Source organism: Drosophila gunungcola (assembly GCF_025200985.1).
Source record: "Drosophila gunungcola strain Sukarami chromosome 3L unlocalized genomic scaffold, Dgunungcola_SK_2 000003F, whole genome shotgun sequence".
NCBI classification, from domain to species: Eukaryota; Metazoa; Arthropoda; class Insecta; order Diptera; family Drosophilidae; genus Drosophila; species Drosophila gunungcola.
Window position 1 is genome coordinate 475016 of NW_026453179.1, and position 72089 is coordinate 547104.

Here is a 72089-nt window from a genome sequence, read left to right on the forward strand (position 1 = left end):
CAGTTGCTGCAGTTGTGTTGCTGTTGCTGCTGCTGCTGCTGCTGATGTTGCCACTATGATGTTGCTGCTGTCGCACTGCGAGTGGCTGCTGCAAATGCAAATTGCGACTGGCATTGGTCGCTCTGCTTGGGATGTTGGCGTTTTTGCGTGCTTAATTGAAAATTGTGTTTCGGCGCTTCTAATGAATGGGAAAGCCAACGACGACAACGCACTGGCTGTTGCACAGGGAAAAATAAATCTAAACAAAACTGTCACAGAAATCTCTTTGGCTGATGCTTGGCATAAATTTTTCAATGTACTATAATTTACGAATACACGAATTTAAACCGAAGAGATTTCTATGTTTGCGGAGGAAATTTAAGACATTAGCGACAAAAAAAAATATAGTTTATAAAATATTCATAAAGCATACGTGAATGCCTAAGAAAGCTATGTATTAATATTTATAAGAACACTGAACATGCTTGATTTAATGAGTTCCATTTAAAATTGAATAGAAATAGTGAATGTGAATGCTTATAAATCCCATTTATAAATATGCATAAAGAGCTCAAATAGGTTTCCAAAGAATATATAATAATATTGATCAGCATGTCTGATAAGTGTTTTTTAGTGCAAATGTACTGCCATTTTTGAGAAACCTATTTTTTAGGACTGCATTTACATAAATTTGGATCTCCTGTTTTCGTTCTGTGTGCCCTCCCATCACGATATGCGACTCATTAATGCCGATTAAAAGGCTGAGTCACGGGGGAGGGGCGCGATGGGCGTGGCAGGATCTGCCAAAGAGCAAAAAGGAGCAGCAGGAGTCCAAAGAAAACTTTCGCCCCGAGGGGTGGTTCCAATTCCTTGGATGGATAGGGACTCGAGTCCTGTATTTTCTATGCCGCAGGCCACAAAAAACACAAAATCTCGCCGAGATCTTGACTGGGCTGCCTTTTGTGCGCGAAGACGTTCGTCGGAGATTTCCCGCCAAAAAGTTACGGGGGTTGCACAACGGGATTTGAGATCCCGGATGGTCGGCGGTGGTGGTGGGTTGCGATCGGGTGGGTTGGTGGTGGGTCGGTGGTGGCGGCGGTGCTGCTGGGGTGGCGCAAGGACAACAATAAGGAGTCTGAGAGGGCGAAAATAACGACGATGACTGGGCCAAACCGTGGGAAGATTTCCAGTACAAAAGCGAAGGAATCTTGCTGCGAAATTCCCTTGCAGCTGCACTCAAATCGCATTGAAATCACAACAGATCCGAGGCGACAACTTTTACCTTGATTGTTGATTCGAGGGGTTTTTATTTATTTTATTTCATTTTCAGGCGTAGGCATCGGCGACACTGAAATGTACTTAGCGTACCTATATTTGCTGTACAGCCAAAAACTCTTATTAATGTTTTAGAGACGTGTGTTCGACTTTTGGATACCAGTTAGAGGCATTTTTTAGAAATCAAGTGATACTAAACATCAACAGTCTAGCTAAACATTTAACTAAGTGCTTTTCGTTTTTTTTTAAATTTAAAAAAATTAAAATTTCATGGCTTAACATTTATAATTTAAGTTAACTGAATAATTATTTAAAATCAAATAAATTATTAAGTATTTAGTTTATTAGTTTTAATTATTGTCGTTTATAAAAATATTAATGATAGTATGGATTTAATAATATAAGTATTTACTTTGTGAAGTATTTTGGTTAAGCAATTTTAGAGTATACAACAGCATTTTAGTTTAAAAACAAATTTAAGCCTTACAAACTTACGTATAATTCCATCTATAAGATTTTCAAAATTCAAGATTATTATATGCTTTATTAATTTACTTTACTCTGCAGGATCCCCTTTATTTTTTTTATTGTTCAACTATTTTATTTGAATATAAAAAAGTTGATTCCACAATTAACTGATGTTTAAATTATTCATATATTGACATATATGCGGATTTATATGTTTATAAATAGCTAACTTAAGCACAATAGTTTTATGAGATCAATTTGTTAATATAAGCGTAAAATCTTTCCCCAAGCAAAGGCTTACATCAGCTTGAAAAATAATACGCCCTGTTGGCCCTCTAAATACCGGGTGTATAAAAAAGTCGCCAACTCGACGGACGACTTAATCAACAAATCAGCGGAGACAATCTGCGAATTGTGTTGGCTGCTGACTTCCCATATCCCCCTTCCATTCCCCTCCCCCCTGACAACACCTTTGCCATCGCTATGGATATATCTGTCTGATCGCCGATCTGCGCGATTTCCGATCACTTGGCCTACACCATTTTGGTTTCGTTTCTTTTGTCGCTGCCTCATTTCAATAACTCATTGTTGTTGCTGCTGCCTCACACAGACACATCAGCATATGGCATATGTACATATATATGATATAGCATATGGCATATAACTTATAGCCGAACACCTACGTTCGGTGGCTTTTGGCTCTTTGCAGTGCTTCTCTTTCAAAAGACCCACGAATTTTGTACGAATCGCGTAAACGCGTTTATTTTCCCTGCCCACAATCACACACACAGATACACACAGACGCGGAGTTCCTGGTGTGGGTTGGCTATCTGTGTGTGTGTGTGAGTGCGCCACTATTCGTTCATTCACAAATTGTGTTGTTGCTGCCTTGGCATGCTTTTGCCGTTTTTTTTTCTCAATTCGGATTTGTTTTGTAAACACACACAGACACACGCACACACCTGGACAGCGGGCGCACACATATGCACTTACACCTCGGCAGCTGCGTCGCAATCTCACCCACACACACCCATATATGCTGAGCACAGAGAGAGCGTTCTCTCTCGCGTTGACTGCATCGGCATTTCAAGTTCATATCTGTGAAGTTGTTTTGCCGGCATTTCTCACGAGAGCGAAGAGGGAGTTTCAATAAGAGAAGAAGAAATTGTATCTGTGTGCGTGGTGAGAGAGTTTATCCGTCGATTTTATCCGGAACTTTGCTGCGGCTTAAAATCTGTCGACTGTGATTTTCTTATAATGCAATTTGATTTAAAAGGATCCTAAATTATAAATCTATAAAATACAAAAGGTTCTAAACAAATTTCAAGGTCAGAAACTCATCGATACATTTTCACCCTTTAAATTCTCTTCTAACTGCCTTATATCTTGGCAAAATTATAACGTTACTACATGATTTTGTTTTTGTAATCCATATTGTGCATAGAAGTAAACCCAAAATTGTTTGCTAAGATTGGAAAAAAACTAGGAATTATATAAATTTATTTATAACCAAAATAATACTTTAAAATTTGAATCAAATATTAACCTAAAAATAAAAATGTTTTAACAACTGATTTTGAGGCGTCTTTAAATTTAAATTAAATTTGGCTGGAAACTTAAGGGCCACCATTTGGTGAATGTTTGTATTTCAAGTTTGTGACCTGAAAGGCAGCCAAGAAAACAGGCCAACTCCCCTTATTATTTAACCCGTGACTTTTATTTACTTTTGCCTGCTTCAAACAGGGCAAAAGACACCCGCTTAGATTTCCGCTGGCTTATCTCCGCTCGGCGGCATTATATAACGCCAGTCGGTGGAAGTGGGAGGCGCCTATTCGGAGCTCAACTCGCAACTGGCGACCCAAAAGCGCCAAATGCAGCCGAGTGCCCCCATTGGCATAGAGTTTTGAGCAATTAGAAGCCCACGCAGCCATAAACAACAACTACCAAGGGGGCGGGGGAGTGGGCGGCGGTGGGGGGAGAGGCTTTGGGAGCAGCTCCCACGGAGAGGAAAAAGAAAAACTCGAGAAATCTCCAATGCACGTGCTGCTCTTTCTCGCTCTCCCTCGACTTTATCCGGCGAATGAGAGGCCAACACACTTGGCACGCACACTTATGCGCCCTACCTATGTGTGGGTGTCTCCCCGATGAGTTGGTGTGTGTGTGTGTGTTGGGTCTCGCTGGCGAACGAGTGGCGATACGATTCTACTCAGAAGTCAGTTTCTTGCTGGGCAGTGTCGGTTCAGGTTCATCGACGCTCCGCTCCGCACGCGTTGCCTCGAATTCTTCAGTGCTGAAAAGCAAGACGCGTCTTTTTCGGCCCAAAATCGAATTGAATCCTCGCAGTGCGTTCGCAGACTCCCCCTCCTCGCACGCTCGCACTCTCTCTCTCCTCTCCTCTCCTTGCCCCACTCTCTCTCTCTCTCTCCCCGAAGAGAGTTTCAGTGGTTGGTCTTCGATTTGGTGGCTCGGTTCGCTGCTGCCGAAGCTCTGCCGACGCCGACGACGACGCCACGTCGGGAAAACCAACCTCTTGCAGTGAAAATCTTTTCGTACGTTTTCGTTATTTGTTATTCGCACGTTGACGCGACGAGACCGCGAAACACGACAAACTGCAACAGCAACTGCAACAGCAATTGCAATTGCAACTGTATCGGCAACAGCAACAGCAACAGCAATAATGATCGCGCGTGCAACAGCAACACATTAAGTGGCAAGCTTTTCAAATTCTTCAAGTATATATACAACCCAAAAATCCAAAACTAATCTTGCCAAAATCAGTTTAAGCCCAAGTGAAAAGTGTGTGTCTTACAACCTATTAAGTAATATAAATCAATTAAAGCCGAGCAAAACAACACACAATAAGCCAAACACGCGAACGCAGCATAAGCACAAATAATAGATAGAAAAAAAAGTGTGATATTTTGATATTAGCAATTAGAGTTTACACAACGCAGCCTAAAAAATATTTGTTAAATGTGTGTTTGCCCCCCGCCAGGCAAAAGCTAAAAATTGGATAATGCTTGGATAATTCCCCTCCTACGGAAAACCATAAACAAAAAAAAAAAAGGTGAGTTTGCGAGATCGCTCAATTTGCCGACGGCTTACTCATGCGACCAGCAAAAAACAAAAAAAAAATGTATATATATAGAAGAAAGCTAGCTCAGCTGTTTGACCAAAATGTGTCAAATGTATAGCTCCAGTTACGAATAGATCGGTTTACCATTATCGCCTCAGCGTAATATCAGATCGGGCTATATGTGCATTCGATTGCAGCCATGAATGATGGACTGACTGCCCGATGATTTCATATCAGCAGCACAGGCCCCCTACCAGAGGCATCATCTCATCTCGTTCCCACTGCTATTACCATTCGGAATCCGAATCTGAATCCGATTCCCTATCTATATTGACGTCAATCGCCGCAGCGACTTGACATCGACGATCTGCAGATCGTGTGCCTGTGGCAAATTGACGCACACGAAAGCCAGTGATAGAGCCAGCCAGATAGAATAGACCCTTAGCCCCAGTTCCAGTTCCAGCACCAGCACCAGCACCAGCACCAGCACCAGCTCCAGTTTTAGCCGATCGGGAATTTTAATTGCCCATCCTGACCAAAAGCCCACTCTCTCTCTCTCTCTCTCTATGTGAACTATGCCAATTGTCGTCTACACCTGAGCCGCAGAACTGGCCGGCTAGCTGACAAATTTGTATGCACGCGCTTCAAAAGTGCAATATTAATTAATTCCAGCAACTCGAGACACGGCAGCAACATCAACTGATCTGTATGCAGCAGAAGTTGCTAGTTGCTAGTTGCTGGTTGCTGGTTGCTGGTTGCAACGTAGTTGCTACTTAGTCGAGGCAATTAAATCGTATGTCATTCATTGGTAATTTATACCATTTAAAGGCATGTCAGTGGTGAGGATGGGTGATGAAGGATCGTTTTTAGCCGATACTTGCAAGATGTTTTACACACTTTGGCCATTAGCATAGGCCGGTCATTCTAATAGTCTCACATTATTGAAACCGAAAATACGTTGCTTTGCTTTCGACCTGTCTCCGATAACGAAAACGAAAAACGAAAAACGCCAAACGCACTTGATCGATCGGTCTAAACCGATTCCGATTCCGATCCGATCGGCGATAAATGCAACTTGCCATGAAAAGTGATGCCTTAAATGGGCATTAGGCTATTGCACATTTCTCAATATGTCGAGTGATTTTTTCTCTGCTCCTCCAACGCGGCTGACTTATACGCACCGCACCTTATATGACGAACGGCGACGTCTGCCGCTGTCCCACTGCATTTGGCATATAAAACAGTGGTTCCATCGGTGGTTCAGTGGTGCTCAAGGTGGGTAAAGGTGGGTGAAGGTGGGTGAAGGTGGCGAAGGTGTCTCAGGTGGTTAGCTGGCTCCAGTCTCACCCGCACGACGCCATTTTCAGACCCCGAAGTCAACTGCAATTTGCATTTTCCACACAAAAGCACACTTGGAGCCTTGCTCCCTAGTGAAAAACCTACCCCCACCCCCGCCCCCACTGCTCTTTTCTTTCGATTTTAAGGTCCCTGGTTCAGTGGTTAATTTATTTCTGACACAGCCTTAAATTAACAATTTTAATACAAACAACAAAAGAGCGCGCATTGAAATTGAGACGTTGAGCGAAATACAAAAAAAAAAAAAGAAAAAAAATGCACACAATACAGAAAACAAAAAGCTAAAAAGGAAAAAACATAAAATAAATTTACAGCAAAACAAAAGCGTGTAACAGAACAAAGGAAACGGGCTGAGGAGCAGTGAAAGAGGAATGTGTAAAGTGAAATAAAATTCTGGCGCGTTAATTAACTTTAAACGATTGAAAACGAATTGATTTGGAGAAGCCATTTGATTTGGATTAGTCGTGCCCGGTTCAGAAACAACGACCAAAAAAAAAACAGGGGGGAAAAAAACCTGGAGGTTGTGGAGGTGGACCCACGGCTCAAAGGGTTAAAGCTTTTGGCCCAGAGTTGCCAAGCCGGGCTAAAATTAAAATTCAATCATCACGTGTGCGTTAAAAGAGACACACAATCAGACAGATCATTGGAGATGTTAATTGGAATGCGTTAAACAATAAAACAAAGACTGCGATGTCCGCCGCAGTTGCCAACGGACTTAACACCTTTTGGATCTGCGGTTTAAGCCGAACGCCGAATGCCGAAAGCCAAAAGCCAAGAGCCGACATCTTCGACATCTGATAGGGCCCACAACATCGGCCCTGGACATGCGTCGTTATCATGCATTTGATAAACGTTTTGTTTTTCATTAGAGCTTTGGGGCGGAGGAGGAGAAATACATATACATCAGATATCAAAGCAATCGCAGGCGGATCACGCCCCTTCAATTAGCAGGAAGTTAATCCCAATTCCTTGGAATTTTCAATGGCGATTTTGTTCTATATTGAATTTGTGATGAAAAGAGGTCTCGAACTTTTTTTTTATCGATATGTTAAATGTAAAATTCCATTAACTCTTGAAATTTAATTCCATTCATAAATTTATTTTGAGATGATGCGACTCCATACAATAACGTTGATTAAATAAATGTAGAATTACTTTAAATCACAAAAATATATAATTATAAAAAGCTATTTAGTTTAAACTGAGAGCATTAGTAAATTAAAATTTATTTCCATTTTTTGTTTGTTGTTTAACTATGGTTTCTTAACCCTAACTTATTTTAAAAATATTTAAAAGTCAAATTAAAAATGTAGTTTGTTTTGGCAACAGTCAACGTAAATATGCATGCAACCCAATCATCTTTGCTAAAATAATATTAAAATAAAAGTGAAGCTCGGAAACTGTGAGTACGATAAAAATAAATTCTTGGAATTTCCAAAATATTCAACTTCTCACAATTTAAGTTCATGGAAATTCCCTAAAAGCGAGTCAAACTTAAATTTGAAATCAAATTGTTATCTTCCATGCCTTTAAATACTCCTAGACTAACCCCAAATTTTATCAGTCGATTTTGCAGTCTGGGGTTTGCTTTAGATAGCCGAGTTCCCACCGCGGGCATTGTTTTATTTCATATAAATAATATGGTTTTTTTTGGCATATCAGGCAACCACACGCAGTCCTCAATGAAGTGAATTATTTTTCGGTGGGGCCACCGCCGCAGCACGTACTTGAAAACAACTTTTAATCTCGAGTAGTTTCAATTAACGTCATTGGACTACATAGATCGCTGATTACGGATTGAACGAGCATTAAACGTATATGTGAATAAGTGCGGAGGGTGTTGGGCTTGAGTATTGAAAATAGAAATATAAACGAAAACAAAGTTAAAATCGTGAGCGGAGATTGCTCGATTGCTCGAATGCGATTGCGGCCACCCACCGCTCACACGGTCGGTCGGCTGTTTGTTATCGGCTATATACGCACATATAGCCCCCGATCCGGTGGGCTATCTGTCCTTCGATTTACGTCACAGCTCGAGTCACAATTCATGGATTTCTCGCCTCGAAATAAAAAAACAATAAAAAAAAAACAAAACACAATTCTATTTACCGGACGCCCACTTTTGAGTGGGTGGCTGGTTGGGTTAGGTGATAAGAATGGGTTGATAAGCAAGTGGAGTGGTCAGTGGGTGTGTGGATCGAGTTAGGCAATTTACGGCCGGGCATTGCATAAAGCCACCTGATTATTTGTGACTCAGCCAAAGAAACTCACATCGTGCAGATTATTTGATTGTTGTCGCAGCGTTTTTGATTAGGCCAACTCATAAATGGGGAAAACCTGTTGCTGTTGCCGTTGCTCGCCAAACAGGCCAGTTTTCCACATGAAAATTTGCAACTCGCTTCGCTTGACTGGTGGACAGTCCAATATTTTCGCTGAGTTTATAAGCGCAAATGCCTGTCGCATAAAACTTAATTGTAATGTTTGTTTACGAGCTCCACTTGCCGGATTTGTTTTTATCCAGACCAAAATGGAAACAAAAACAGAAACCGAAACCACCACCCCCAAACTAATGGCGGCCATAAATCCACCGAGTATCTCAAATATGAATTGCACTTTAATTTCGGAACTCGGCGAGTGCCTAATTTATGTAATACCCCCTGCTGTTTGTCATTTCACTTGGCCGGAGAGGAAAGTTCCTTCAAATTGTTTTAAGTAAGCGACAGCGAAAAAACCGAATAATAATAATAAAGAAATATCTTCATGCCAACAAATCCATTACAGTCAAGTGCGCGACAACAGCAACAGCAAATAAATAAAAATATACGAGTGTGGAGTATGGACAGACAGACAGACAGAAAGACAGACAGACGGACGGACATACCGCCGAGTGTGTGTGCGTGTCGAGTTAAAAAAATTAACCGAAATTTTATTAGTATTTGCGCAAGCGCAAGCCAAAGTCAACCTCAAATATTTGACGACCAGAGTTGACCAAAAGAGCCCGACTTTTCAGGGGCAGGGATGGGGGTGGTAGAGATGGTAGAGATGGTAGGGGGTAAGGCATCTGCATTCTCCCAGCTCCGCAGACTCTCTTCTGGCGGGATGAAATGGACCTGGTCCAGAGAACCCAAACGCACAAGCCAAGCAGAAGGCAATTAGAGTTGACACTTTTGGATTTTCGGCTTATTTCTTTTCTTCTTTCTGATACCTGGGGATTAAAGGTATATTTTAATGATAAAAACATATAAAAACTTTATTTAACAATAAAAAAAATTTAAAAATAAATTACTATACAACGTGATAACATTATTATTATAATATACATCTAATATAATATTTGTGAGGCTGATATATAACCAGTTTGCTTTTTATAAATACTTCTTACTCCCCCACAAGCTAAATTTGTTTTGAAATAAAGATTTCGTATTTGGCATTCACACTTATAAACACAAATATTTATCGACTTGTCAGAACTCACAACAATAGAATAATCGTTATTGACTTCTTAAAGAAATGTAGATTTATGGCTGTGTTTTTCATATTGTTAATAGTGACCAGTTAGAATCAATTAAGCGGCATTTTGCTAAGAATAACTTTAGCAAAAACATATCTATATCTTTAAAGGCTGTTCGCTTTACTTGATTAACAATAAATTAAGTAATATGCACTAAAAATTTTTAGGATTCGAGCTACTTTTTAAAAATATACTGCATAAAGATTTACAAATTTTAAGTTTGTTCTCATAATTTACACTAAAGGGTGTCAAATTGTTGATATTTCTTTAAAATTGGTTTTTTCAACCCTTCCCCTTTTCCCCATCTTTGCTTTAGCGGCTTCTCGTGATCCCTGGATCCAAGGGTCCAAAGAAGATGTCCGCTGGTGCAGCTCATCTCTGTCCAAGTCATCGCCGGTCAGTTTTTGGCCGGGGCTTAGTTGGGATGATGGCGTTGACGTGCCCAGGGGACAGTTTAATTTTCACTAGACATTGCCCACTTAAAAACCATTTTCACTTGAGACGTGACCGCTCGGCCAGATCTTCCACTTGTTTTCGGCCGTCTAACGTTCGAGTTCGAGTTGAAGTTGGTTTTAGTTTTGGTTTTGGTTTTTCGGTCTTGCGTACCGCAGTTTAAAGCCTTGGTCCGGGGGATCTGTTATTTATGGATCAATATTGACGCAGCAGCCGGGCGGGGAGGGAAATATCTGTAAAATAGCCAGGCAACATTGTAAACAAAGTGTAAGCCGCTTTGTTGTTGTCTCTGGCAACGACGACACCTCCCAAAACCCCCCTTCCTCCATCAACAATCTCTGGAGGAGAGAAAAAACAAAGTGTCACTAAGGCATTTTTCAAATCCGATTTTTCTCCCTCAGAAACAATGGCCTCCGATCGATGACAATCACAATAGAGCAGGTGGAAAAAATGCAGGGGGAGTGTCATGGGTATAACACTCATTTAATCATAAATTTGTGCCGCGATTATTTTATTTTTACAGTTTTCGCCTTTCTACAAATATTAAGTATCTGGCGAATGATTCCAATAAGTTTAGGTCTCAATGCCTGACTTATGGTTTTAGGCTTCAATCCGATGTTGGATGAATATGTAAATGACTTGTTATTATTATGTTTATGCATATTTCCAGCGGCTTTCGTCTAACAAATGTGTTTCTTGTTTGTTTATTTGTTTTCTATTTGACTATCATTGTTTGTTTTTGTTTTTATTTTTTTTTTTGCTGGCACGTGTGTGCTTAAGTTGAACTAGTATATTCCCCCTTTTTGAATTTTTAAGTGACTTTAGTTGACCACAGGAAAAGGGAAGCCTATGTAGTTCTTTGAGCTGATTTCCGCTTGCAATTTATTCGACAGTCCAGAAAAAAAGAGCCAAACACCGAAGAACGCAAAAGGGCTGAAGTTTCGAAATTCCAAGACGTTTTACCTTCAACTTGTTCGGTTTTTTTTTTTCGTTGAATTCACTTGGAGAATTTGTGGCAGCAGCAACAAGAGAAATGCATTGCCACAGAAACCACAAGGAGTCGCAGGGCAGATTGTTTCTCACGCTCGCCCAAAAGAACGAGAAAGGATCTTGCAGAGAAACGACACCCACGACAGGCGACAGGAGGAGATTCAGATTCAGATGGAGATGGAGTTGGAGATGGTGAATCGCCAGAGACATCCCATACCCATTCCCATTGCCATTGCCATTCCCATTCCACTTGACTGAAAGAAATTCCTGAAAGCCGCTTTTCGACCAATAAAGTCTTATTATATACTCATCAATTCAGCAGCAGATAAAAGTCAAAAACTTTGAGATACGCTCACGCTGGATGTCGTCGATGCCGACTAAGGCACAAGTCAGATAAATTATAATTAAAGCAGACGAAGAAAAGGAGAAGACACACGGATGGTGGTGCTGGGGCTCTGATGTCAGAGCGTATTTAAAATACGAGTAGAACCGCTTGCATTCAAAACGCCGACGCCGACGCCGACGCCGCCACACGACCCGAAAGCCAGCCAAAAGCTAAAGCAAAAAAAACCAAAACGAAAACCAAAACCAAAACGATAACTCCAGGCCGCAGTCAAAACCGAAAGCCAGGCCAAAACCGACGTTTAAACAAAACAAATAAACACAGAGCCAAAGAGGCGCAGACGTCGCATAGAATCGGGCTTCAGTCAGCGGCAAGAAAACACCTGTCAAACTGGTCCAAAAAGAACAAACTGCGAGTGCGAGTTTAGAGGGCGAAGTCAGAAGACAAAAACCAAGGAAGACTTGGGATAATGACTTGGCAAAGGATGGATACTGAGCCCTATATGATGACAATGATGATGATCGTGATCGTGTTCGTGATCGTGATTTCAGCCCAAAACGGATATGCAGCATGAAAAGAGGCACCCGAATCGAAAATGACTGAACTGATTAGCCAGTTATTGAATTAATTGAAGGCAGAACAGCCGAACAGCCAGAACAGCACAAAACACAAAACGGAAGTTATTACGCAAGCTGCAAGCAGTTCCCTTTGATTAGATTAGATGATGCTGCAGATTTTCCCTTTCTTCCAGTCGACTAATTGCACCCGAAGCACTTTTCCCAGGCCCTGGGAAAACTAAGCAGGAAATGAGCGGAGAAGTCAGTTTTGGGGAGCTACTACAGCTAAGTATTTCCCACAAATCCTTTCAATTAGCAGGCACGCAAAGGCAAGCCGAGTGCAAGGACAAAGTTTAACAACTTAACTGGCATTCTAAAGATACAGATACAGATACAGAAACTAATACAGATACACACTGGCGCAATGAAATTACCAAACTAATCGCATGCTAAGCGAACAAGTTAAATGTGTCTATGTGGGGATTACTTTTGTGGGAGTTTCAGTGGCGTTTCAGCGGTGGCAAAGTGAAATGGAAACTGGCGGGGAAAACTTGGCGCAGTTAAAGGCGTTATGCAAAACAGCTGCAATGCGTGCGTGTGGCAAAAAGTTTTTGCAAAAGTGGGGGAGCTAACTGACTGTCAGAGCCCATATGTAGCTGAAAAGGCAAAGGATGTGAAGGGAACTTGGGTCGACAGGCGACAGGAAGTGCGCAAAATGCCACAACTTACGACCGCATTGTGCTGCCAATGTGCTAAGCAGTTCAGTTCAGACCTCTTAAGCTATCTCTCTTACTCTTTCTCTTTTGATTTCGATTTCCTTGGCCAGCCACTATTAAAGTTGTTGCATGTTTGGAGCTTGTAAACAAGCCTGTCGCTTCGGCCTATAAAGTAACAAAATATTATTAAATTAAAACCAAAAGAAGGGGAGTGTGTGTAACTCCACCCACCAGAAATACCATTGCAGCTCTCTATGTTTTCGTATATATATATATATATATATATATATACAAATATGTATATGTACAGGCGTAATTATGGATTGGGCAGAGTATGGCGACTGGTCATTAAGTGCCTGATGAGCCAAGAAAAAAGGGGCTGGGGCGTGCCACAGTAGCCAATGCCAGTCTTCTTCTCTAGGCAACCAGCAAGCTGCCCCCGGGCCGCATAAATAATTATTAGCAATTGTGTGCAGGTGCAACAGCGGCAGCAACTTGCAGTAGCAACCTGCTTCGGCCACTCGAATTGCACACACTGCAATTTGAGCATTTTTCGCATTTCCCCGCTGCGGCCGCCAAAAACAAAAGACTCAAGCAACGAACTCGACAGGATATCCCAGTCTCTCTTTGGATCTCTTTATCTCTCTTTCCCTCTTTCTCTCTCGTTTTTCGTTACTGTGTTAATGTCCCAAATAAGGTCAAGGGGTCGGGGGTGGTGGGCCACCCACGGACACCAACTTCACTCCACCAGGTAGCCAAGAAAAACATCAGAAAACCCTTTCGAATGCTGTAAACCACTCAAAAAAAAAAAAAAAACGTCCAGAGGAACTCGGGGGGTTTTTTGAGGTAGGTAGAAATTATTAACTGACATTTTAATGATGATAATGATGTGGCCCCGTTGACGTTGCCCCTGCAACTGCGTCGGTGGCTAGACATAAAACCCCTCCACTTCCCCCACATCTCCTATCTCCTCAAAAAAAAATGTAAACAGGTAAGGCCGCGGAGAAAATCTTGCCCAGGTTTGTTGATGCTCCATCGGCGTGATTTTTATCAGCTCAACTCGACTGGCGCCAGCTTCATTTTCAGCCAGCTGCTGTCCCTTCTTTTTGGGCAGAAGCAGCTTCGCCCCCCCCCGCCACCAAACAAAATGAAAAAAAAGAATAAATAAATAACAGAATTCGGAATGGACGAGTGCATAAAAGCTATGAATTTTAATTGATTTTTTTTTCGCTCTAAACAAAGCCCGGGAATGCCGTAGAAGTTGTAATTCATTTCAGCTTTCGTTGCGCTTGTAAAGATTCCTTTTTTGCTTTTAACTTATTTTGCCTCTCCCCATCAACTAAAGCAGATGAAGCATGAAAATAAGTTTCGAGATGCAGGGAGAGAAAACATTGGAGGTTTTTCGAGTTTTGCTATTTTGTTTATTTTGTATTAAATAAATGCTATTTTTCATATTTAAACATTTAACGAAAATGAAGTTTTAAAGCGTTTCCTGTTTTTTAAAACCTAATTTAAGGCTTGAATATTATTATGGTTATATTTAAAAACACGCACTAGTTTCTCGTAATCAATACTTTAAATTAATAAAGTTTTAAATCACTAAATCATATAAAATCATAGAAAGTTAAATCTTTTTCTTGTTGAGTTATTAATTGACCCTGACGAGTAACACAAACCAAATTGAATCTTAGTTGGCTTTTATGCTGGAACTTTGAGTACTTTTATTATTTTTTTTCACGTGTATTTTTCCATCTTTGTGGCTAATTTCCGAGGCACCCACAATTCGCTGCAGCAGGACTCATTGTCAGTTTGGCGAGGCAGCGTCTGTTTGCAACATGCTTAATGTCATGCAACAACAGCAGACGCAGCAGCAACATCAGCAGCAACAGCAACAGCCGCAACAGCAACAGCAGCAGCAGCAACAACAACGCACTGTCACTGTCATGCATCATCATCTTGGTGGCGGAGAGTTACTCGGAGTCTGCTGTTTGAAAATTATTGCATGTCTCCGGGGTCCGCAACTGCAGAGCGAACCGCCTGCAACCTGCCAGAGGAGCTGGCTGCAAAGGAGACGACTCCCAGTGAGTGATGCGATTATCTGCAAGATTCGCTTATCTACGGTGATCCATCAGTCGCAGTCTGCCTTCTGCCTTCGGCCTTCTGCGTCTGCAATCCCGTCCAGACTTTTGGCTTTCGTGCAGAAATGCAGATCCACTGACATGCAGTGCCAAAGAAATGCGTAGTCTGCGCGGGCGTCCGTCTTATAAATTAGAATGTGAGCTGCGTATGCTCAGGTATCTCGGTATCCGAGTATCTGAGTATCTGAGTATCGGAGGGATACCACTCAGTATTACTACATGTGTGTGTTTTTAATTTACTCTTTATGGCCAGGCTCCCACGGTTGGGCGGAGAGCAGAACTTGACCACCTGAGATGGCTTTGACCAGCAACAGTACCAGCACCCGCTAGCCAGAAGTTGTTTTTTGCGGTTACTGCCAGGAAGCTGACTTGGGCTTGGTTAAAGTAAACCACAGTGGGTTGCCTTCTCCTTCTCGTCATTTTTGTTTTTTTTTTTTTTTTTTTGTTGACTTTGATTGAAAGTTGACACAGCCAAGCGTTGAAAACCACATCCGTGGAGGGGCCTACGCAGCAGCAGCAGCAGCAACAGCAACTCTTGCATCTCTATGTAAATGCAATTAGTTGTTGATTAAGTTGTAGGCTGCCGAAAAAAATACAAAAAAAAAAAAGAAGCATCAGATTCGCCAGAGACACTGCACCCGAAGTACACTTAAGTGCTGAGCCAAGCGACAGACCGTTAAATTGTTGCAATTACCATTGCTAGTTGCTGCTGTGCCGCCGCCATATTGCTGGTAAAACAATATGCAAACTCGCCGTGTTAGAGTGGGTGTGTGTTGTTGTTGTTGTTGTTGTTGTGTGGCAGCTACTGCTGCTTGGGGCAATTGTTTAGCACGCGCTGCTAATTTTGTGCCGCTGCTGTGTTGCTGTGTTGCCGTGTTGCCTTATTGCTGCTGTAGCTGTAGCTGTAGCTGTAGCTGATGTTGCTGCTAGGCAGCAATTTCTACGTTGCATGCACGCCTCGTTGATTGTAGTAGGTGGTCACCCTCACATCGCAATCATTTTAATAGCAGCTCTTTCGGTGGTCAGTCCGAGGTTCTATGTAATTTATGCCCACAGCTAATTGCATTTGAAAGTTTAACTGCAAAAGTCAAACGGTTTTTCAGATATGTGCATGCCATAACCCAAAAAGCTAGGTAGCAATCGTTTTGGGCTAAAATACGAAACAAATTCCCACCGCAGCTCTTAAGAAAAAAATTTAGAAAAAAACTGAAATAGATTTTCCCTGTTGCTTGGCTCATTTGAAATTCGAATTTCAATAACGCACACAAAACGATGTTTATCTGTGGGGTTCGGTTCGGTTTGGCTCGGTTTGGTATGTTTTGTTTTTTGAGTAGGCGTTGTCGAATAGTTTCGAGTGCCTTGGTCCAGTTCACGCACAAAGATTCTGATTTAAGATTGAAGAGGCCAGGGTTCGTGAGATAAGAGTGGCTTCTGGCTGTTGTTGTGGGTGCGATAAGCCGGAGCCAGAGTTTATCAGCGGCCCCAAGTTGCGCAGCTGTGTGCCACAGATACAAATACAGCTACAGATACAGATACAGCTACAAATACAGATACTCACCAACAAGTTTTGGTTTTGGTTTTGGTTTTTGGGGCGCATATTTGTTAAGGTCGCACAGCTGGTGGAAGCTAGAAACTGGTCACATTGCTGCTGGTCATATGCCACATGTAACCGCAACATGCCATGTTGCATGCCTAATTGCAACAGGTGGCAATCGATTCGTAGCTGCACCCGCCAGCAACATGTCGCAGCTACGCCAGCAACATGCCAATTAGCGGCCAAAACAATGCACCCGCACTATTTTTCAAAAGCCCCCCTCCCCTCCCTTCCCCTTCCCATTCAATGCAAATCATGTTGACAATTCATGTTATAATTGCTTAAATAATTAGCAAATAATAGCCGCAATTGTCAAGTCCAAAAAAGGCAACAGCCGCAATTGCAGTCTGACATTTGTTTGTTTTTATCGCCGTTGTTGCGGCTACTGTATTATAATTTATATAATATAATTTATTGAAGGCAATTCTAAACGCTTCCCCCATCAATCAGCTGCCGTGTGGATATTGCCTTCGATTGCCAATCAGACGGCGGCTTTTACCTTCTTTTTTTGATATCTCCTTTTTTTCGGTGGCCGACACGCCCACTTAATTTAACCAGTTTTGTGGGTGGTAACCGCTCTTTTTCGGGGGTCTAATTTTGTAACTAATATTAAAACACTTCAATCAATCAATGTCTTTTGGGCGGGAAGGCGGGAAGGGGGGAAACCCCCACTAAAAGTTGGCTAAACTTTTCATTAAATCGCCAAGCAGTCTGAGAACCAAGCGATCGGTATTTGCCTAGACCATTAAATATTTATGAGCTCTCGGCCCGAGAGTTTTGTCCAAGCTGCCAACTATTTCCAGCTTGATTAATGATCTGCAAGCTCGACTGTGTTCTGCTTTAATTACCGCAGCAATTAGCAGCTGAAAAATCCGCTCCGCCAGCGAGCTGCCACAATTTGTCATAGCACATCGCACATCGCACATAGCACATAGCGCATGGCAGCATCATCGCCAAAATCTTCAATCTCTAACCACTTTCCTCACCGCTCTTTTCCTCGTTTTTTATTGCAGACTATGCCAGATCTGCAGCGATTGGACTTGGCCACCATCTAAATCAAAGAGGTAAGTTTAGCGCAACAGCTGCTGCTGCTGCCGCTGCCGCTGCTTGAGCCTCATTTTGCTTTTTGGCTCCGATTGACAACCCTGGCCTGGCTGGCGGCTTTATTTCGCGATCGCAGCTCCACCTGGCCAAGGCAACCTTCACAAAAAGCTGAAACGCATTTTGAATTTAATGCGTGCGACGAGGACAACTCATGGGCGGGGGTGTGCAAGGGGGTGACAGAGGGGGAGTGGGGTTTCGGGGGGTTGGATCCCCTTCGGATCGATCATGTGCGTCTGGTGGCTGTCCAACATTGTCACAAGCCAGTGTCGTCTCTTGGCCAACTTGCATTTCGCCAAAATCAGAGGTGCGTTCGGAAAAGGCTAACCGATATTTTCGCTAAAATACTTTTTATTGAAATAACTTTTTAAATATATTTTTCAACCATAAAATGCCGACTTCAGCCAAGAAATCAAAGCAAATAAAATGTAATACAATATACATAGAATATAGTTTAATATGAAAAAATAGCCGTTTATAAAATTATACATTTTATCTGCAAAGCTTCACAACTAAAATTTAAGCGTTGGCTAAAATTTGTAATATTTTTTAACTTGGTATTTTTTGAACTTGCTTTTTTTTTTAAATATTGTATGATTAACGGGGCCTTTTTTTGGCATCAAGTGTCCGCTAAACGATCGACTCCTTCGTGAGTTTGGCAAGTGCACCACTGGCGGGGGCGTCGTCTTAGCGACCTTCCCGCCAAAGGAATCGCCGAGTGCCATTGAAAGCGACTGAAGCTGAGCACTCTAGACAGATTGCCAAGTCTCGACTCGTATGCGAGTTCGACTAAAACAAAAAACCTAAAAATTAAATAAAACGATTCGAGCCAGTGCAGCTGGACCTGACCACTTTTGAAGATTAATTGCTCGCGACAGTCGCAAGTCGCAAGTCGAGAGTTTGCGAGGCTGCCCCCTGAAGCTGCTGCTGCTGCTGCCGATTTTGATGCTGCCTCCAAAAAGCTGGCAGCCTGACCATATAAATCGGCATTTGTTGGCAACACACAGAAAAAATTAACATGACGTCAACGACAAGCGCACAACAACAGCAAACAGCAAACAGCTCAATTGGCCGAACGCGACCTTTGCGATTTGGCCTGGCCAGTGGCGATTAAGGCCAGAAAAGCGTGTCACATGTCCGAATGTTCCGATGTGTTCCGTTCTCTCGATGCTGGCTAAGAAATCCACCGTGCAGCAAGAGATTTCTTTCGACACGCCCTGCGTTTTGCTGGATTTTTGGGTGTCATCACATTCGCTTTTCGCTTCTTTTTTGTTTTTTTTTCGTACATGCGTCCGACTTTTTCCACATTTTTTGCTGGCTTTTCACGATTTTTTTGGCGCGTTTTTGGTTTTGATTTTTAAGTCTCGTCGGTGGTGGCGCTTTATTCATAAATCCGTCAGCTGCATGAAATACAGCTTAATTAACAAAAAGTCGAGAGAAAAGCCGCAGCAGCACGCAGCGGAGGCGCAGTTTCATTCATCCAAGCGCCCATTGAACAACGCCGGAGTCTTTGGTTTTTGGTCTTATTTGTGCGCCCGAAATTTGTCACCACAATATCTCCATAATTGAGTTGAGATTTGGATTCGAATTTAGTGCGGTGCGTTCGAGAAAACGGTACGCAAACGGTAAATACGCGGGGCCATAAACAAACGAGTCAAATTACAAGCGAACGAAATCAATTAACACCTGCCGGTGATGAGTTCCACCATCGATCAATCGATATATCTTTCACACGAGCTGCATAAATTAGCTGTCCCCACAGCATAATTGTGTGTTCTTTCAAGCGATCCAGCGAAATTAACATATCAAACACAGCATAATTGCGCTTTAATCGCGCCAGGTTCCCCTCCCCAAAATAATAAAACCAGTAAGGAAATCAAAGCCTGAAACTGTGATCGGACACACAAAATTAATGGCTTCCAAGGGCTCCCCGTGGAGATGGCTGAAAAGAAAAATACTCAAGGAAGCTTAAGGTCATTGCTTGTCGCTGCCCAGAGTTTTCTTCTGTTTGAAATTTTCTGTGACAACAAAGATTATTTTAAATGGTATTCGTAAGCCTGCACTTTGTAAGGGAACTATTTCTTTGGAGTATAGGAAACATTTTACAGGCGTTTTTGTTCGATTTTTAATATGATAATGATATGACAAATCTTTATCAAAACGTAAAAATTATTTATATTACCTCAATGTCAGTGGTGACATTTGTAATCCAATAGATTTCTTCAATTTTGTTCTAAACCATTTGTTTAATTTGCAATATTTAAATGTGTTTCGCAAGGGTCTTGCGCGCAAAAGGCCTTGCAACCCTCAAGACCCCTCAAACCCCCCTTGAGACCCCCGGAAAACCCCCCGAAACCCTCAATTAAAAACCCCCTTTCTGGACTCTTGGACTCGTATAATGCAAAGTGACAGCAACGGCTTGTAGGCAATCAAAATGCGAACCAAAACACGCGCAAGTTTGCAATTGTGGATGGTTGTTTTTGTTGTTGCTGGTTGTTGTTGCTGCTGGCTGTTATTGTTGCCGTTCCTTGTAGTGTTGTTATTATTATTTAAGTTGTTGTTGCCGACTCCACCTGGCAACGCAAATTGAAAGAACTTGTTGCAGTCAACGGGGCAAAAATTGAATGCTTTGCACTTGGCTTTGCGGTCACAAAACAGCACTCAGAAAAGTCAGAAAACTCAGATATTGGTGGTGGTGCTGCTCGTGGCGGTGTTGGTGGTGGTGGTGGTGGTGCACTTTTGGTGGTTACAACTATTGATTACATGCTAAGGAACGGCTCACATTACCAGAGCAGCGGACCCCAGATGCGGGTGTTGCTGGCGTGCCAGCAACATGGCGATATGTTGCTGCCGTACCCGCCGCCACCGACTGCAATGTCCCAGTGTCTCAGTGTCCCAGCAGCAACATCGAACGGAGTCTGTAATTAATGCGGGAGCCTGCGCTGACATTTTGAGAAATTTATTGCTCCAAGTGGATTTATAGTCTGCGACATTTTATAGTTTTGGCCCCAGAGAGCCTGCGGTTAACCTGGCAGGAGAAAAAAACAGAGGAAACTAAGCTAAAATAAAGATCGGAGATCCCTTCGTGGATCGAGGATCGAGGAGATCGTTGTGGGAACTGGAAATTGGTAACCCTTTAATGCGCATCATGTGCGCGCGCGCATATATAATTTGGCTACCCGATAATGATCGGCCTTTGGCATAATAAATTTAACACAAAACGAAAAAGAAACGGGAAAATTTGTGCCGCAAAACGCTAAGAAACTTTCAACTTGTTGCTGTTGCTGTTGCTGTTGCCGTTGCCGTTGCCGCTGCGTATCCCACTTGCAATCTATATTAATTTTTATACGAAACCAAACCGAACTGAACCGAGTCACGCTGCTGCACTTTCATAAATGCCAAAAATTTCACCTGCTTTCACAAAGATGATTAAAAATAAATATGCAGGCGCTGCAGTTCTCGACGGCCGAAGGTTGATATACGATAAATTCGCTCTGATAATGTGACGGACGGAGGATGAGACAGGCTGGGATCTGTGACCCAGTTGAGGGCTCTTTTGGTTTTTGGTCGATGTTCTTGGGGGCTTTCGTGTTGAGCCAAAAAGCGTTTAAGGCTAATTGCAAAGATCACTTTTGACTGATAAACGAACTGGAGAGGGCCGGACGGATATGGAGAAGGTGGAGTGGGCGGACTCGGAGGTTTGCCCTCTTGGCGCTGACCCAAAACCTTTTGCCCGAAAACCCCTACGTTAAAACGTACAAAGAGGAGAAAAAATAAAACAAATACGCGGCATTCGAAGCTCGTGCTTAATGATGATTGCTGGCCCCCAGAGGTTAAAATTAAATAATTTCCGACTCCAAATGAAGTCGAAGCGCGCTTCTCTAGTCTAGGCTAAAATGGCGGGCGTTCCAGCCATTCATTTCAGCCCGGCCACATATATAATTAGCATGAAATGAGCCAGGGATCTTTAGTTTGGTCAAAGAAACCATTTTTCTGAAGACTTTTTGCTTGTGGCGATTTTTCGGTTTTATTTTTTTTAACTTGCGAGTTCCTACGTTTCATTTCGTTTTTAGCTCTTTTCTGCTATTTATGTTAATGCAGCGATTGAGCAGCAAATCGTGTGCCTAATTATGATAAACATTTGCCAAAGCCAAGAATAGAAAACAGAAAGAGGAAGTGTCATATTACAGAGTGTGACCAAGCTGAGGAACTAAATTTATTTTATTTTGAATTTCCAAAGAACGAGTACTCTTTTAATTAGAGTGACCAATCTGCAATATAAAACAATTAGTTGGGGTAACCAGACTGCTTAGTTATTATATCTTGTTTAAACCCTTTTTATAATTTAATGAAATTATATGCCTAATTAGGATTAACGTGAATTTTAAGGCCATAAGTATTAAGCCCAGGGAGTTTCATTTTAAAGAGTGTGACCAACCTGCTGCAATTTCGTGTGAAAACCTGTTTCGTATTTATTTTTATTTCGCCGCAACCCCATCTCAACATTTGTGGCCCTTTTAGGCGCCTCAGTTGGCCGGCAACGATAAGGCGGCAATGGTTTAATTTAGCTGCACCAGCGGCAGCAGCAGATGACGACAGGATCGTTGGGCCGGCCTACGTGCAACAGAAGTTGCTGCGGCAGCAGCACCAGCAGCAGCAGCAGCAGCAACAGCAAAACAAATGTGTCTGTATATCGCAGCTAAATTGACTTTGATCACGCGATCCCCCTCTTGGCCCGAGTTGTATAGCCAAGTTCAGAGACGATTCCAGGTTGCAGGCTCCAGGTTCTCGGGCGCGGCCTTTTGTGGCTCAAACGGAAGTATGCTAAGCAACTTGTTGCTGCCGCAGCAAAGGCAGCAAAAGGCAGCAAGAGCAGCTGAAGGTGTATATTGCAAAAATAATTACATTTGATTGTAAAAGGCCAGCGTCTCTAGGCTGGGGACTCGAGATCGGACCTCGGCCTGCCACAGAAAAATGTGCAACATGATTGCAGTTTACAGCCCCAACAGCAGCAGCAGCAGCAGCAGCAGCGGCAAACTGCAAAACCAACAGATAAAATGCATTTACAATTGAATTTGAATGTAATTTTATTTAAGCTTGTTGCTCGGTTGCTGATGTTGATGTTGCTGTTGCTGTTGCTGTTTCTGTTGGTGTTGCTCCTTGGCACGGCAGCAACAGCAACAATTGGCCTGGTGGCAGGAAATCGCCATTATCTGGCATTATCCACTTGGCCAACGGTAGCGTAGGCTGCAAACTGCAACCTGCAACCTGCAGCCACGTCAATCCCCAGATCAGAGCCCCTCTTAATTAATGATCGCAGTCCATGACTCGGTAGCAGTGGCAACTAATTAGCATATCGTTAGCTCACATATTGACGTCAAATTTGGTCCGGGCCAATTCGCAGTCGTTTTTAAATTACAGTGATCATTTTAATTGCAGTGCGCCAAGCTCGGATTCAGATTCACATTCAAACTCAGACTGAGGCTGAGACTGAGGCTGAGGCTCCGCCAATTGAAAGCAAACGAGCTACAGTAGCGCCAAGCAGCCAAGCTAGTTATAATAAATGAGTTCGCCTCATAGTCAATGATCACGCGGGGGAGCCAGGCGATAATGAAATAGGGAGAAATATATAATGGAAGATATCGGAGATCAGAGTTCGATGGCAGAGTGGATTTACAGAAATACTATGGAAGTGCATATGGCAAAATAGAGATCTAAGATTTGCTGGCGATTAGAGTGGCTATTCAAATAAAAATCAAACCTTTTCATACTAAATTTAATTATTTGCCATTAATTATTGCAATTTACTGCTGTTTGAATGGCTGTAACAAGTAATTTATACTTTGTTTTTCAAAGACTAGTTTGTAATGAAATAAATAGATAAATAGATTTATTTGTTTATACTTGTGGTTCTCAAAAGTAATCAATTGCTAAGAAAATGTATCAAATATTAATTAACTTACATTCTGGATTTAATTACAGCCATTATATACTGCCCCTTTTCGCCACAAACTCCTTGGCTTTCCCAGTGTGTTTTCCCAAACGAAAACGATTTAAACAGAGCTTTTCCAGCCAGTTGCAAGCTCGTGTTGCTGCGGGGGGCGGTCTCAGCAACATGTTGCTGCTGTCATTGGCTACCAGCAACAGCGGCGATTGTTGTAGGCGTACAAAGAGTTTTCCCCACTTTTTTGCTTATGTTTTTTTTTTTATTATTTCTCGTTTGATGAGCAGTTGAGCCCGTTGTTGTTGCCATTTGCTGTTGTCGTTGTGTCGTGGCTAAGCAAATGGCGTTTTATTTTATTAGCCATATTTCTGCCCCGTCATGCTTTGTTTGCCTTCGGGCAGCGAGTTGTTGCTGTGTTGCTGTATTGCTGGTGTTGTCTTTGCACTTGTGATTGAAGTTGAGGCTCCGCACAAACCACCTTCCCCTTGAGTTTTCCCCAACCAACACTCTGTCCATTATCAATGCATATCACGTTGAATGCTGATGTTTATGATGTCGTTTATTACGACCAAAGACAAGTGAAGTAAACTCCAGTGGAGTGCGGCTTAAATGGCGTCAGAGACATTTGCCAGATTAATGGCCACAGTCCACCGAAGTGCGAGGGGCGGGGGAGCCCGACGGGGGCGTGGCAAACAGCAGCAACACCAACCAAATTGTTTACATTTTAATTTCTGCAATTTTATTTGCTTAGCTCTGCGAACTGTCGCCGCTTTGAAAAGGGGTTTTTTAAGTGGAGGGGTAAAAGGGGACTAAAAAGGAGGCACATGGCACGAGGCTTATCGCAGTGGCGTCTGTGGGTCCCATACAAATGTATTTGACGGGTGCTACTGCAAAACTTCATCAAGTTTCGCTGTGTGTAATAAGCGTGACAAATGCCAGGCAAACACAGTGGTCACTCAGCGGGGAATACCTCTGGCAATTGTTGAAAACATAAATTAATCAAAAGGATTGCTCTGACTTAATCAGACAATCAAATTTGTATGAAATATGGAATTAATTGAATTAATTACAAATGTAAAAGAGACATATATTTCATTGATAAGCATAATTTTTAAGATGGCATTCCCATAATTTAAATAATATCATTACCGTGTTTTATATATTCATTCATTTTGGTTTTTTGTTTGCCATAATTTCAATTAACAATTGGTTTATTTTTGACAATTTTAGAGAAAACAAACAACCAATTTATTTATATTATTGTGTTCTGTTTTTCAATAAATGAACCATTAAATTTGCCAACACCATTTCGTTCCCATTTACTTTTTTGGTTTGAAAGTTCACCCCCTTTTCTTTGGCAAAGTGCGTCGCGTAATTATAATAATTTTTAATGGTCACCTCTATGGTTGTTGGACTGCCTCAAAAACTGGCCGTGAATCATATTTCCATGGCATTGCACATTTTCTGTTCGCAGCTTTGCAGAGCGAAATAACAAAGCCGAGTTGGCAAATCTGGGTTCTCGTTTTTGCCATTGTTGACAACAAATGAGCGCCATTTAATGCGCTTCCTAGTTGTTTGCCCCTGTTGTTGCTGTCGTTGTTCGCCGGTTGTTCGTCGTTCATTGTTCGTTGTTTGGCGTAATTAAGCAGCGCTTTTCCGTCTTCTGTCGCACCACCACTTAGCACTTGGCTTGCACTTTTCCAGCTTTCGGTTTTCAGCGTTCAGCGTTCAGTGTTCAGTGTTCAGTATTCAGTTTTCAGATCATTTACGAGCACTTGGCATTCGCCGTTCCACTTTGCCAAACATTTGCTTACAAGCATGTTTAGCTGTCCGCTCTTTTTGGTCTTTGGCTGGCGACTTGTTAGCGCCATGTTTACACTCTAGAAAATGCTTAATTAAATCTGTGATTGCTGCAGGCTTTCCACCATTTTATTTTGGCCACTGGCCGAGTTATTCCACCCGTGGCCAAAAATTAACACTTCATTTAGCATCATTTCACACCATCTCTTTTATCGCCTGACAAGTCCGTTCTGTCTTTTCCATTCTGCCATTAAGTTATCTCTCGCCAAAAAAAAAATCCCATAAACGAAAGGAGAAATTAGGTACATTTTTGGGTTACTTCAAAGCGACGTTTGGGTTACCCTTTTATAAACAATTATAATATATAAAATCACAAAAATTATGTTTCTGTATTAAAAGCACAAAAAAATATATCTTATGACCAAATGAAGCCCTGAGAAACGATTGGAAAGCCGCTTTCGGTCCACAACTTCATCGATTTAAAGTGCCAACTTCTTTTGCGAGTTAATTAACACTTGGCCAGGGTATGAACACTTATGCGAATATATATGTATATTTGTGTTTATCCAAACTCTGCCGGCCATAAATCAAAAATCCCAACACTCTCCCTGCAGCACCTCCTCCACGAATCCGATCCCCGATTTCGCGTGCTAACAAGGCCCCAAAGCGGCGGAACCTTGGAGAACCCAGAAGAGAACTTCCAACGCGCGGCGCTCGACTGGCGTGAAAATTTATGTTTTTTTTTCAGCTTTTTGTTCACTTCATATATGAATATATGTATATTCTGGTATATGGGGGGGGGGGGGGGGGACAGCGAAAGAAGTGGGAAAAAGTTCGGTGGAATGGAAAAGCAGGAAAAGCAAGAGCCAATGCCGTTGGCCACATTTGCTGGTGTAAAGTTTTTCGCATAGTTGTCAGCATTGCGCTGTTTAATTACCCTAATTAAGAATATTAATTGCCCTTCGGGTGGATAATAAAAAAGCGAGAGGGGGAGGGACGTGTATTGTGGTGGTGACCCTATTCCCGGAAATAGAACATGAATTATGATATGCAAAAAGAAAAAACTTTCAGTTCGTTTTCCATTTAAGTTGCGAAATCGAAAAAGTTGAGACAACTTTAAAGGGGGTCAAGCAAGGACAAACGAGGATAGGGGGTCTTTGCCCAGGACAAAGGACACGCACTCCATTAAAACCAAAAGGGGCAGACGTACATATGCGACAACAATAACAACAGCAATAGCAAGCCACTAACTGCCAGGAGGTGAAAGGTGAAAGGGGTCTGGCGGAAGGCCAAAGGATGAGCAGATGGACACAGGTGTCCTGTCGCTGGCCCATCAACACCTCTCCTCGGCTCGCCAAAAAAACAAAGAACACCAACACCACACTCACACTCACACTCGGAAACAGACGGGTTCGGCTCTTTTCATTTTCTCAACACGTAAAGCAAACACGTGACCGTTAAGGACATGGACTCCTGCTGCCCCTTGCTCTTAACCCCTGACCGCCCGATCCCGACCCACTCAGTTGTAGGCGCAAATTGCCAACAGAAGGACAACGACAACGAGTGCACTGAAAAAAACACAGAGGCAGCCAGGGAAAAAAAAGAATATTGTGTTACAATTTCAAAACTGACAAAATATTTAAAGCATTTATAAATATTCTTCTTAAAGTCTCTTTAATTTTAGCGTGAAAAGCCAATTTAGTTCTGAATCCATCTAAAATTTTTTTTTTACTTTGGTCAGCATGCCTTTAGTTTTTGATTTAAAAAAAATACTGAAATAACAATAATAATATGAATAATATTCTGTTTACAAATAACAATTGAATTAAAGAACTTGGAACAATTCTTAATTTTATATCAAAAATGTTAATTTAAAATATGTTAAATCTTATTTTAAAGTTTTTTTTGTATGCAGTATAAATATGAAATGTAATATTTCAGGATTTGGTTAAAATGTTTTCTTTTTTATATTTTAAGCAGTTTTTTTTTGCAATTATTTTATTTTGTAACCCATAAGTACTGCAAACATAATTGTTACTAATTTTAGTTTTGCAAGATTCCTTTTTCTGAATTAAAGGTGTTTTTCTTAGTGCACTACAGGAGAGACCCCCCATAAACTGACGGCTTATGGCAGACACAGCACAAAGCTTCGCTTTGCTCTGCTCCTGCTGCACCACCACCACCACCAGCCCCCCTTTTGGCACCACCCCTGCCTTACACCATTCCATATCGCAGCTACGTGCGTGTGTGCACAATATTCATATATCACAAGGATAAGCGCAATGCAGCAAACGTCCTTCCAGACGTGCCGTTCGTTGTTGTTGTTGTTGTCGTTTGTGGTGCCTTGTCCTTTTCCCGAGCCAACTGCTTTCGTTTTGGTAGGAACAGCAGTAGCAGTAGCACCCCCTTTTCTGCGCCCCTGCTTTTGGTGTCTGTGTGGTAACTTTTAATTATTTGCGAATGTTGGCGCCAGACGGCGAGATGCGATGCGATGCGATGCGATCCTGTCCAGGACTGTCGCCCATTTCATCCTGTCTCCTTTCCTTCATTGATTTCGCTGACCAGAAGCTTAGGTTGAGGGGGCAGGCGGCGGGTGACCAAAAGGGGGGTGGTGCGCCGGTCAAGGCGAAGGCAGCGCCAAAATCCAAAGGCCCCATAAACTTTGAGCGCCATAAAATCTGCTGGCAGCACCATAAAAATTCCCACAGCGGGAGTTTGAGACTGGAGACTGTACCAGGAATCCTTTTCCCAAAAAAAAAAAACCCCTTTTCGCCCCACTGTAGTACGCCCTTCCCATCGCTGCGTCCCTTTCCCACCCGTACAGACAAACGCATAAAACTAACGCAGCGTAAATGCCGCCGTTGTTGTCATCTGTCTTCTCGTTACGTTATTTCTTTTTGGCAGCTTCAGCACAAAATTTATCTTATTTATTTGTTTGACTGAAAGCCAACACACAAACGGATGCCGGGAAAATTGCTGCATTTTGATGCTTGACTGATTGCTACACAAAATATTTGTGTCTTAAATTTTATTCCCCAAATCGCTTGATTTTAACCTAATTCTACATAACCCTAAATTGCACAGACTTCAATTCTCCGTAAGCTAGCGTAGGAGTCGCAGCAGTCTGGCAACGCTCTGAGCGTAAAAGAGATGCCTAGATGGTACATAAATGCATAGGCGGGCGAAAGCGAGATAGCAGGTCTTTCTTTGACCAGAAAGTTTTCAATTTCCTGGCGGAAGCGTGCAAAAATTTAGCCTCCACAAATCTTAAATTTTAACAACCATCTTCAATGCTAAATAACTTTTGTGCTTGTCTATAGTTAACTGAAGTGATCTGTGTCCTTTTAATTACCATCTAGGCTGTGCGAAAGTATTAAAAAGAAATGGTGGTGGGTGTTTTATTTAGAGAAAATTATGACATCGAAAGTTTGGGATATTTGATGATTTTAAGTGATAAAATGTTGATTGATTTTAAGGTTCTATATAAAATATTGGTAAGGTGGTAGATTTGACAAGGTCTCCGTAAACTGCAAGTCATTGATGCAAAAATCTTTTTAGGTTAGGGTCTTGCTGAAAACCAAAATGTTTTTGTGTGAGTTTTTCTGCGATTTAAATTACTCCTCTGAAATTCCAAAACTAATTTGTAATTATTCGAAAACTAATTTGAAACTTATTCATATACATATATGTGTAGTATCTAACAGAATTTATAATAAACATTTATTAATCACTCTATTTAATTTATTAAAAAATGTTTATAAAATTCCTTGTTTCCATAATTAATTATATGTATTTTTCTGTATTTGCAGGCCACTCGGTCTCGTCAGTTAGCCCGCAAGAATCCCCGGCCACGCAGGCTGGAATACTTTGGGCGGAATCTGTCAAGGTCACCGCAAACCGACACCCCATCCCAGCCAGAAGCCTCCCATCCGCAGGAGACGCCGCCGCTGAAGCCGCAAAAAGTTGACCTCATGACGATGGCAGAAGGCACCGACCCCATGGGGCATGGTCACCACACGAATCCGCACAATCCGCCGCCCCAGCCGCCGCAGCACCATCCGCACCACCTGCCCCTGCCCCACCCGCCGCCGGCACCGCCCCCACAGCTCCTCAACTTCAATCACCACCAGCAGCAGTATCTTCCGCACATGTATCCTGCGCCCGCGGCAGCGTCCCAATCTCACTCCCACTACGGCGGCATGCAGTATCCGCATCCACACCCCCTGCAGCAGCATCATCACCAGCAGCAGCAGCAGCAGCAGCATCATCAGCACCACCACCACTCTCATCATCATCCGCAACAGCACCACTTGCCACTGGCCCTGAGCCTCCATCAACAGGCGGCGGCTGCGGCGGCGGTGGCTGCAGCGGTGGCCACCAACAACCACGCCAACAACAACAACAACCAGGCCAGTGTGGCCAACAACAACATAGTGGTTCCATGGAAGCAGCGCAAGCGCAAGAGACTCTCGGCGGTGCTGGACAAGCTGCACCACCATAACAACAACAATAACAACGAAACGCACTCCAATGGTCTGGCCTGCAAGGCGGAGCCCATGGAAATGGAGGAGGACTTGGCCGAAGATGCCGAGCAGGATGAGGAGGAGCATGACGAGTCCATACCCGACGAGGAGGACCTCGAGGATCCAGAGGAGGAGGCCTCTCCTGGCAAGTACATCAAGAGCGAGCAGCCTGTCAGCGAGGACGAGGAGAACGAACCGGAAATGGACAACGAGATGGAGAACGAGAACGAGGACATTTCCGGCGAGGATCTGGAGCTGTCGCACAGCGATGATAACGATCAGGATAGCCCCAGGATCAGCATGAGTCCGCTGCAACTGCAGGCCGCCCAGAGCCATCTGCCCCAGGATCAGAGTCAGCCGCTCAACAAGGAGAATCCGCTGCATGTGGACATCAAGACTGAGATCCCCAACCCCTACGATAGGTACTTCCCGATACCGTCGCCGCTCTTTGGCTACTACCTGCACACCAAGTATCTGAACGAGGTGTTCCGTCGGCGTCACGATCTCTATCCCTCGCCCCTGCAGCACACCCCATCCTCGATAGCCTCCGAGACGGAGACCTCGCCCACATCCCAGGAACGCAAGAGCAACTGCAACCCGAACTCCGTGTCCAATCATATGTTGCCCCATGCCCTGCTGGCCAATAACTCGCCGCCGCCATCGCTGCCCTCGCCGCCGCGCAGCGAATCCTCGGTGACGAACAATGTGGCCACCACCACCAATACCACGAGCACCACCAAGAAGCGCACCAGTCCCAAGCCCAGGGGCAAGAAGGGCGAGAAGAAGCCCATGCCGCCGCCGCAGGAGCGTCCCCTGGATCTGTGCATGCGCAGCGAGCTGGAGCCCAAGAAGTACAAAAGGTCCGGCTCAAAATCCTCGCAAGAATCGCGCTCGACGGCCATGATGCCGCCACCGCCGGCCCTGAGTGCGGCCAGTAGCATGGAGAGCATGAGTGCCCTGTCGCCGGCATCGAGCAGCCACTCGGGCCACATGCCCATCACCACCGCGGCCACGCCCAACCACCAGCCACCGCCCAATTCGCCGTACGCCAATGCCATGAACGCTGCCCATGCAGCGGCTGCGGCGGCGGCGGCAGCGATGATCAAAATGGAGATGCCATTGCATCCGCTGCATCACCAGCAGATGCACCACTCGCAAGTGCCCACCACCACGGTGGGTGTGCCGGTGATCAAGGGCGACGTGGCCTCGCCCACCACCAAGGAGACTGTGGCCTGGCGGTACAACCTGGACGTTTCGCCCGTGGTCGAGGAGATGCCGCCGGGCTCGGATGTGGCCTACGTGTGCCCCACCTGCGGACAGATGTTCTCGCTGCACGATCGCCTGGCCAAGCACATGGCCTCGCGCCACAAGTCGCGCAATCCCGCCAATGACATTGCCAAAGCCTACTCCTGCGACGTCTGCCGGCGATCCTTTGCCCGCTCCGACATGCTCACCCGCCACATGCGTCTGCACACGGGCGTCAAGCCGTACACGTGCAAGGTGTGCGGCCAGGTGTTCTCCCGCTCGGACCACCTGTCCACCCACCAGCGGACCCACACCGGCGAGAAGCCCTACAAGTGTCCGCAGTGTCCGTATGCCGCCTGTCGCCGCGACATGATCACCCGGCACATGCGCACCCACACGCGGTACGACTCCAGGGCCGGATCGCGTGAAGGCAGGGAGGGACGCGAGGGTCGCGAGGGCCGCGAGGGCAGGGACAGCCAGAGCCGCGAGTCCCGCCGCAGTGGCGAGCGAATGGAGGAGCCCAAGTCGCCCGGCTCTGCGCATCCGCTGCTCGACATGAAGATGAACATGAACATGGGCATGGGCATGGGCATGGGTCTCAACATGGGTCTGCCCATGAACCCGATGAGCCTGCTGCAGGAGGAGCTGCTGCAGAAGTCGCAGCCGGGGCTGACCCTTGGAGGACCCATGCCGCTGGTGGTCAAGACGGAGAGTGCCTAACGCTATCGCTATCTATATGCAGCAGCATCCAGGCGATTCATGACCTGTTAGTGGGCATCGTATTTAATAGACGGGCCCAGCTTAGTGCTACAGAAAAATCGAAAAAAAAAAAAAGAATTCTACAACAAACAAATCATATTAACTAGAGCAGTTTGTACTTGTACCGGAAATCTCTGCGAAGACTGAGGAACCTTAATACTACCTACAGTTTAACTAGGCTAAAGAAGCATCAACTAATTTTGTAAAAGCGAGTTAGAGGGCAGCACTCAAGACCACCCAACGTATTAGCACTTAAACTAGTTCTAGTTGCTAGATCCTTTCGCGTTAAATGAACCCCCAGGAGTTTAGATAGCCGGGATCTTCGATACAGCTAGCAATTCCATGTTCCACACTTAGGCTATACTATACACATATTTAGATATAGATAACGACATAGGCATAGGCATAGGCATAGATATAGGCGGTCAGATCCAACCGATGGTCTGATCTCTCAGCATTTTGAGCAACGTTGAAATTATTAAGCTAGACTCGCTACATAGGCTAATAGGCTTGTCACATCGGCAGACGGCATTAGTTTCGTACGCCTACTTTTAATTAACTCTTAATTTATTTGTAACATTACTCAGCAGCATGTAAACTTATACCACAACAATTTGTATTAATTTAATTTTACTCTATTTAATTTAATTTTATTTAATTTAATTGTAGCCTACATAAAGACACAAACAAAAGACAAAGAATTCTCCCTAGGGCTCAAACAAAAAAAAAAAAAAAACAAACACACACGCAAACTCATTCGTATGAAAATCTTAAAAGAAAAGCAAACGCTAAACAAACAAAAAAAAAACAATTCCTTTTTTTGTTCAACAAAAAACATTGTTAAATTTAAATTATCTTTGTAATTGATTTTATGCTCGCTCTTCTACTATTTTACAACTTTTTGTTTTCATGAAATGAAATAAAAACCTTTAAGTTTTCTTTAGTTCATAAACCATCTTTGGATTGGACACACCTCACCCCTCTCCGAACCGCCGAGTGCGGACAGGTTAACCCGTTTGTCCCCTCGGGGGTCGGAAACACCTTCGGGGTCGTCTCCATGTTTCAAGTTGAAGTTTTTCGTTATTTATTATAAAAAAAAATGAAACAAAGCCCCGACACCCGCTTATTGATTATTAGTTCTTAGCTAAACGTTTAAATAAATTATTAACTTATGTTATTCTAGTTGGTTATGATTAGCTCTTAGTTAAAAACGTTTTTCACAAAATAAAACAAAGTCTACACACAGATGGACAATGTCATACAAAACAGAATTTAAAGACGATGCATTTTGTTATTATTTCTATTGGTTTTTATTATTTTCAGATTTCCTTACTTTTGGACTGCAGATTTATTTGGTAACATTTTTTGAAAAATGTGGCATTTAATAAATTATGATTGTGGATGGAATCATGTTTTTAGTACACTTTTGTAAGAGTTGTTCGGTTTGCTAAAATGGATGAACTAAACTGCTTTTTTAATGTTAGTGTTTAATTAAAATTTTTTTTTTGTTCTAAATGAATATACAGTTTTGCTTTAAAATGTTAGGATAAAGTAATTTCTTAAATGTTGTTGTATTTGAGTTGCCTTGTGCATTAAGGAAATTATTTTTTAAACAAGAATCTAAATAAGGATATGATTTCAATTTCTTTACATTTTTTTTTTTTCAAACTTAAAAACGGTACATTTATTTACTTTTATGAAACCTTTAAGACATTTAATCATATAATTTGGTAATTATTTCAATGATTAGCAGTGTTGGTTTTTGCAGACATTTTTTTCGATAACTAAAACGTATACTTTTGCCATAGTTTTTGTGTTTTAGCCGGAGACGATGTCGTAGCTTTAGCCGTAGTCGCAGCCGGAGCCGGAAACTGGCTTACAAGCTTTTAGGCAATGGGAATCGCTTACAAGGCGCAGGCAGCTCCTTTCGCCGGTCACGAAACTGCATTTTGGCACGCAGCCCCCGCTTTTCCCACCCACTTCTCGCTTTTCGGCTGGTTTTTCCCACGCTGAGGATGCGGGGGTGTTTGGTTGGAGGAGGTGCACACCAATTCGAGTCCTTGTTCTTCGCATGGAAATTTTCTTGGGGCCTAATGGCCTCGAAACACGAAGAAGGCCGTCCAGGCGTGGGAGTTCCATGGGTGGTGGTGGGTGGAGGTGGACGCGAAGGGGGCTTTTGGATACTCTGTGGTGGGACTTGCTGCATTGCAGTTTGCGGCTAATGTCTGACCTTGTTTTGCAATGACTAAATTAATTCCTTAATAAGTGCGGTTGCAAAACAAGCACGAAACTGCAGACGTGGCACAGTTGGTGACCTGGCCGGGCACACCCACCCACGCCCCTTGCCATTTCCACCGCCCCCTGGTTGTGTAATTAAGCAGTGAAAATGCCCCAATTGACAGACATTGTGTTGGCTGCGGAAAATGGAGGAGTCTCGCATCTCTGGGACAATAAATCAGGGCGAGGGGCAGCCGCAACTACGGCTAAGTAGCCATCGTGTTGCAGCTAGCATGTTGCACTCTATCACTTTTCACGGGCGGCGTAGGCAAACAGGGGGCTCCGTGGAGGGTGACTTATGGCCCAAACTGTATTAGCCGGCCCGAGATGTGATGATGCCGCATTGCATAATCCGCTCGGGTCGTGCATCATTTTGGTCAACATCGCCATCGCCTGACATTATTTGCAGCTTGCAGCGGATTTTTCTTCTTTTTAAAATACCCTCTGATCAGTAATAAGGGGGCATATTGGTTATGTGAAATTCTTAAAGGGCTATAAGTTCCTGAATATCTGATTTTCTACTTCCTTAGTTTTTTAAATAGTTTTTTGTTAACTGACCAAATTAGTATTATTATACACAAAATTGAACAGGTAACTTTATTTATTTCCCTTATTATACCTTGTAATTAGCTAGATTTATCCTAAAGTTTTTTTATTTAAATATAATTTTTTGGTGTATTATTTTTTTTAGCAAAGGGAAGGAAAATAGAAAAATATATTGTTATTGTTATTAATATTTTTTTAAGTTAAATAGTTAAGTTTTTGTAACAGTACAAAATTTTTGGCTAAAGTTACTATTTATTTTTAATTCGTGTCTAGTTACCATACTAAAAATTTTTTGAAACACTTAAATAATGAGTACATCTTGCCTATACTTTTGTTAGCCAGTAGAAGTGGTCATCTAGTAGTCGGATATCGCGGTTATACTATTTTTACGCGTTCTCCTCTATTTTCACTCGGCTCTATTCTGTGGCACGCATAAATCTCTAAACAAGGCGCGCGTGTCGTGCGTTTATTATCACTTCCTCTCCACAAATCCTGGGGCGGGGTGGTGGGGGGGTGGTGCAGGGATTCAGATTTAGGGGGATGGCTGACATCCAACTTTCCTTTTGTCTCCACTCGCGAAATTTATCGCCGTCATTTGTAATTGTAGCGCGAAAATTGAGTTTGAGTTTGAAGTTTGGCCACGGTGGTAGGGTGGTCAGGGGTGCTCAGGAAAAAACAGGGGAGGAGGCAGGGTTGTCGCCGTCCGCCAGTTTATGCATTGTTTCCATCAACATAATTCAGTTTGGCTTTGGATCAGCTCCAAGTGATTGTTTCGCCTGGCGGAGATTTACGGGCACTAAGCTGGGACCGCTCACAAAAAAAACAGCAACGATATTGTATATACACATCCATAAATAGAGAATAGATCCAGATTTATAACTAGATATATAGTGCTATATATTTCCGTCACACGGAAGTGCCTTAACAACAACAACAACAAAACATTTTTGATACTTAACAAGAATAAAATCTAAGCAACAACTAAAATTGAGATATTGTAAGATAGAACTTTTGCCTTGTACATTGAGCGACTTTTGCCAGGCCTAATCAACTTTTTGACTAATGATAAACAATAAATGATAAAGGTTAGCCCGTGCGTGGCCATATATATATATAAAGTATATTTACCAGAAATACGTAAAATATTTTTAACAAAAAGAAAACTTAGCATTAAGATTTTTCAACTTAACGCTTCTAAGAAGTTAAAAATTTTAAGCATTAAATGCTAAACGCATCCAGTCAAGTATTTTTTACTAAAACTCCATTTACTAGACTCAAAGAAAACGCCTAAAAAATACAAAAAAAAAAAAAATACTTTTAAAACTACAGAAAAAATTATTCATTCAACTTAACTCAAGTAAATTTTACGAATCGCTTTCAGAAATATTTTTATAGCGCTTTTCGACTTTTAAATCCGAAATCAAAAGATCTAAACTATGTAAATTAAAGCAATAACTATGATAGCTAATCGATCAAAAGACTTTTCAACTCTTAGCTTACATTTGCCTTCTAGTCCTAAGAATTTCAAAATCAAAGATAAGCTATGATACAAAACAAACCAATTTTATCGAAATTGCATTGAAGTGGAGAGGATAGGAGAGAAGAGAAGAGAGAATCAGCGAGCAACATTGTGATATTAGTTGAGAACAAAATCGAATCACTTCCAACTGCTAGTTATGCTATCATTTTGGGATCTTGTGGATGCCCAAAATATCCAAGCCCCCAAATCCCGACCCAATCCGATCTTCCAATTTGATTAAGGTGCTATTAAGTTCGGTCTTATCTTACGGTGCTGTGTACAGTGAAAAACGCTTGGTTAGTTTAAGTTACCCATAGCTCCCCAATACCCTCCCCCCAAAACACTCTGACAATCCTTAGCTGCCCAAAAAACATTACCCATTATTGTACTAAAGTCTCTAGGAACTCTCTCGGCAGTTCCCCCATTGTACGCTAACGTTTAACTAAATTATGAATAACTACGAGTATTTCCATTAAGTCTACTCTAATTAGTTTCTCTTCCATCGCAAAAATACGAAAATAAATAAACGAAACGAAACGAAAATGAAAACTGAAAGCTGAAAGCTGGACAGGAACGGATTTTTGGAATGCGCAGCTAATGTAAAATGTCTTCTGCCCTGCAGTCTTAACTGAATGCAATCAGGAGGGGATGGCATGGGGATGGGGATCGGGATTGGGATGGGTATGGGGTCCACGGATCGGGATGCATTGGGACACCGAAGGGCTGCGGCAGAAATAATGCGCGTAATAACAAACTGCAGGCGTAACTGAAATGCCAGGCTACTGCGCATTTGTCCAGCTATCCACTGAGAAAAACGTGAGTATAAAACTAAGAATATTGAATAACGAAGTGGTAAAACTCAAATCCGTGACTATTTGGACTATTTAATCCATTAAACAATTTACTAACTTTTATTAGTTTTGCTAGCCTGTTTCAAAATATTTTAAAAAGGGTTTGCCCAATCCACGAGTTGATTAACATTATACAATATGCAAATTAAATTCATGGTTATCAAGCTTTCAAAAAAAGTCAAAACCTAAACTTCTTGTCTGTAAGTTTTTTTTTTTTTAATTTTTATATATAATTCTCTGAATAACTTAGGTAATCATTTGTTTTGGCGATTTTTCATGATGTTTTCAATTTTTTAAAAATGTTTATTAAATTCGGAACTATGATTCTAATAATACAATTTAAGATTCTGAAGTCTTACGCTGGACTCAAATCTATTGAGCAAAAATAAAATGTAAGATATTAAGCTATCTTTGACTAATTGTCCATGCCAATGATATCTCTATTCTTGTTTGGACAAGTTTTATCAAATACTCATTAAATTCGGATCATTGCCAATATAGTTAGTTTTTAACACCTTTGTTTTTATAATTAATATAGAGTCCAAATTTTGTTAGTTTTGTTCAGTGTTGAATTGGCGAAGGCGTTGGCCCCGACGGACGGGAGGCGCAACTGCGGTAATTACAATTGCCGCCGGACATGGACGGCAGAAGCGGCACCACCGAACCACCGAACCACCGAACCACCGAACCACCGCACCACCGAATGCGAGTTGCACAGTGGCAGGCACAGGCACAGCTGTGTGGCTCCTCGCTTTTCGAGTCCCTGCCCAAGAGACAATTATATGCTGCCAGAGACGCATGCGCAGCTTCCTGGGTTGCTGCATTTCGTTTTTACGTTTTTATTTGAGCAAATTGCTGGCAACTTTGCGCTGACTGACTGACTGACTGAATGATAGACTCACTGACTGCTCCGGACTCCGGCTTTTTGAGTCCGATCCTCAGTGACTGACAGTTTCCAAGGCTGGGAGATGGGAGCTGGCACACCAACTCCGCAGCCTTCCCCGACGCCAGCAACACTGCCTCAGTTCTTCCTTCCAAAATGTCTACGTGCGGGCGTTTTGCTCAAGAATGCTCTCGGTTCGCTGGTCTCGAACGATAATGATGATTGCAGTCTAAATTATGATGCCGGACTGCTGTACAGAGAGAAAGTGTAGCATCAGCAGCAGCATCAACTCAGGAGCAGCAGCAACAGAAGCTGCCTGCAACAGAAGCTGCCTGCAACATCATCGACCTGGCAAGCGGCTACTCCTCCTCTTCCTTGAAGGATCAGGGCTGGAATGCAGTGTGTCCATCACATTTTTTGGGGTTCCACAGCATTTATGAAAAGTATGAAAAGACTGCGAAAATAAGTTTCAACTTCCATCACATTTTTTGGGGTTCCACAGCATTTATGAAAAGTATGAAAAGACTGCGAAAATAAGTTTCAACTTAAAGCCTTATATAAAAACTACCTTGCTTTATTATAAATAATATCCATTTTCTTAATTTTTAGTTAAAATGCTCCCCTCTAAAATAGTTCAAGCTCAAGGTAGTTTTTAGCGTTCCTTATCTTTAATTTTAATATCTTTATTGTTTCGGTAAAAACTATTTATTTTGTTTTTTTATTTTATATAAAATAAAAGTCAATATAAAGAAGTCAATCATATACATGTTTTTACCAAATCTTGTACATAATTGCTTTGCAATTCACCAGTTTATTATTTATTATTAAGAATAAGAAGTGCTATAGGGAAATGCCAAATATTTGAAATGCCAGTGATCATGAATGAATATTTTGCACAAAATCATTTGCATTATTGCATTGCCATTTAGCTATTTATTATTTATTAAATATTTTGTATATTTTACAATTGGATTATATATATTTTTATTTTTTTTTTGAGTCGATTTCCCTTCAGTCCGCTCCTGGTTTGTTTAGCATAGCTCCTCGCCGCTGGCCTCGCAGCGAAGCAGAGGAAGCGCAAAAAATCTCATAATTGCAAAGCAGTTTGCCGCAGGTGCGCCACCCGCCCTGGATGTGGATGTATAGTATATAGTGTATAGGATGTGGATGTGGATGTGGCCGGGGATCGGGTATTGGGAACTGGGTACTGGGTACTGGGACCCTGGACAGAGGACGCCAGATGAGCAACCCCGATAAAGCGGCGAACTGCACGTAAGTAGATGTGTTGTTGCTGTTGGCGTTGCCTTGATGTTGCTGATGTTACTGCAGCAACATCCGATGGCAGCGACTTGGTCTCGTTCTCGTATTTAATGCATTTGATCCTTGATGCTGTTGAAAATGAACTGAGCCCGAACATGCAATCAAGTTGAGTTGCTCCCCTCGCCGCTCACCATCCTCAATCCATTGGCAATCTTGGCAATTTCATGAATGAAAACTTGGCTCGTTTGTGGAGTTTGCATGTTTCGGCTTTCCGATACACACGCACACCCACACGCCTCAAAAAAAAACAAAAAAAAAAAAAAAAAAAAAAAAATGGAAAGGGAATGGGAATGGGAATGGGGAAAATAAGGGGACCGAATGGGATTTGTGTACTAGCAGCAACATTCTGCGTCTGTTGCAGCTGCAGCGCATTAACCTCGTTCGTTCGTCTCGAGTCTTGAGTCTTCCAATCCGAGTCCAAAAACTCCTTCTCCGACTCTGGCAAAATATTTACCAAAGTGATTAAGATGCCTGAGTAATTTTTAACACAATTACGCTGCCAAACAGACGACGCTGGACGTTGGAGTTGGAGTTGCTGCTGCTGCCGCTGCGTTTGCTACCTCACTTACACCGCAGCAACATCGCAGCAACGTTGCAGCTGCAATGCTGCTAATGACCAGGCACAGGCTGCAATATAAACTGTGGCATTGTCTGGAGTGAGCTCCCCCCCCATCCCCCTGCCCCTTTCGGCCACACTCGTGTTACCCCTTTTGCGAACACCCAGCGACTTGTGTGTCTTTGCCATTAGCGCTGCCACACTAGGCTGGCTTTAATCGTAGCAAGGCGACCACATCGCGGCTCAAAATCAACAGCAAAACCAAACCAAAAACCACGACCAGGCGGGTGTTCACGCATCACTGTTTTTTGACAGCTTTTTTTCGCCCAGAAAGAGGCTCTAGCTTCCACGATTCCCTGTGATTTATCGAATTTATGAAGCTTTGGCAGGTGTTGAGCTCTCGCTGTTGCAAGACGCATCATCATCATAGTCATCATAGTCGTCGTCGTCGACGTCGTCATCCCATGGCGCAAAATGTTGCCCCATTCAACGCACGACAAGCCGCAAAAAGAGTCGTGCCGCATTTGGTTCAGTTTTGGGGGCTTCGTGTGTCACGACTTTTTGCTTCTGCCTCAGAGAGTCCATTCAGATTGCCATTGCCGTGAATATGTGCACAAATGCACTAAGAGCCGGGCCATTTGTACAAAATATTTGTCAACGCGGCACTGAGAGAACAAATTGCTGCTAAACTTCAAGTGCAACTTGTAACGTTTTTGTGTAGACACCAAAGTAGCCAGTTTTTTAGTTAACTTCTCGATCGAGAGGAAAATAAACTAATAAAGGAATTTGGTCAATGCATTTACTTTGTAGTAAATTCACATCAGACTATTACAAACTATTTTGAAGCTTGCCAAAGTTGTTTTGGATATATTAATATTAATTTATGATGGTGATTTGGGAACATATCAAAAAGTAGATATTTAATGTTTTACGGCAATCGTAATTAATCCTTATAAGTATACATTTTTTGCTATTTAATCCCAAGTGTTAAAGTTGCTTTTAATAAAGTACTTGATTTTGGTCTAGAACAGAAAACTATAAATATTGTGTAAGAGATGCAGACAAATGTTCTATGAAAGCTTGACACTATTAATAGACCTAGATATCAAGGAATATTTCGTTGTAAGCTATATTTTATACACTTCATAAAATTAAACAAAAAGTATTGAGTTAATAATTTGAACAAACTTCGTATTAACTGCTAAACGAATATAAAAACATTTAATTGACAAAAAAATAAAATATATAAAAAAAAAAGTAGAAAAATAGAAAATGGAATGGAAAATATGTATGTGTGCTAGAAATATAGGCAGAAGTTCTAAAAAGCTTGACACCTTTGATAAATTTAATCTCTTTGTTAAATTTGTAAAAAGGATAGAGAATAAAAATAGAATACAAAAATTTTAATCACTTTGTTAAATGTGAAAAAGGATAGAGAATAAAAATAGAATACAAGCATAAAAAATATAATTTTTGTTGACATTATTTTATTATTTATTTGTTTTTCTAAAAATCATATTAATTGCTAAAATAAATAGTAAACAATAACGAGTTTTTTTACAAAAGTTTTCTATTTCTAATAAAGCCATCTACTTAAAGTTTTGCTATCTGTTTCGGAAAATCTATCTGAGGATGGGGCTGGAGTAAAAGGGGAAAAGGCCAGAAAAGCTCAACTTGCGGCTAAGAGGCTAATTTCCTCATAGTCAAGTACCTCCTCCTTCTCCTTCTCCGTCTCCGGCGTCTCAATGAAAATGAAAATGAGCTCGGCACGCGTTGCCATGGCGCACGACTGGAAAATTGCAGAAGCCGATTGGCTGCACTTGCGAAAAAAGGGAAGCTTTTGGGTCGGAGGGTTCCGTTTTGGCATGCCCCCTTCCTGGCTCTTTTGGCCACTTTACAGTGGTGTTTCGGCCACGTGTTGCGCATGCGCTTTACTTGGCCACGGGGTCCAAGTCGAGAGCTCTGGACATGAGCACGACGCCCTCAGCGTTTGTTTGTCAGGGTCGACTGCGTCGCAAGTTGCCAGTTGCAAGTTGCCGGTTGCAAGTTGCTGGCCTGGCCTGGCCTGGTCTGGCTTTGCCAGTTGCAACTCGAAACTGCCGCATCGTGCAGCGGCCGTTGCAATTGTTCTTCCCCCAGCGAGTGGATGGCGTGAGGCAGGCACGGCAGCAACACCACCGACACCGCAGCAACACTAGCCGCACCAGCAACACCTTCACTCTCTTTAGCAGCGATATCGCGATGATGTATGGTCATGGCTGCCCCGGATCCCCTTCCACCCCCCCCCCCCCCCCCACTTTTCAAGGCCCCCCTTTTAAAACCCCTCTTCTCGGATTGTAGGCGTCAACTCACGTTTATGCTTTGTAGACATTATCGCGCCTGTTTATCTTTAAATTGCAAGTAAATTACTTTCGGCTCGCACAGCGGATGATAAATTGTCTGGGCCGCGTTGAAGGCTCTGACGGATGCAATGCATCCAAATTGTAGGAGGGTGACTGGGGGAAAATGGGAAAGTATCAAGCTCTTCCAATTACTCGCTGACTGAACTCACAGATTCTCACCCGTTTATCCAAACATTTCGTGAGCAAGCTTAACGCTTAATAAATTCAATTTTATATTTGAAAATCTTGAAAGGGGATGACTAACCAATGGTTGGTATTAGTTAGTTATGAGAAAACCATTTACTTGTTATTCAATAAATATTTATTGCATCTAAGTGATCAACAAAATGGAATGCACTTATCTTTTCTAATTAAATTTTATAGATTTTTAAAAACAACTGTGATTAGGCTTTTGATTAATGAAATTGGAGATTACAATATTTAAATACTGGTATTGCGTTAAATTTGTTAAAGCTTAAAAATTCAAAAAAAAAGATGACACAACTATAAATCAAAATAAAACTTTGTTTACATTTGACTTAAATATTTATTTTTATTAAAAATCCTGAGTTTATCTTTTCAAATGGTCACCCGTTTATTCGAGTTATTTTCGTAAAACTAACTTAATAAATTACATTAAAAGAGCGTTTTGGCTAGTCAGAAGTTTAATGGACAATGGATGGTTTTGGAATCTCTCAATAATGGGTCTCGGTGATCCTGACCTTTCCGTACTTTCCGTGCAGGGCATGTTTGGCAAAGGACAGAAGGTTCGAATGGGTGTGGGTGTCGAAGTGGGCGGGAACCACGTTGTGATGCACCACGGCGGCATGGGTGTCATGGTGGTGATGATGGACCACCGGAGCGGCATGCAGACGGGCGTAGTGGTAGTGGTGCGGCTCATGGTGGTACACTGTGGTTGGCAACGACTCCACCAAATGATGATCCAAATGGTGATCCAGGTGGTGGTTCAGATGGTGGTCATCGTGCACAATTGCCGCACTGTGTCCCAGATGGATGCCATCCGAATGGTGGATCTCGGCGTCCAGCAGATGAGGCAGTTCCTCATGGTGGTAGCCATGATGGCTGTCCAAATGAGGCAGAAGACCAGCTGAAGCCACGCCCACCAAAGCCAAGATGCACACGAAGAACTGTATTTATAAAGGTTAATATTAGTCAAGATTAAAGTAATTTTTTCTATAATCAACGCTTTTGTTTTCTGATTGTAAAACAATAAATAAATAACTATATATTCAAAAAGTTTTCACTTTTTTTCTACCAAATTCTAAAAGTTAATAACGGCTTCTGTTTAAGCATATTTTATCTTTATAGAATTTTGTATTTAAAATTTTTGCATTTGGAAAAAAACTTTACTGTCGTTCTTTAAAACATTATTTTCATGTTATATTATTTTTCTTTTCATTTGTATCCAAACTAGCTTTCAATTTCTTAACTTTTTCAGCCCAAAATCCTTTGAGGCCTTAACTTATGTGCTTACCTTCATTATGGGAGATTCCTTGCTTAAGTTGAGGGGTTATCCAATTGCTGAGCTTGCTCTTTGTCGACTGAACTGCTGTCGTTTGACTGTGCCTGAATCGAATCGAACCCTATCATTTTATAGGAGGCTCGGCCCAAAGAAAATTCAAACGAAATCGAAATTGTCGCCGGAACGTGATACGAATTAATGGCAGTTGGAGTGAATGAAGGGTCTTCGTCTTCCCTCATTATGTAAAGGGAGTGCGGGGGCAGTGAATGTCAACAAACCTTAAGTAGGTGCCGCCCGTTCGTGTCATAATTTTATGGCCCACAGCCCCAGTGCAATTGTTAATGAGTAGTAACTCCCACCTCTGCAATTTGGCAATCCGCGCAGTGAAAGCCCCGCAGTGAGTGACCAACATTTTGCCGGGCTTCAATCAACCGGGACGTGAGCAGTCCCAATATTTGGCAAACATCTCGGCCAGAGGTGCGAAAATGTGATCGACGCAAGTCGCAGCTCGAAAATCGCGATATGTGGGTGCTGGTGGTGCCGATCGCAAATAGAAGAGGTGCCAGAAATACCTGGAACCGCTTTGTTGGAGGATCAACAGACGCGTTGAGGTGGGCGACGCGTAAAGTCAATCAATTGGACGCTAATTGAATAGATCACTCCCACAAGATGCCAATTAGAGACTTTGTAGCCCAGAGCCGAGGTGGTGCAAACTTGTAAAGTAAATACAAAACAGCAAACTGAGCTCATTAAATGAGTTGGCCAGTATATTATATGTATTATTCATAAGGGACTAATCGAAAATGGCTTATTGAGCTCTTTAGAGAACAGTGATAGACAAACAAGGGAATACAATTAATTTATTAAATTAGTTTACAAAACTTTACAAATCTCTAACTCAATTCTAAAACAGGCAAGCAAATTATTACAGTAGAAAAATATTCAGAAACATTTATACTCATTTTAAATAAATACTTATAAATTCTTATATTTATACTAAATAATAAATTTCAATTCTTGTTAACCAAACAATATATAATTTTTTATCTCAGTAAGAATTGAATTACAAAAAATTGCATATTTACAAGCCAATCAGACTTCTTTTTTTAATTATTCTAATGAAGTGTATAATAAAAAAATTTAAATAAAGCTTAACAGACACCATAAAACCACAATTAAAATTGAATTATCTTGATCTACCAACATGCAATCTGTAATAAAAAACATGTGAGTATAAAACTTTATTAATCTGCTAATAAATCGCTGAAGTTTATTGGCCTGAACAAATACGCACAGCTATTACACTTGTGTGTTTTAATTGAGCAAAAATGGAGTTGGTATTGCCACACCATCCCCCGCCGGAATAATTCACTTTTAGTGTATAGATTTCCCAACTTAACGCCAGCGAATTTCCCAATCCCGAGTCCCTGGACTGCTGACTTCCTGCCAACGACGTGCCGACAAAAAACACGTTCCATAAGTCAGCCCCAAGAAACATGAATAAATCAGACTGATAAGAGCCAGCACCACCGAACCACCTAGCCACCAAACCACCGCACCACCTGCTGAGAGATGTGGGTCAGCCTGCAGCTAATTACATAATAATTTGGTCAATCAAACGACGCCGTGTTAATGAGCCGCACTGTATGCAGGTGACAAACCAACTCCATCGAACTTGGCTAACAGGTGGCAAAGGGGGTGGTGTTTTTCAAGGGGGGAGGTGGTTCAGGGGTAGGGGGAAGCGGTGGTTCAAGGGAAGGCGGCATACTGAACCCACGTGCTACGTGCGAACAACTTGAAATGCCAGACAGGTGTCGTTCCCCAATAAGTCGGCGGTGCGAATTCGTTTGGGGAGTTCAAAAGCGCGATCGCAATTTGTGCACGACTGACAAATGGTCAAAATAAAAGTGAAACATTCTACCCAGAACGTAGGTTTTTATAACTGGGCAATAAGTTTGACAATATATTTGGTCTGGGTGTATAAATGTCAGCAGAAAAAAAAAGGAAGAACGGTTGGTGTGTAAATACAACTAATTAAATACTTATTTATTGCTTGCAAGTGCTCCACAAAATAACAAACGAATATTTAAAATTAAAATATGTAGTATTAATTTGCCCATCATTGAGGGTTTGCTGAAATATATCAACATTTTGAAAATATTTTTCTATAATGTAATATCTTTTCAAATGTGAATAATAAAAGCGTAATTGAAATATCATAAAATATTTTAGAGTCTGAATTTGTTTTTGCTCTAATGGGAAAAATTTACTTATTTAATATTTCAATTATTAGTTTGAATTTATAAAACCCGTAACCATTTATTTTTGTCACAGCTTTTTAGCTATTTAATAATAATTTAATTAATAATTTATTTATTACCAAAAGCAAAGAATCAGGAATTTTTTAACGAAACAAAATTGAGAAAAGAATGAATAAATTCGAAAATACTAGAGGTGGCAATAGAAAATTTGTTAAATTTATGAACAATCCATATAATGTCGACATGGATTTTAAAATTCACAAATTTTAATTGACTGTTTAATATGAAATGAAGAGTTTTAGCGGCAAAAATTTGGGTAATCATTATGTTATTATATATATCGCTGCGCTGTTGGCAATCGAGCGGGAGACATAACAAAAGCAGAGCAGTGCCGCGGCGAAATTAAAAATGAAAATAAAAATAAATAAACTATAATTTATGCGACGTCACCGCACTGGTCGCTGTAATTGAGTGCATCGTTAGTCGGTTGATGGAGCGCATAGTGGGTCGAGGGGGAGGAAAAGGGGGGTGGAATATACACCCAGGGGGCGGTGGTCTGCATTAGCTGCCACCACCGATACCGATGCCGATGCCGATGCCAACAACTAATTTAATGCCAGCGGCAGCAACATCAGCAACAACAAGCGACGGCAGCATGTCAACACAACAACGCCTGACCAAGGACGAGTGGGAAGAGTGGAAAGAAAGGGGTGAAATATATATATATATAGGGGGAAAATGGGGGCCATACACTCTGCATACTTAATGTCTGGCCAACACCACGGCCCACCCCATTGTGGGCAGATATTTTATGAATCTGCGGCTGAAATCATTTTTGCCACACATTCGCCTCGCCTCGACCACAAATCAGCGGGATGAGAAATTTGATGGTAATTAATATTGTAAGCGAAATTAATGGCAATGCGACACTACATCTACATATAGTCTGTGCATATATGCAGAAAAACTGCATGAGAGTGTTTTAGACAATTGGAGCACTTCAGCTGGGGATGGCAATCAAAATAATAGAGATCGAGGGAAGAGATCAAAGGGGATTTCCATCATTCTGCACATATTTGTCTGCTGACTAACCGGGAATATGAATATATTTATGGGAAATAGAGCAATTGGCAGTGTTTTTAGGGAAGATTGCTGAAGGAAATGCTCTTTTTATATTATACGCCTATATAGAATCATTTGCTATTAAGCAAAATAATATAATATTAAGCATAATAAATTTACTACACTGAAAATTAAGGATTATAAATATATATTACTATTATATATGTTTATTTATTTTTTCGAAAATCAGAAGCTCAGAGATAACCCCTCTCTGATCGTTCATATATATATTCTCTCATTTATCATTAATACATATGCCTCAAAAGAAATTCCCATACTCCCCACAGAATTAATATCGCAATCATCAATGGGGATATGGGGAAGACAACAATATGGGTAATCGCCTCATTGGCTGCTGCCTTGATTGCCCTTCCTGGGAAGCTTCATCAAGAGTAGGTTCGGTAGCTGGCCAACTTCCTCTTCAGCGCTGCCTTTGCAGGTGTTTCACGTGGCACTGTTCCAATTTGTAAGCGAATATTGTTTTCGATTGGGTCCATTGCACGATTTTTAATCATTACGAAGGCGATCTTCATATGAGTCCATGTCTGTGCCTCTGCCCCCGATTGCCGATACAAATTGGCTAGCCGAGAGCTGGTAGCCCATTCCATTGCCCCTCGGCACCGATCTGCCATTAGCTCCTAGCTCCCCCTCTCGATTATTGCATTTTCGCCAGGTAATGAAGTTCAACAAAAAGTTAATCGGAAAAGCACAGGCCCCGCAACTAAATAGACAAATGATACGGAACGGAAGCTGCTCCAGACAGCCTCTCTCCTCGTTTTTTCCATCTGATCTTCTCGCTTTTACCATCCACCTCCACGGGCAGCACTGGGAAAAATAATCAGGAAAAAAATCATATCCCAATAGCTTTTTAATATAAGAATATACAAATTTAAAAATTAATTTAAGACATTTTCGGGTTGGATTTTGAATATTAATAAAAGAACGGGAAAAATATCAAATGTTTGGATATATATATAGAGTATATTCAGATTTGTATTTAAATTTCAATAACTTTTTAATATAAGATGAATATATTAAGTCCTCATAAAACATGTTGTAATTAACTTATTAAAAATATCTGATTCTCCCAAAAGTGTAATTCCTATAAGCATTTTCCTGTATGCATTTACCCTTCTGGCCAATTGTGCGGTGGGTTTTGCTTGGCACATTAGCGGCTATAAATTGTCTTAATGCCCGCACACAAATGCAGATCTTCGGAGGCAGGAATCTGGGCTCCAGAGGGGCTCAAAAGATCGAAGGGGATCGGGGAGGAGCAGACACCTTGAATGGCGGCAAAGATCAGACTCGAGATTCAGGCGAGAGTTGCGAACTTTAGCCAGACTGCGATTGTCTCAGTCTCAGTTGCAGTCTCCGTTGCAGTCTGCACTCCGATTCAGATCTTCATACATTATCGTATAACAAGAAGACATGGGGAGCTTCGATGAGCGAGGCCTGGAATACTCTATAATAATATCATTACTAGTCTTAGGTAATTAATAATATTGAGTCTTCTAAAAACAACCTTCGAGGATGAGTAATGATGTGTTTGGCAATCAGGTAACAACCATTAGTCGCAGATAATTAGAACTTTTGAGTTCTCCTAACAACAATAAGCCAAGTTTGTTTATGTATTTCAAATCCATCAATTAAAAGTATGTTTGAAAAAGAAGCATTTAATATGTATATTTAAAGTTGTTTAATTAGGGAGGTATATAAATTGTTAATATTCAACTAATGTAAATATGCTAATACCACTCATTTTTAAATAATTTAAACAATTTTAGCTCTGGAAATAAGGTTTTGCTACCAGAAGTTGGATTTGTCTTTTGGATTCGAAATTATATTTTTTTACATTATTCTTCAAATTTTCAAATACATAATTCAATTGCAGGAAACTATGAAAAATATTTTATACCCTTATAAAGGGTATCTCTCATGTTAAGAAGGATTTGAGGAGGAGGTGGGATGGCGGGTCTCTTGGCCCGAACTGAGCCAAGTTGGCCTCTAGCTTATGCAACTCTTTGGCCCCACTTGCATGTCCAATCGCAGTGAGATTGTGAAAATTGTAACGCTCGATTGAGAGCTCAAAGTTGCTGCTGTTGCCGCCGTGCTGCCGATGTTGCTGCTGTTGCTGATGTTGCTGTTGTTGCTGCTGTTAATAATATTGCAACAAAGGCAGCGTTTGCGAAAGTTCGTCAGTTCGGTGAGAGACTGCAGAACAATGGCCAAGGCGCACTCAATTGAAGTGTTTGCCATGGATGAGGTTTGGAAACGGAGGCCTCCAGATTCCAGATTCTCGATTCCATGATTCCTCGATTTCTCGACTTCTCAACTTCTCTGCTGCTCGATTTCGATTCTCGCAGAACGCAGAACAACTGGCCCATTGTCAGTTGATTTCATCTGAAATAGAAAGCATGCAATTTTCATGCCATGACCGTGGCGTCGATAGGCGGCAGCAATTGATCTGGCAGCGATCGCCGGCGATCGATCGAAGGAGTTATTACACGCGAACAATGAGCCAGTGTTCGGTGGAGTGGCCGAGGATCAGCTATTGCTCTATTAGCGTTTTCGGAATCAGCCCCACCAGCCCCCATCGAATTCAATCTGGCGGGGCATAATGATTTTGCGGAATTCCGAATGGATTGGACCACAGTCGCAGTGCAGCGGAGAGACAGGTGCTAATTTCATAGAACGGCCAATTGAAATGCCACGAAAAGAGAGAGAGGCCGATCTTTAGAAGCAGCCGCCAAGTGCGTGGCTAAAATCAACTCCCAATTACACTGGCCATCATGGTTGATTGATTGCTGCAGGGACCATAAGTCGGTTTGAAAGGAAGTAAAACCAATAGTTGTATACAATTTCGGTGAAATTAAAAATAATATAGCAATTGCTAAATAGCTAGCTATAAACAAAGTAAAGTTGTATATGAGTAAAATAATAATGATAAATATTAAATTTCCTTTGAAGTTGTATTTTTTATACAACAGATCGTATACTGTTTTAATGAATAAAAACTTACGTATGAGTAAAAAAATTTATGGAGGACGCATTATTATCTTATACAATTTTTCTTATGAATAAAATACCATTTTAAGCGGCTTTTCATAGTTATATGGAATGCTCATTTTCAAGGCCATTATTCCTTAAATTAAGTACCTTTTTCCTAAACTCAAGGAATAGTTTTTTCTAAGAGCAAATCATTTCTTATGAATTTAATTATACTACTATACTAAGTATATATATACTTAATAATTAAATCCCTTAGTTATAGGAACTATTTGTTATGTATTATTTGCGACGCTTGACTTTTTGTTTGAAGTTTGACTTTTTGCAAAAATATTGGACATTTAAAAGCATTAATACAGCATTTTTGAATAAATTTGAAATTTTAATAAATTTCCAATAACCTGTGGTACAGTGTGGTGCAATCAGGCAATTGGCCAATTGACTTTAGCTAACAGTTAGCGGTTCCAAGTTCCAGGTCGCAGTGGCATCCGCATTGAGTGAAAGAGATGCGATCTGATCCATGGTCCGTTTAATTGACCCTGTCTCAATGAGCGGCAGCTGGCCGGGGTGACCTCATCCTGGTGACCCCTATACCCGTGTAATTGCCATTCCCACGCACAGCGGGTGACATCAGGTAGCATTTACAGAGGCCACACACATAGGAAGCCTTTAGGGACCTTTAATTTCCATCGATAAGGACGCACTTGTCCCTTCCTCTCAAAAAAGTAGTCAACAAAATGCACAGTGCATCCCTAGGCGAACCTCTTTTAAGTCCGCTCATAAATTTTGAGTCGTTGAATGAAATCGATTGAAAATTGATTGAGTTTAACTGTAAATGCATTTTTAAGCGTATGTTTTGCTGTGTTTTGTTCGGTTTACTCCCTCCAGTTTAGGCCCTCTTATCGCGGCCCAAACATCTAAGTGGCCGAGACACCGACTCGGTTTCGGCTTCGGATTCAGATTCAGATTCGGCCAGCTCTTTCAAGCCTCCGCTCACTGCCCTCCGGTCTCTCCAGACTGCACTCCAGTCTCGAATCTCCAATCTCCGGACTCCGGTCTTTAGTCTTCGGACCTGCTCCAATCGCCACTCACTCCGTTCCATGCATTTATGCATATCGATTCCGGGGCCTTGTAAATCTGTGCGTAAGCCATTAATTCTTTTTATTTATACCCTTTCAGCAGGTACTTTCAATCTGTCATGGCGTGAAATATTTCCTTTTGGCTGCGTTTTGATTTACTGTCTAGATTGTGCAAAACTATGGCACCGATAAAAAATTATATTTTAAGATTGCTTCTGTGCGTAACAATTACCATAGAAATAATCTCAATTTTGTTATAAAACCTAATTGGCTTTGTAAATAGTAAGACCAGCGTTTGGTGAGAAAACCCAAAAAAAAAAAAATATTTTTTTTAAAAAGGTTAATAGTAGAAAATTAACTAGAGCTTTAAGTAATTTGATTTTAAAATATTAAAAATATTGCACTTCCTAAAAAAGTGTCTTCAAAATTGATTGACATTTTGTATTCATTGTATTTTAACCGCTTATAGATTAGAAATGGTTAAGTTAAAAAAGTCAATAAAATCGTATATTGGGAGTATGGTTATTTTCATTAATATAATTATAATTTATTTAAAATAGGACAAATTGAGCAAACAAATAAAATGTGTCAACCAAAAGCGTGTAAAGACTTCGTTAAAACTCCAAATGAAATTCCTATAAGCTGTTTCCATTTCATATATATATATATAGTATTTTGGCTCCGTTTCGCTTCGTTTCTCCTCTGCGCGGCTTTCAATGCTGTGGGGCTTGTAAAACTGTAATTTTAAATTAATAGCCGCGTATTACAAGCAGTTTATATGCGCAGGCGTAGGAGTTTGCCGACGCGGGGGAGATGGTATGATGGTATGATGGTGATGGTGGTGGCGATGGTGACACGTGGAGTGTAGTGAAGAGGAGTGGAGTGGAGTGGTGTGGTTTGATGGTTAAGAGGCGCTCCACTGCTGGCCGCTTATCTCAGGTGTTGAAATCAACAGCTAGTCCAAACTGAATAAGAATTTATAGCGGAATTATGTGACAGGTGCTGCCGGGGCTCAAACAATGGAGCTCGGAGTTTCGGGGCCCCGAGTTTTGTTGGGGAGCATACATATTTCTTACGGCATTTGATTTCGACGCATTTCATTTGAGTAGATTCCGATCCATTCCATCCCATTTCATTCTATTCGATTTGATTTCTTTTCTTTGGACTGGCTAGTTTGCTGGCTGCTCTTTTATTTTCACCTTTTCGACCTGGAAGCACGAAGAATACTTTGGCTAATTTATGCAAATGTATATTTAATCGTCGTTGACAGTTAAGGCGGGCAGCAGTCGAGTCTCCGAAGATTCTCTTTCCCCCCTCCCCCCTTACCCCTTTCCTCTTTCCCCATTCTTCAGGTCTTTGTGCGATGATAGATGTTTATGCGGCGGCAACACCCACCGTAGATGGCGTTGATGTTGCTGCAAATTTGTTGACTGCGCATGCTGTGCATCTCAAGAGGTCTCCTTCTCGGTTGAGTTCCACGGAAATGCCGTAGATGACACGAGATCGTGTGTTCCTCCCGATATGGCACTAGAAAACCTGCAGCCATGGCTCAAAGGAAGTATTTGGCTCTATGTTTGGCTGAGCCTTGAAAGCTTCGCGGGCAGGCAAATTAATTGCCTAAGCCGGGCTTACATTTAAAATTAGATAGGTCTAAGATTGAGATGTTCTGTGCAGTTCGGTTAAATAATTTGTTTTGTATTTTATGCAATTCAAGAGATTTTAGTAATACAATTAAGTAGTTATAACTGGGAATTAAATATTTATAAATATAAAACAACTTGAGATAATTCATATGATTGATTTGATATAATAAAATTGATTTATTTAGAATGGTGATCTTTCAAGATCTTTCTATTTTACAGATAAAACTATTGAAATTACAGTAAGATAGTTTGGAGAATATTTTATTTAACTAATGGTAATGTTTTTCTTTTTCCTTCGAAGCAAATTAATATAATTGTTGAAGACTGAAAACGCTTTTAGGTCTTGTGATTTATGGCAACCTATTAAATATGGTTAAATATGCCTAATTTAAAAGCGTTATAAATCGAAGCGCATAAGCTTGAAGTAAATGACCCATTTAACGATATGGGTTACTAACAACTGGAAAGTATCACAAAAGCTTAGAGTACTTTCACTGCGTACTTTAATGAAGCCATAATTGTACCAAAATCGCCACTAAATGTGGCTATTAAATCGGTTTGCTCACTTTCGGCATCCTGCAATTCTCCGTGAGGCAGGAATTGATTGTGCTCGAGCCGTGTATAAATATTTTGTTAGGCCCACTGTGGCGAGAGGGGTGCATTAAAATGGGAATTACTACCTGAATTCCGCAAGCGCATAAAAATGGAAAGCCGAAAACAAAGCGGCGGCATACGCTTGCAGTCGTGTTTATCTAGCAAATCATGGACAAAAAGGCGGCCCCAGCAATGGGCGCCATAAAAAAAAAGAAATTCAGAAAAAATACAGAGGGGACCATCGATGGCTGCAGGATGCAATAGCACGCGTTGCGGCGGGAATTGGTTGGAGGGGGAGGGGGTTTGTGGGGCCAGGGGCACCCAGCAGACCACTCGCTAAATATCAATAACATTTTTATTTATTTTGTTTGCGGGCATTTGGGCATTTTTGAGTGCATTTATTTGAACGTTCTCAAAGCGAACGTTTTGTAAAACGTTTTGTCTGATCTCCCCCCTTTGGTTACGCCCCCCCCCCCCTTTTCCGCTCCTTGGCCCCCTTCTCTGGCGTTACGATCCACTGCACGCCGAGATTTTAGCTGGCTTCTTTCGCTTGGCTCCTGTTTTTCTTCGAGCTTTGTGCACTCGCAAAAATGATGGGTTAAAAAATTAAATATTTGGTGGGAGATTAGGTAGGTAGATAATATTAAACTGTCTTGACATTTATAATAAAAGACATCATATAACGTAATTAAAGGGTATTTAAATCATTATATGTATTTAAAATTTACTCCATTTTATTTATGTGCCATAAATGCTCTTGTTTTTGAAATATTCATAAGCCTCACATTACTTTAGGTTATTGTCATAATTGTAAATTTAAAGTTTGTGACAATAATTGACTAGTGCTTTGATATTGAGTTTTTTTATTAACTCATAGCAAAGAATAACATATTACTATAAAAAATCCTAGAAAATCTTATCTAAACCTTCATCTTAAAGGAGTTTAAGGAAGAATTTTATTATTTTAGCAAATGAGGGTAATATTGATCGTTTTTTGGTAAGGTTAAAATAATGCAAAATAAAGTTCAAATTATTTATTCAACAATTTTTCCTTAATGATCTTTAGATTTTAAACAATTTTCTTTCGGTGCGTTGTTTCCAGTAGCCATGGCTCGTGGTGCAATCTGCAACTGGCGACGTGCAACTTGCAACTTGCGAGTTGCAACTTGCAGCTGCAGCATGGACTGCACTTGTCGATCCCTCCTCCTTGGCCAGCCTCCTTGCCCCTTGCCCCTTGCCCCTTGCCCCTCGCCCCTCACCATGGTCCCCGCTTCTGGGCCAACAATAAATAATAAACCTTTTGTGGATTTTGGTCTTGATGGCGGCGGTGGTGCCGGTGGTGCTGCTGCTGTTACTGTTGCTGGTGGTGCTGGCCACCGATCAGGCCTGGCACGAAGATCAAAGCCTCGGACCGCCATTGTTCCGAAGGCGGGGGATTAGGGGCAAAAGGCAGGGGCGGCGGAGACGGAGGAGGTGAAGGTGGAGGACCTCAAGGAGGCGACTGGGAGCCGCGGGCACTTCGAAAGTCCAGCGCTTAGACAAGTGCTAAGTGCGAGGCATTTTTATGAAATTTTAATTAAAAGCGGGGCAGCGAAAACAAAAGGGAAAATCGAGCGGAAGCAACTACAGGCAATATCAGTTAAAATCGGTCACAAGTAGGCATAAAAATCTCTCTAAAAAAAAAACAAAAACCGGTGGCAATCTGGCCAGTTTTCGGTTTCACTTAAAACCAAAAAAAAATAAAAGAAAAGGTAAAGGTAAAGGTAAAGTACAAGAAGCACACACAAGACGATGGCGGCATCGTAAAATTCTTAAAACATAAGTATTTTATGGGCCAGCAACAACAGCCACAGTGGCAGGGGGTCAACTAAAAAGCAGCGGAGAAATATACTAACTACAAGTTGACAAATTTGAGGCCCAAAAGAGGTCGAGCCTCATCAGGCGGCGGCTGAGGCGCCCAAAAGGAAAACCAGCCCGCCTCATAAACGACTGCGATTTAATTTAACGATTCCCATACGCCAAATGGGGAGGGGGACAAGGGGTTTCGAGCGTCGGCAGTTAACTGGAAAACCGACAGAGAGCGGAAGAGATGTACCGCCAGGCAGACGGACAGAAGCCACCCACATAAAGCAGACGAATCCGAACAATACCGCAGCCATTGTCTCTCGCATCAGGCGCTGAATTTCACTTGAAAATGCCGAAATAAACAGAACAGAACTGGGAATTCCATTGAGATGAGTGGTCGAATGAGAAATGCTCTGTTGGAAATAAGGCGTGAAAGTAAATATTCTATAAAGATTCTGGTCAAGATAGTGTGTATACGAGAATCCAGGCAGTACAAAATGTATAAATAATATATTTACCAGAACTAAGAAAATTTCATTTCCTATTTCCACAGTTGAGTTATAAAACTTGAACTACATGATACTTAAGGTTACAGAAAATAGTTGTGGAATCTTTCTTTACTATATGGTTTTTTTCCAGCAGGTTGAAATTCCATCAGCACAGTAAACAAGCAAAACTCTCGACAGAAGAATCAAGCAGAGCCCACCCACCTATTATCTACGAAGGGTATTATTGACAAGAGTCAACAAAGAGATCCATAAAAATGTATTGAAAAGCCCTAAAACGAAAGCGACCTGGAGCTCTGTGCACCCAAAATCCAAAATCGACATGCCACGAATCATGGGAGGCGGGGAGAGGGGGGGTAGGGGCAGTGGCAGGAGGGATCCCAATAAAGGGGGGCGGGATACAGGTAGAGATCAACAACGTTGATCACGCGCATGCGACGACATTCGATGTGATTTCGTTTGAAGAGCACCGCGCGCATGCGCGGGAGCAAAACAATCGCTGACAGTCAACGGAGTCAGCGGCGACTCTGTGGCGGACTAGGCTGGGTACACTCAGAAAAAAAGCAAATATTTTGCAAAAAGAGCTGAGATCTATCTAAAGTTAGATCCACTTTGGATCAATAATTGAAACTAGAAGTTACAGTTCGAGAAATTGATAAGCCCTTAATTGTGAATGGTTTTTCTTAAAGTTATTTATAACATTCTTCTTTTTAATACAAATATAAAAGCCTTCATTGTTTTTAAATAAATGGCCAGTCTAGAAGTTCTTAATGTAATAAACAACTGATTAAGAACTTATTTCCAATTTAATCATGATAGTAATTGAGCTTAGTACGTAAACAATTTTAATATATGAGTAAAAACAGAGGATCCCAAGTATTTCCTCATGAATTTCGATAACAATTTCTCTCACTGTGAGCCGTGGACATGGGCGTCATCCTCCGGCTGAACTGGGTCAGATTGGCAGATCCCTTCAGGGCGACGCCACTGGACTGGCAGAGCTCCTCCTAGACCGCCGCTGCTCCGCTGCTCGAAAGTCAAAAGTGAGCCAGTGCAATCTGATAATAATCTGACAAACTGTCGCCGGCGTTTGATGGCGCACAAAAGCGCGCACAAAGGAGCAGGAAGAAATCAAATTTAGGCAGGGAGCGGTGGCTCATCGGTGGTTTGGTGGTTTGGTGGTTCGACGGTTCGCTGGTTCAGCGTCTGTTCAGTGGCGGTGGCTCAGAGCGGTAGCGATTGCCTTTTCCTAATGATGACAATTTGAGCTGTAGCTCGGAGTTTAGTTGGCTAAGAGCGGCTACTGCTACTGCCACTGCTACTGATTCAGAGTCGGGGCCTGTGTTGAATTTTGAATGATTAGTTTGATTCGCCATCGATCGGCAGCAGATTGAGCCCGACTTTTAAATGTCGGGTGCCTGCATTTGAGCCGCGGCTGAGTTGCAGCGACATCTCGGCTGCTTATTAGCCGCACTAAATTGCACTAGGGACCCAATTCCGAGTCCAATTCCACGACGATCGCCAGTCAGGCTCGAATGTAACGTGTGTCAGTTTTAAGGCAAGCGTCAACTCTAATGAACTCTTGTGTGAATTTAGCTGAATTCGATTCGACGACAAGGTGCACAGCGAAAAACTAAATTATTCCTAATTTTTCTCATAAATTATGGATTTGCTAAATAGCTTTAATTTAAAATCAAATTGAGGCGGTGCACTTCAATATGAGTTTTTTATATCTGATTTAAGTGTCGCCATATTCTAAAAGTGAATCGAAATTTAAATGACATTAAAAATACTTGACATAAATATGCTATTAAAATTGTTCATCATCTGTTGACCTTACATTTATTATTTATTTTTGTTACTCTCAGTAATCAAATGACAAATGTCAAAAAAGTACTTCATATTTCAATTAAAATTGCAGAGCATAAGAAATATTAATGTATTAAATTATTGGCTTCAATATATTCAACATTTATTTAATAAGATCAATTTGTATTGCCTTGTATTAAAAGTATAATAAATAAGCACCTTTAAGTGTCCTAATAAAAATATATATTCTTGAACTTAATATGTAATTTCAATATGTAAGAAATAATACATATTTGTGTTTATAAATTTATGGCTCTGACATTCTTCATTTGCAATGTCAAGTTAATAAGGGAGATAAGCGATTTATTTAATAGATTGGCATTAAATTTTTCTCTCTGGTAGAAAATGGGTCTTTCAAAGTAAAGGGTGAATAGATCAGGTACTGTATATCAATTAAACGGACCGACAAGATCGGCCCCTTCTCCTCCCCGCTTTTTGTGAGCGACGCCCACTTGGGCTGGATCTGGATGATCAATGATCTATGGAGGAAAACACATTGAGGCACGTTCGATTCTGTGCAACATGCGAGCTGCTTGTCCCACGTCAAGTGCAACAATTGAATCGCATCGCAGCGGCAACATCGCGGCATTGCAGCATTGCGGCAACATTGCCGCTGACCGCTGACCAGCAACTCCCCGAGTCGAGTTGCTCCTCAATAAGAACATTATCGCAGAGGCCGTAATCAAGATCAATTGCAATTACAACTCACAATGAATGCATTTACCTCCTTAGCTCCGCGACTATGACTGCGACTGCGACTGCAACTGCGACTTTGAGAACGAGCCCCTGACTGGCCATCGATCTAGTTGCTGCCCACCTTTGCGGAGCGACAGGCCAGCGATATGATTACCTTGTCCAAGGAATCTTGAGAGATTCGAGGGGATTTGGGGGGGAATCATGGGAATCCGGCAAGGAAGCGGGCAAAAGACCGGCTGCATTTGTCCTTCTGCGCGGATGATGCGACTAATGTGCTAAATTCACACAATTCATCATCATTGCAGTCAGCGCAGTCCGCTGCAAGACTCCGATCTTGGACACTAACAAGCCCAAATCATCTTTTACAGTGGCAGCGGATTAGATTGTCAAGAGATTAGTAGCAGAAAAAAGAAAAATTTTTACCTAGGCGTCTTTATTTGTAGGACTTACTCTGGAAGGCGTTACTTATTTGCTCAGATCATTTAAATTGAATCTTTTAAATTAACAAAGAAATACTGCTTAGAACTAGACCCAAAACAAAACAGTTTATTTAATAATGAAAATAATTATAATATGAATAATAAATAAAAAATAAATTGAAGTTTACATCTAGAGTAAGAGCTTTAATTGATATTCAACTGTTTTGTGCTTTAAAAAACAAAAGATGAAATAAATCGATTTCTTGTGTAAAATCTGTGAAATAAACTAAGATATTAAATAATATTTTTTATATTTTTAAGACATCTTTTATATTATATAATCTTTAAAATCAGGTTACTTGATGTTTGAAGTCGAACCACTGTAAGCTTTCCAGGCCCCGACTGATGTCCCATCAAATCGATCTCATAGCGCTATAATTGGTTAACGAGCGTTCAAAAGTCCGCCAAGAAGGATAAAGAAAAGTGGGCGGCGAATCAGCCACTGGGCAGGCGCCTTAATATGGCAAATGATTGACAAGGAATCGCTTATGGATTCACAACATAATATATACACCATACCATACCATGGCCGCAACCTCGAATGCGTTGGCGTTATTCAAGGGAAACCAAAAAAACGAAAACGAAAAGCGGGCGGTTTGAGGAGTACGAGTAGAATTTGTATCATTTTGTGATTTCCGCGGAATAGATACATCTACAAATGCGAGTCTATAAAGAGTTACGCCCGCCTGGCCGCCAAAGTCGAACTCTGAGTATGAGTATGAGTCTTAGTCTCGGGAAGGGAACTCTTGATGTGATTTCGTAGAAGCGGTGTTGTTTGGCTGGCGAGCGGTGGTAGGTCGGTAGGTAGAGCGGATTGCTCCGACGACCTCCGGCGGACAAGCTCTATTCCAAGTCCAAGTCCAAGTCCGATTCCGATTCCGAGCCGCGAGTCCCGTCATCATTTCATTGTGGCCATAAACTTGCATTTATGATGACTTACGGGTCAGTTTTTCCTTTTGTTTTTCAGCTCTCCACCGCCGACGTCGTCGTCAAAAAAAACCAAAGCACTTAATGTCGCACATGAGTTACAAAATGCGATGGTTGCTTCTCCTCCACACACTTGAGATGTAGGAGGCGGGGTTTTTGGCGGCTTAAGGGGTCTTGGGGGAGGAGCAGCTGGAGTTGGAGGAGTTCGAGCTGGAGTGCGAGTCCGAGTTCGAGTCCGAGCAAAGTTGAGGCGATTTGAGCCGAGTTTTTTCCACTGCTAGCCTCCGCCCGGTGTCCATGTCATGGTGTTTAGCTTTTCGGTAGTTTTTTCTCTCGTCTTCTGTCTTTGTCTTGTAGATATACTCTGGAAAAGGGTACTGTAGTTGTGGACAAAAATTTGGATTTAATCATATAATTAATTAATTAATTATTGAAATTAAGGTGTATGAAATACTAAAATGCATATGCATATGTCTGGTCTGTTAAATTACAAAATCATATCAATAATAAAAAAACCCTTTATCTACTTATTTGGGTTGCGTTCTTTAATAAAATGTATTTTTAAATATAATGAAGAGTATTACTCGATTCACTTCCAGTAATAAAAACCTCCTTTCTTGCCTTTTTTTGTGGACCAGGCCAAAAGCGAAATCGTTGTTGCTGTTGTCAGTTGTTTTCGTTGTTTGTTCTTTTGTGTTAACCTTTTGTTTTTACCTGATTTCAACGTAGCCGACGTCGTTTACCAAACGCATTCGCCCTCAATGTCACAACAACAACAACAACTACAACCACAACCGCAACGGGCAACATGAAGAAGGGGAAGCCTCAGTGGTTGTTGTAACATTCGTAGAAATCACAAGTGCCACAAGCGCGCTTCTTCATTGTGGGAACTCTTTTTTCCAGAGCCCCGACATCGATGTGTGTGCCCCCAGCCACAATCCACCAGCCCACCAGCCTCAGTCCACGGAACTCGATCGGCGATCTTGTGGGCACTTCACATGTCTCATCTAATATCCTTTCGAAATCGACTTGATTAACCTTTTGATGATCGCTGGCAATGAATATTTATTAACTGCACCCAGAGGCGGCGCCTCAATTTCCCACACTCACAGAGACTCGTAAAACTCAAAAATCGAAAATCAAAATCAAAATCCATAAACATTAATTTTCAAGTGGAAAAAGTAAACAAAACAAAAGGAGAAAAATTGATATATTTTTTAAGTAGCCAGTCTCTTTTGTAACAGTTACCTTTTTGATAACTGTCATTAAAATCAAAAAAAAAAAAACCTTTAGTATATATAAAGTCGGGCTAATTGGGTGTTGGCTGTCCGCGAACTAGAATCCCCAGCAAATCCCCAAAACGGCCGGGCCAATATAAAAACAGGCCGAAATTCAAATACAGTTAATTAACCGTTGGCCGGGCTGAGTTTTATGACTCAATTTGGGAGTACAACAAAAATATAACCAAATTGAAAACTTATTAAAAATGGCGCAGTAAAATCTTCGCTTCAGTTTAACTTTAGTTCGGTTGGGTTAGTTTTAGTGGGGTGTTTTCCTTCTCATTTGCATTCGAGATTCGTTAATTGGGATCGAAGCTTTATCGGAACGACAATTAAGCACACGGCAAAAGAGCCTCTGGGCCGGTTAATGATAAAAAAGATCTCGTTAATGACATTTAATGAACCGAGTCTAGGGAAACACATGTCCAACTTACTTGTGACTATATATTTTAGATATATATTGCCAGCGCAACGGAAACATAAAAGCTCAGAAACGGTTGTAAAACATCGGAAATGTTTCAAGATAAGCTCTATAAAAGGGATTTTGATTGGGTTGGGATTTGTTTTGACATCTTTAAAGCGTCTCAAAATAGAAACTCTACATGTTGACTTGAAGACGGAGTAATGTTTGGACTTCTCCGGTGTTTCCAAAAATACAATATTTAACAGAATTTAATTTCCATGGAAATTATAAATGTATAGACAATTTACATGTCAAGTAACTTCAAGTAAGTCAATATTAATCAACTAATAAATCTTTAGTAATAAATATATCAATTTACGATGAGTTAGATAAAATAACCCTCAAAGATATGACTGTATTTGATGAGGATTTTCAGATATCATCGTATTAGCGAACCGATTGGAAGTAGCTTCCAAAATTAGAAATGGATACCAAAAGTTGGATTTACACATTTTGATTTACTTTATTAACCTCCAGCGAAGACCGAGTTTCTCCAAGCGGATGTACGGTATGAGATTACCCCAAATAAGCGACGGATAAATAACTTATCCGTGTTTATAGCGAACTTCGGATGACTGCACCGCAGGCCACCAAAATATATTAAATATATTTGGATTGCAGACGGATATTTGAATTTCAGAATAGCGCGCGCCGAGCGATGGGTGGTGCAAAGTGGTGCGATGAGCGGTGTGGTTTCGGATGATTTTTGATACACCACCGGAGTGCATTAGCATAAATATGAAATTTATCAGCGGCCAGTTGAAATGGATGCTGATTGAACTCATTTGGCTATTCAGGCAATTCTTTATGGGATGCCACATCGTAAATTGATGCACAACCACACTCGTGTTTAGACAAAGGCAGTGTTAATAAATAGACACATGAAACACGACAACTAACACCATTAGCTCCACTTTGGATGGTTAAATTATTCACGAGCTAATATGGCCGATTCGGGCGACACACAAAACCGAACGATAAAAGCCAATTTGTCTGTCATTTTTGGTCAATTTCATACAATATTTTAGTGCTCATTTTGGGCGCTCGTTGCCCCCTTCACTCTGAACATTTGCTCTACATAACAACGGCCGCCCTGCCGCCTGCAATTTAGCCTAGACATCAAACAAATTAGTTTATCAGCATCAACAGCCGGCCAAAAGAGCTGCTGATGAACGATGAACTGATTATGCGGCCCTTTCACCCTCACACTCGCGCCCTCTCTATCGCCCGCGAGTATTTCCGTCTCCCTCGCAATTAGCATAAGGTGGGGTGTGGTCGCTTTTGGCCCGGTCGAGCGTCTAAGCCAACCAGCAACTGGCAGGCGGCCATAAACGACGGACCACCAACGGCAGCAGAAAGCGGCCGGCAGCAACAGGGCCCACATTAACCCACTCGCACCGCACTAACCTCACCCAACTAAACGCCAGTGGTCGGGGTTCAAAATGCTAAAGTTTTCCATTAGGTGACTAAAAATATTAAAAGCCGTCTTCCAAATATTAATAATTCAAACTCTAAGAAGAATATTCCTGTAAAGAATATTTATAAAAACTAATTTCTTTATAAAGCATGCAATAACTTCGAAGATAATATAATAACATATAATGAAGAGTTAATGATAAGCTAAATTTAATTTCTTATAGACAAGTTTTTATGCTAATGAATGCAAGCATTTTCAGAAAATTAGATTTTTTCACTGACATTTTAACAAACCGAACGTTAATATATAATATAATGTAATGAGTAAATTGGTAAACAAAAATTAATTTCTTGTACGTTTTCAAAGAAATATTTAACATTTAATTTATAATCTGTATTTAAAAATGTTTGTAACTATTTGTAAATATTTTCCTAAATTTAAAAGCATAATTTTGATCCGAAAAATATTAGCTTTTTGTTCTATTCTTTAAAAGTCATAAAAATCTTATTAATATCTTTTTTTAAACTTAAAAAATATTTTGATGGACTTTAGATAATTTTTAAATTTTATAAATTTTACAAATTTTTGAATTTTTGAAATTGATTTGCGCTTAAAAAAATGTATCCCACGATTCAACATTTGTAATCAAATTTGTCAGCCAAACATTTTATAGCTGTCTGGTTCGCCAAGGGTTAAACGCCATCGCCGTTTGCTATTTATGCAATACGTTAAAATATATTTTATTAACAAGGGAAATTAGTCCCAGAAATCATAATTTCATAGACATTTCTTATTCGATTTTATTGTTTTTTCTCTCCCTGGGTAACATGAGCCCGAATGAGATGAGCTGAGTTATGGAGGGGACATAAATCTCCGACGGGGGAGAGAGATCGTTTAGTGCCCTCGAAAAGGCTGTAAAATGAACCCCCAACGAAGCCCGAATTTGTGACAGTTATTTCTAAATTAGCTTTTGGAAAGCTACAATCATAAAAATATGATATTTCCTAATGGCCCAGCCCGAGATCGAGGAGATATAGCGGATATAATGGTACCATTCAGCTGCTAATTCGATAGATAAGAGCTGAGCACATTACCAACTGTAGCATGGATATGGGTTTTATTTATTGAAAAGGAGGCGGGTTGCTTATAATAATAAAGACATAGTCATATATTTGGGCTTCAGATCGGTTTCACGTTATGCAAAGACAGCAACCAGTTTGGGAACTCGTTGTAAAGAGTCGATACTATAATTTTTTCCATTTTTCGGAATTTATTTTATGAGCTACAATTTTTGTCGATCGAATATAATGCCCAAGTAGTCACATAATTCATGCAAAATTTAATTTTGCTGCCACAATTATGCAAATTTTAATTGAAAGATTTCTCGGACCCGCCGCCGCAGCCGCCGAAAGCGAAAAAAAATATATATATTTCTTTTAAATATTTTTTCTGAAAAGAATTTCGAAAAACAGAATTTTGTTCCTTACCGCTCGCCGCCGACCCGTTGCCTGTTCTTATTTATTATACATCTATACTTTTTGATGGCGGGGAAAAAAGCCTCAGATAAATCGAAAAAACCTCAACGAAACCCAGAGAGTTGAGCAGCCGCAGCTTTGGCCTATAATTAAAGTATCATATAGCACTCGCGGGCTGAGCGTGAAACTGTCAAAATATTTCTGACTCCAGACTCCGTCGTTATCTAGCTTAGGCATAATGATTAGCCTGGTCATTAGCCGACTCCGAAACCGAGAGGGATTCATTTGAAAAGCCTTTAAGCCAAAATGTTATTTGGGATTCGCTTTTGTTTGGGCTTAACGCTGGGTTTGGGTATCTTTTTTTTCTGGTATCTGGTATGTGTTTGGCCGGGGGTGCAGCCTAATGATGCCACAAATTTTATGCACACATGCCTCTATAATTATGCAGACCCGTTGAGATCTCTCTCCCTCGCTTAACCCCCTGATGACCCTTCTTTCCGGCGGCACGCAACTTCACCCACAATACCGGGTATAGAAAATGGGGATCTTTGGCTATATCTGTGTATCTGTGTATCTGCACTGCGCATCTATTTATGCTAACTAACCTGAAAAATGCCCGTCACTCCATCATTTGTTTCGGTGTTTGGCGTTTGTTGTGCTTCTTTTGTCTCTGCGGGCTTTGTTTGGTTTTCTTATTTCCATTCTTGCATCGCTCACCGATTTATAGCGCCAAAAAGCATTTGAAAATCAATAATAGACGCCCGAGTCTTGAAGGCCTGACGCTGATAAGCAAGTGACAACAAGATTTCGACATCCGAACTCACTATCAAAATCGAAGTTCATTTTTATAGTCCAGTCGGAGCGAGAGAAATGCCAAAAAGTCTGATCAAAAGCTTGACAATCTGTGGCTGCTTAATAAATAAATAAAGTGACTAGTCGGTCAGGGGTGGGTATGTAAGGGGGGCTTAATCATTAGAAAACAAATTTGATTTGATTTATTTGCATCTATAATTTTTTTTTAAATAACTTAGTAATTCTTTTGATTTATTTCTGATTAAGAGGTTGACTATCTGCTTAAAAGGAAAATCTAAAATAATCAAAACTAAATTTTAATGTACTTTTTGATTTTATGAAATAATTTCTTTTATCATGTTTTATTTTTTGGGGGTAGTATTTATATAAGTTATTTATGCAGATTTATAGTAATATTGAGACTCATATATCTAGATATTTACCTTAAATTTAATTATTTAAATCTTAACTAGATGTATATTTTATTATTCTCTGCAATAAGCCTCTGCATTAAAATCTCCACGCTCGATTGGGGCTATCTCGTTGTGCATATCAAATTTCATTCATTTCGATCCGTTAGTCAAATGCGATGTGTATCTAAGTAGACTTCGTGGCACACAGATACACCCGGGTATATAGTATAATAAATTTATATATAGATATATCGGCATTATGTGCCGCGACTAAATCGGAGCTAATTAATGCCCCCAGAGACACTCCTCCCGCATAATCAACCGGGCAAAGTGAAGCCAGCGAGTCCGAGTTTCTTTCTTTCGAAGTCTTTGATGTTTATGGATCTGTTCTCAGACTTGCCGATCGATCGGCTTTTGTTAATATTATTAAATTAAATATGTTGTTAGTGTTGTTTACGGCGCCTTTCAGTGTCGCCGATGATGTTGATGTTTATGTCGATTTCGGTTGGGTTGGGTTTGCCATTGGACCATTGGCGCGATGGACTATTGGACTATTGGACTACCGTTATGGGTTTGGGCCGAGATCACAAAGGCAAGGCCAGTTCCAATCAACTGACATTTACATGCTCTTATGCAAATCCCCTGGCCTCTTAAAATTCTAATTTATGAAATAAAATAAATGTAAATGGCCTTTTAATAAAACGCGTTACAATAAAATGCTTAAAATTTATATAAGCCCCACGACTAGGCCAGACATTTTGGCAGCTGAGCTGGCGAGATGGCCCAGAGGAAAAGGGGAATCCCAGCGCGATGGAGGAGAGAGTGATCCGATCTGATCTGAGCTGAGCTGGCCGGCGGAAATCCTCTGTCAGTCCATCAATATCAATCCGAGTGACAAACCAGAGACAAACCAAACAAAGACAAGCATCGCCGACGGGATCGGAATCGGTTTTGGACTCGAGCTCGGAATCGGTATCGGTATCGGAATCGGGACTCAGATCGGCATCCAAATCGCACTTGCCACGCAATTTCAAAGCACCAGACTCGGAATCGGATATGTTGTCAAGTGTCAGCTGCAAGGCAAGACTTGTCCAGGAGTATGCACTCAAAAAAAATACTATTCTTATGGGCTTGCAGAAACAAACTTTTAGTTAAGAGCAAGTTGCATGAGAGCTTGTTTGTTTTTATATGTTTATATTTTAAAATACCAACAAAATGCACTTTAAGAAATCGGTTTGTGTTCAATCAGGTTCTAAGTTCTTGAAATATAACATTTTCTAACTTAGAACATAATAAAATGTTTATTTAAATATTTTTGGATTACCTTGAAGTTGAAAATAATTATTGATCTTTAAAAAAAAATTGAACAATATTGGAATAGTATCTTCTCAATAAAAATGTCCTATATTATAAATAAAAAATGTCCCATTATTTAAATAGTCATAAAAAAAAAATTCAAAACAAACATTTTATTATTATTATTTTTTGAAAAAGTATCATTTATTAGAAAAAAAATTTTATTGATTATTATTATCAAACTTGTGTTTTGTTTGTTTGTTTTTTTCTTGAAGAACATTGAATTGCTTTTGGTCTTTTAGATAGAAAATGTAAAAAATGCTTAAAAAAAAAGAAGATTGTCAGAACAATGGTTCTTAAATGTAATATCAAAATTAAGACCTATTAGTTAATGATGCTAATTTTTCGCAGTTTAGTCTCGATCTCCTCCGCCGCTTACAAATACACGAACCGATTGTGAGACTCTGTCTGAGGCTCTGCGACTCTCCAGACGAGCTCTCAATCGCGATCTGGCGCGATCTGACGGCCTCGATAGCGACGCTTTAGTGTCGCCTAATTAAAATAATATGCCTACTCAGGTTACGTATCAATAAATTTTGCCGCTCGCGAAAGCGATTCTGTCCATTGTTCACCTGCCAGCCGATGTGTCGACTTTCCCAGCGGAATGAACAGCCAACCGAAAACCATTTCTCAATGAGCTGCAACCACTTTCGTGGCCAATTTCATTTAAAATTATGTATGAAAGGCCGAGTCCGGCCGTCTGGTTTATGTGCCAGCGGAGTTAATTACAAGACGCGCCCACTACAAACACTCCATGCACCATCTCGAAGTGGATTCCCGGCCCTTTCCCCCCAATTTTCTCCCAGCAGTCGGACCCAATCAAGCTACGCACAATCGAACATTTCATTCGCCCTCCGCCAGCGACAATAAAAGTAATGAAAGGGAACGGATGGATCACTATATGTAGATGGAGGGGTTCGACCTGAACAAACCCTGTAAAAAGTGCGAAGGGAAAATAATCACATCATAATTTCTTGTATATATATTTTCATTCTTAACTTTATTAAAAAAAACTTAAATTAAGATACTATATTAATAGATTTGCTGTAATTTAAGCTTGACAGAAGTAGCTTGTAGAATTCTTTGTTTAAGAAAGTACATTATTCACTTAAATATCCATTTTGTTATTTTAGGAAAAAATATCTAACACTATTGTTTTTAACATTTCTGAACAACACAATTCGCAAAACTATTAGTAGGTTTAAGTCGAAAATATACATATTTACTTATCGTTACCACAAATTTGTATAAGAGCATCACAGTTTAAAAACTGATTTCAGGTTGAAATATAGCTTACTAATGTTTACACTTTCCAACTTGATATTTATGGATAATGGCACACCTATATATTCGTATTAACTTATTTAAAATACGTTAAGTATTTATGCCTTTATTGTTGAAAATTCCAAACCATTCCAGGAGATCTACACCCACCTCTAGGGTATTTCGGATTTCCAAAAAAACAAATCGTCTCTTTCAGCTCGCTGGCTCGTTTTTCTTTCGGCCGACTCAAGCAGCGCCTCCGATTAACTTACAAATTGAGATTAGCGGGACATCACAGGGGCAACTGAACAGGCAGCTGAGACTGAGTCTGAGTCCCAACCCGAGGCAGAGTTTCCAAACTGAGCCCGGGGCGGACAAAGATGCAGACAGCGACGGTGGACTCCAGACTCCAGACTCCAGACCACAGACTACACTACTACAGACTCCCAACTCCAAACTCAAAACTACAGACACGATCGCCGCAGGAAGCGATCGCCATGGGATGCGAGATCAGGTGGGGGGCCTATATCTTCTGGCACTCGAAACGCAACATTAGCACAATTAAAAGCGCGTTCCACGCATTCATTTTTCATAATTTAACACGCTGCCCCCGCAACCGGCGAAGGGTTAAGGAGTCGCCTCGAGTGGAGTCTTCAGTGTTCAGTATTCAGTCTTCGGTCTCATTAGATTTTCCATCTCTAATTATGTTTGGAGATATTTGATTAATTGCCGGCGGCTTGATTGATTGTGTGGGACCTGTAGTGGGAATGGGAATGAGAATGGGACTGGCACTGGGACTGGGGCAGTCGAAACACCTTGCTCACCTAGGAGCAACATGAAAAACGTTGCAGCAGCAACAGCAGCGACAGCAGCAACAACAGCAGCAGCAACATCAATAGGCGCAGACGCCACAGCTTGCCACCGCAAGCAACTGTTGCTGCTGCTGTTGTCATACCCTGTACAAAACTAAACAATGGGGTATACTGTATATTTATATTAATTTAGTAAGTTTACTTTTAGCATTTACTTATATTAACAGCAGTTATCATCTTTATCTTGTAGTACATTATACAAATTGTTTTTAAAATATTAAGTTGTAAATTTAACTTACGCAATTGTTAAACATGATTGGTTTATGGAATTTCATTCTCATCATCTTAAAGATTTATATGTACATTTAGAGGTATCTTTCAATTCGATATGTCAATAAAAATCTCCTCACTTCTTGGAAGTTGCAGCATGTCAGGGTTTCGATGTTGCTGCTGTTGCAGCTGTTTGATTGATTGCTTGAAATCGGGCATTGTTTGGGGCTTTTGTTTGGCTTTTTGTTCGATACCATTGCCGTGCGTTCGTTGCGTGTTGCAGCGCCTAAACAAAAGCTCGGCATTCTGCTCTTGCTCTCGAGCCCATTGATGAACCATATGCTCCTGGGCCAATCAATGCCTAAGTGATTGGCCCGAATGCAAAAACAGCGATTTCCTGCCAACGGCAAATTCGTTTGACATCGCTGGCCTACACAGGCCAACATCGAATGAATCTCACGCACAGCACCGCACCGCACAGCCAAGCACAGTCGCAGATAAATAAATAAATAAGAGCGACTGACAGGCAGCAGGCGTAAAATTTATAGCTGCCAAAGGACAAAACCTCGGACAAACGGAAGAGAAAAAGCCGGTCCTGTGACATGTTAAACGACTGCATCGAATTGGTGGCGGGGAAAAGGGATGGGATGGGATTGGCCATTTCAATGCATTCGATTTGGCAGCAGATACAAATTAATTAAGCAGCATCCAGCAGATACGCTAACTTAATCTATTCGCGCTATAAATCAAATCGCAAAGCAGGCCATCCATTCGCAAGGTGTCTCTCTCTCTGGAATCGGTTCGCTTTTCCATTTTCCGTTTTGGCTGAAAACGCAATTTGCACTCGATTTTTCCGCACTCAAAGGAGCCGCAAACAATGTGAGTTGTCAGCGGGTAAAGTGCGAAATTGCTGCGGTGCACAGGTGATGTTGCTGCGGTGCACAGGTGATGTTGCTCGCGGGCGAAGGCCTTCTAAGCTTTCAATGTGCCGGTCATCAGTCATTTCATCGGTCGCACTATCTCTGATCTGGCAGTTTTCAGAGCCATAAACATCTCCCGCCTATCTTGAGAGACAAGTGCATCCTCATTTACGGGTCTTGGTCCAATGCACTCTCATTTAAGTTATTTAATTGTGAAACTAAATATTTTTTGTATTTATTGTTTATTCCAATGGTTGGTATTTATTGATTACAAGTAATGCAAATGGCCTAAAGTACTTGTATAATTTACAGGATACCTGAGTTCTATCCTTTGTATCCATTTATTTGCATCTATTCTGACAATGCTTTTGTTGCAAATATATATATCTATATACATAGATATCAATTTTTTGATAAGAATAGTATAACTCCTTAGAATTTCATGATAAATGGTCTAAAGAGATTTTTTTTGGTGCCAATTTTTAGATGTTCAAATTTGTGTATTTAATTTTTGTTAGTGTATTAGGTGTGGCAATCAGAACCAGAACCAGGGCAACCACCTACCTGCAGCACCAACACGGTCATCATCATCATCATTAGCAGGCCGCAACACACGTTTCTACGCAACATTTGCTCAATGCCGGCAACATGTTGCTGCTGCGCCTGCTGCAGTTGCTCCTGTTGCTGCTGCTGGTGTCTGGCGGCAACACTTGGCGTGGCGTTTGTTTATCGCTTGTTGCCAGGCGCTGCTCACTTGCCGCCCACTGGCCAATGAGTCCCGTTAGTCTCGGCCACCGCCGCCACGCATGTTTGGCCACTTCACGCGTTATTTACAGTTGCATCGGGGGAGGGAAGCGGCCCACAGTCCGTTAGATGTCTGCTGTTGCTGTTGCATGTTGCTGCTGCAGCCACCGATGCTGCGGCTGCTGCTGCTGCTGCTGCTCCATCTACGTCACATGAATCACGACGAGCAACAACATTGGAAATTGAGGCAATTTGTTTGCTGTTGTCGCGCATCCTGCGGGTAATTAAAAAAGGCGCAAGAACAGCATGGCTCAGACTATACTGCCATGGCCATTGGGCTCCGTTTTGGCCATAGAAAAAGGCAACAAAAAAACATGAGAACACTGGGAACAGACCAGAAAACAACGAGCGACATTCTGCCAACGCAAACTGGTCACTGCAGTGGCAATTTGTGGCAATTACATGCGGAGCCATTTACATTTAGATTGAAGGGTATTTATCTACGCCGATCTTGGCCGCGGCTTCCACTTGGCTCCAGGAATGAAATTTGCATAAATCAACAGGCCAAAAAAAGTTATCAAAAAGAGCTTCTGGAAGTATTTACGTACGATGGCGGTCAGAATAGTAGTTTTGAAAAGACTTTTTCTTTTCAATTTAAAGGGTTAAAGAAATAATAAACCTTTGTTAATTTATTAATATCCTTATTAATATACTTATCTTAATTTATTAATATCCTGCCTAAGTTATAAAGAGTATTCTTCCATAAAAAATGTTTAAAATTTAAGGTTAAAAATCATGAAGAAATTATTGTTGAAATTTAGGTGAAATATAAACTTTGAATTATTTTAGATTTAGAAACTTATTTACTTATTAGTTTAAATGCTATACTTTGACCCATTCACCTCTTTATGTTTTAAATTATCAAAACTTGTACGTTTAAAGCTTAAAATCTACTATTAGCATACCTTGAGAAGCCTATCTTAGTCCTAATAATTTTCCCACATCTGTACATAAGTATAGAAATATTCCCAAGTGGAATTGCGTTGGCGCCCCGACTAATGAAGTCTCGTGCAGTGGAAATACAAAATGCTAACAAGTTGTTATTATAAATCGACATGGAAATTAGTTTACACTTGAAGCCAATTGCAGTTTGTCGTTTGCCGTTTGATTTATTGCCGCCTGTCACATGACTGCCAGCTGTCTGCCTACCAAA

The 72089-nt window shown here is 41.2% G+C and overlaps 2 protein-coding genes across 2 annotated transcripts; one reads left to right on the forward strand and one right to left on the reverse strand.

The window, feature by feature from the left end:
- The first annotated feature begins 3953 nt into the window (after positions 1-3953).
- LOC128258211 (zinc finger protein 37) lies at positions 3954-32570 on the forward strand. The gene is made up of 3 exons (XM_052989718.1): positions 3954-4789; positions 17470-17520; positions 29111-32570. The coding sequence occupies exon 3, from the start codon at positions 29273-29275 to the stop codon at positions 31787-31789; it is 2517 nt and encodes an 838-aa protein (XP_052845678.1). The 5' UTR covers positions 3954-4789; positions 17470-17520; positions 29111-29272; the 3' UTR covers positions 31790-32570.
- A 10175-nt stretch (positions 32571-42745) lies between these two features.
- On the reverse strand, positions 42746-43740 carry LOC128258213 (histidine-rich glycoprotein). Its single transcript, XM_052989722.1, has 2 exons — positions 43657-43740; positions 42746-43309 (listed from the first exon to the last, which is right to left on the reverse strand). The coding sequence occupies exons 1-2, from the start codon at positions 43660-43662 to the stop codon at positions 42857-42859; spliced, it is 459 nt and encodes a 152-aa protein (XP_052845682.1). The 5' UTR covers positions 43663-43740; the 3' UTR covers positions 42746-42856.
- Positions 43741-72089: the final 28349 nt, after the last annotated feature.

Bases quoted from the DNA above. Each gene is read 5' to 3' on its own strand.
- LOC128258211 (XM_052989718.1), top strand. From the start codon at position 29,273: ATGACGATGGCAGAAGGCACCGACCCCATGGGGCATGGTCACCACACG.